The sequence below is a fragment of the Dromiciops gliroides genome, chromosome 3, assembly GCF_019393635.1.
Source record: "Dromiciops gliroides isolate mDroGli1 chromosome 3, mDroGli1.pri, whole genome shotgun sequence".
Classification (NCBI taxonomy): Eukaryota; Metazoa; Chordata; class Mammalia; order Microbiotheria; family Microbiotheriidae; genus Dromiciops; species Dromiciops gliroides.
The window spans coordinates 68,080,327-68,141,274 of record NC_057863.1 but is presented as its reverse complement, the minus strand read 5'-3'; the positions used below and the strand labels follow the sequence as shown (position 1 = coordinate 68,141,274).

Genomic DNA, 60,948 nt, shown 5'->3' with positions numbered 1-60,948 from the left:
GGGGAGGTGGCAGGGGGCAGCTATGTAGCGCAGTGGATAGAGCACCGGCCCTGGATTCAGGAGGATCTGAGTTCAAATCCGACTTCAGACACTTAACACTTATTAGCTGTGTGACCCTGGGCAAATCATTTAACCCCAATTGCCTCATCAAAAAAAAAAAAAAACCAAAACCACCAAAACCAAAAACAAACAAACGAACAAAAAACAAAATGGGGAGGCAGGTGGGTAAGATTCTTAGGTCTCTTTCAGCTCTAAATCCTATGAGCTTTTGGATTGCCCGTCTTTCCATCTTGTCATAAGCTGCCTCATGACTTGCCCCATTTGAAGATTCCATTCCATTTCTAGGCATGCTGTAGGTCTCCTCTCCCTGACAGAGAACAGTTGCAGTTCAAATCCTCAGAGTCCCAAGGATGTGACTGTCTGTTTGTTTGTTTGTTTGATTTCAGGGCAATGAGGGTTAAGTGACTTGCCCAGCGTCACACAGCTAGTAAGTGTCAAGTGTCTGAAGCCAGATTTGAACTCAGGTCCTCCTGACTTCAGGGCCAGTTCTTTATCTACTGCACCACCTAGCTGCCCTCAAGGATGTGACCATGGACAAATTCTTTCTTCTCTCTGGGTCTCAGTTCCTTCATCTGTAAAATAAAGGGATTTGAATAGCTGACCCTCCAAAATTCCTTCCAACTTAAAGATTCTACAGCTTTGAATCCATCATAATTCTGCTATCTTTGGTTCATTCCCCAACCTATTTGGAGTCTCCTGGCAAGATTTCTAATGGCATCACATCCCACCACGGAAAAACAAACAAACCAAACTAAACAACAACCACCACCACCACCACCACCCCATGTGCACACACACGGATTCTGTGTTTTGGGGAATCAGGGGAGTGCTGCTTAGTGGTGAGAGAGATCACAGGGAGAGATGTTGTTTTCCTGCAACAGGATTTATTTCTGAAACCTGAGTGTGGGCTTAGTGAGTGGACAGGCAACCTCTGAATGTTGTGATGAATAGACTGAGCTGTATACCACTGGAATGGTGAACAGCAAATCTTGCGTTGCTATTCTAGGCAAGTGGAGGCGGGGACCAGTCACTGCTAAGAATTGGGGACTCTAGCTCAGTTTACTGAGGCAGAAGCAGGAACATCCGCTAAGCGTCTCCTGGAAACTGCCAAACAGGGAGAGTCATGGTCAAGTGAGGCAAACATTAATTGGCATATTAGCCTGGAAGCCACTGAGTCTACCCAGGGTGTGGGCGAGTGACTTTGAGAAAGCCTGTTTCCTAGCCTCCTTTCCCTTTGGACTCCTATGGTACCCATTTTGCCTCACCACATACAATATTGCTTTGTGTCTGTTTCAGAAAGTTATTAGAAAGCCGGAGAGGGTGGCTGGAGAGCGGGGAGAGGCAGATACCTGTAGTCCATGCTGGGAGAGGCTAAGGTTGGTGGGTCACTGGAGTCCAGGATTTCAGAGCTACAGTAGGAAGCCAATCGGATGTCCACACTGAGTGTGACATCAAGACAGCAAGCCTCTAGAAATGGAGAACCACCAGGCTGCCTAAGGAAGGATGAACCAGACCAGGCAGGGACAATGGTGCAGGTTAAAACTTCCATGCCTGGTGGTTCAGGATTGTGCAAGACAGGGAGAGCTAGCCTCTAAATGAAAGAAAGGGAAAAGAAAAGGCCAACTGGATTTAGTGAAATAAGGCCCAGATTCAGTTAGAAGATCTGAGTTCAAATTCTGGCTCTGTCATTTACTAGTTATATGAATTTGAAGCAAGTAATTTTCCCTTTTCTGAGCTTTCTATGGTTTTTCCTCTGTAAAAGGGGTTTAACAGCACTCAGGCCATGCACCTTACAGAGGAGTAGTAACAATCATGACTCACTTTTACATAGTTCTTTATGGTTTACAAACCTGTGAGATTTCTGTCTTACGAAGGCAGAAGAACCTCTGTACTCCTAGGTTAAGCATATTGTGAATTAAAGGGCATTCCGGAAAAAGGATTATTCAGCTGTTATTATTGGTGGTGTCTCCCAAGGGAGATTGCAAACCACTTGAGAGTAGGTGCCATGGTCTTTCATTTTTGCATCGGGAGGCTTCTCTTGGACCAATTGCGGCCTTTCCACACCTTGGACCTTATACAGCCCTTTGCAGTATTGGAATATGAGATGCGTGAGATCAGCATTGTGTCTTAACCTACACTTCGGATCTCTCTCAGAACCTCTCCAGGACCACTAGCTCAGGAAAAGACCCAATCATGCTTCCCTTTACTCCCAACTCTCTGGACCTTCTCTTCCTCCTTGCCAACTGCCTCTCTCTCTTTTTCTCTCTCTGTGCAGGGCAAAGTAACTTGTCCAGGGATCATACAACTAGTCAATGTCAAGTGTCTGAGGCCAGATTTGAACTCAGGTCCTCCTGAATCCAGGGCTGGTGCTTTACCCACTGTGCCACCTAGCTGCCCCCGCCAACTGCTTCTCTCTCTCTCTCTCTTTTTTTTTTTAGTAAGGCAATTGGGGTTAAGTGACTTGCCCAGGGTCACACAGCTAGTAAGTGTTAAGTGTCTGAGGCCGGATTTGAACTCAGGTACTCCTGACTCCAGGGCCAGTGCTCTATCCACTGCACCACCTAGCTGCCCCGCCAACTGCTTCTCTTGCTCTCATTTTCCATTTCCAGAAGCTGGAACATGATCAGATTGACTGTGCCATGATTTCTGTTTGGAGTGTGTCACTCGATTTGGTAACTCACAATCCCTGGGACAGTTTCAGACCAGAATGCCCCTGTCCCTGCTCACTACTCCCTTTTTATGTGTTGTCTGCCACATCTGAGTGTAAATTCCATGAGGACAAGGAATGAATGGGTAAAGCATTTACCCTGTGCAAATCACTGTGTTACAAATAGAAAAGACAAACCCTTCTCTCAGGGGGCTCACATTCTTCTTCTTTTTTTTTTTTTGGTGAGGCATTTGGGGTTAAGTGACTTGCTCAGGGTCACACAGGTTGTAAGTGTTAAGTGTCTGAGGCTGGATTTGAACCCAGGTCCTCCTGACTCCAGGGCCAATGCTCTATCCACTGAGCCACCCAGCTGCCCCAGGGGGCTCACATTCTAATGGAAATGACAACACCTCTGGAAGGCTTTAGCAGCAAGCCTGGTAGACAGGTCTCATGGTCCTTAAGGTGTAGCAGACAAGCAGATGTCAATTCCTCTTCTTTAGTGTCATTTCCATTGATAGTATCATAAATTTCTGATGTCGAATGATTTGACAGCATCCAGGACTTTGGTGAGGGGCAACTAGGTGGCACAGTGGATAGAGTGCTAGTCCTGGAGTCAGAAAGACCTGAGTTCAAATCCAGCCTCAGACACTTACTAGCTGTGCAATCTTGGGCAAGTCACTTAACCCTGTTTGCCTCAGTTTCCTCCTCTGTGAAATGAGCTGGAGAAGGAAATGGCAAACCACTGCAGAATTTCTGCCAAGAAAACCCCAAATGGGATAAAAAAGGGCTGGGCATGATTGCAAAATGACTGAACAACAACAACAAAAGGACTTTGGTAGCAAGAACCTTCTCTTCTAGATCTTCCGTAGAGCTATAGGAACAATGACCAGACTGCCTCCCCCTTGGGGTTGCTTCCCAGGATGATGTCTAAGGGAACGAGGCTCGAAGCCTTGCTATTCCCAAGGCTCTTGGGTTCAGGGCCCTGGGCTATCTCTATAAAATATCATAACAGCCCATGAGCTTTCATGAGGATCTGAAGGTCAGGGTGGTGATAGAAGCTTGACTTGCCTTGCAAGTTATCTACCAGCCTCCTCATCTCTACTTCCAGGCGCTGGCTTTGCTTTTGTGTTTGTATGATGAGAGTTTAGTAGCAGTGCTTGGCACATAGAAAGTGCTGAATAAATACTATTCATTCATTCACCTGTTCATTTTCATCCATTCATTCATCCATTCGTTTGATCCCATTGCTTTGCACAGTACTTCTACTTAATAAATCTTTGTTGAATTGAACCGTAAGCTCTATGATTGATTGATTGTAGGAGCTACATAGAATTTAGGCTAAGGTAGACACAAAAATTGTGTCCTTCAGATAGGCACAGTGAGAATTGGGTTGTGATAATAATAACCCAGTGTAGAGTTCTGGATAATATGAAGCATCCCAAGATAAGCCAAAATTTCTCAGTGCTATGCCAGAGAGAGCTGATTGGTATGATGCCCAAGGAAGGGAGGAGAAAAGAATAAACATTTCTTAAGCAGCTACTATATGCAGGCATTCTGTTAAAAACTTACAAATATTATCTCATTTGGTCCTCACAACGGTCCTAGGAGGTAGGTGCTATTATTATCTCCATTATACAGTTGAGGAAACTCAGGCAAACAGGTTAAGTGACTTGCCCAGGGTCACCCAGTTAGCAAGAATTTGAAAAAAAAAAGAATATTATAAATGAAATTAGAGATGCAGATTTTTAAAGTACCTTTAGGGTTATACTCAGTTTTGCTGGATGTTAATATTGGTTGTAAACATCTATCTTCTTCCTTTTAGATTATTGTATTCTAAGGTCTCCTCTCCTTTGGCTGCTAAATCTTTTGAGATCCTGACGGTAGATTCTATGTACTTGAACTTTTTCCTTGTGAATTCTTGAAATATTTTTTATTTGACCTGATAGCTCTGGATTTGGGCTATGATATTACTGGGAATTTTCATTTGGGGATTTCTTTTGGATTTTTATCTATTTTCATTTTGTCCTCTGGTTCTAATGGGTCTGGACAGTTTTCCATTATGTTTTCTTTTCTCTTTTTTTTTTGCAGGGCAATGAGAGTTAAGTGACTTGCCCAGGGTCACACAGCTAGTAAGTGTCAAGTGTCTGAAGGCAGATTTGAACTCAGGTCCTCCTGAATCCAAGGCCGGTGCTTTATCCATTGTGCCACCTAGCTGCCCAATCAGGTTTTCTTGGGATATGGTTTCCAGGCTTCCCTATTGTTTTTGGTCATGATGTTCAGGTGGTTCAATGATCCTAGATTTTTTTTTTTTATCCTTGACTTGTTTTCTAGGTCAATTGTTTTTGATATGAGATGCATTACATTTCCTTCTATTTTCAGTTTCATTTAATAAAAATGATATAGTTTATTTTTTGTTTGGTTAAGAATATATCTCCTCCTGCTCACAGCTGTGAGAGGTATATGATCTCTTCTAATATATCTCTTCTGATTTTAAAAATAATATGACCTTTAATATTAAGGTCACCTATTCATTTAGAAGGTATTGTGAATCATGTTGTAAGGAGTTTGTCTAAGCCTAATTTCCGCCAGGCTGTGTTCCAGTTTTCCCAGCAGTTTTTACCAAATAGGGAGGGTTTTTAAAAAGCTACACAATTTATAGGTTTTGTAATCTCTTGACTCTTAATATTTCTTGTTGTTACATAGAGTCATTAAATTCTTTTTGGTACATACTAATTTTCAGAGTCTGTTTCTTGGGTAGGGTTTTGAACCTCTTGTACTAAGTTGTTAATTCTTCTTCCAAGTCTTTTTTCTTGAGTTTTCATTTTTTTACCATTGATTTATTCTGAATCTCATTTCATTTATAATATATTTTTCTAAACTCTTGCTATATTTCTTCCATGAGTTCTAATTGACATTATAATCAAGTTGTATTTTTCTTTGAGGTTTTGCTTGTAGATGTCTTGGAGTTATTCTTTCCTTTGGATTTGTGTCTTGGGACTCCTTAGCTCTATAACAATTCTTTATAATTGGTGTCTTTTTGGTTTGCTTGTTTACTCATTCTACCACCCATGCTGAATTGGAACTTTTTGCTAGGGCCAAGCTTTCTGTATACTTCTGAAGAGAATGTTAGGACCTTTCGTGGTACTGATATGTTATCATCTGGGGTCCTGACATTGCTTTCTTTGGCCTGTTAGTGCTGTATTCTTTTTTTTTTTTTGAGGCAATTGGTCTTAAGTGACTTGCCCAGGGTCATACAGCTAGTAAGTGTTAAGCATCTGAGGCTGGAACTGAACTCAGGTCCTCCTGAATCCAGGGCCGGTGCTCTATCCACTGCACCACCTAGCTGCCCCAGTGTGCTATATTTTTTTTAAGGATCTCAGGAATGGCTCAGGCCAAGAGACTGAAAACTTTTAAGGTATGATGATTAGTCTGATTGTTGCCCTCCTTTCTTGAGCTCTGCAGTCTGAGTAATACAACTTCAGGCTTCCTCTTGGTAATAGACAGTCACTGGACCTAGTCCCTATTAAACAGTGGGGAATCTCTGCAAGTTCAGATGGAAAGGACTGCAGGTATACTTTAGTCACTACTCCCTGCCCTGGTTATTCTTTTTTGTTGTTGTTGTTGTTGTTTGTTTTGTTTGTTTGTTTTTGCAGGGCAATGAGGGTTAAGTGACTTGCCCAGGGTCACACCACTAGTAAGTGTCAAGTGTCTGAGGCTGGATTTGAACTCAGGTCTTCCTGAATCCGGGGTCAGTGTTTAATCCACTGCACCACCTAGCTGCCCTCCCCTGCCCTGGTTATTTAACTGTAAACTCAAGCCCAGGTTTATAGGCTGAATCCTGGAGTCCTGCTCTGGGGCTAAAGCAATGCAAACTCTAGGCTCACCCATGGTCCCGTTTTCCCTGTTCAGCTTCAGTCTGTTGAATCTGTGACTCTGCTCTAAGGTCAGAGCAACACAGTTGTCCTTTCCCTCCTCCTGCTGTTCTTCCTCCCTGCCTCAATTATAGCTAAACCCACCCCTGCTCCCATACCAATGACCTGGAAGGCTCTTTGAGCCGCTTCCTAGGTCCCAGCAGCCTACTGGCCACCTCCCTGGGGTGACCTGGTCTGGGAAAATGACCTACTGTGGTTTCTCCTTGGATTTCTGGTGCTCTTCTTGGATCTTTGCTGGGGTTGCTATGGGGCAAAACTGGGTTGTACTGCTTCCTCTTACTCTGCCATCTGTTCTGGTCTTTCTCCTGATTTTCAATGTCCTCCCAAACCATAGTAATCCACAAATGGGTTCTGTATTCTGCATGTGGTCTGACCATGGCAAAGCACAATCAAACTATCCTGTCCTACAGCCTATGCTTCTTTGAATGTAGCTGAGATCCCATTACCTTTCTTGGTAGCCATATCGTACTGCTGATTCATACTGAGCTTCTTGGAGTACAACAATCCCTTTTTACCAACAAACTTCTCTCTCATCATGCCTCCTCCATAGGAAATCCATTTTTTTGGGAACCCAAGTATAAGACTTTACACTGATCCCTAATAAATTTCCTCTTATTAGAATTCGACTCAATTTTCTAGTCTTCTAAGATCTTTTTGACACACAGTGTGTTGACATCCAGATGGAGAATATCATCATTGAATCATCAGAGCCTTCTTCTGTGGGGATCAGATAAAGGCTCCTTCTCTCAGTGAAGAATTGGGGATCGGGAATACTGGTGTGCTTACACATTTACCACTGGTGAGATGAAGCATGCCTAGTGTTAGCACTCTGAGAACCACAGTTCCACATGAAGAAACCAGTAAAATCCAACAAAGTAAGAATACTATTACATACAATGAACCCTTCTTCCTCCCATTCCCAAACAAGTCAGTCCTAAATTTAAAACTCAACACATGCTCAGTGGAAGCTTATTGAGGGCAGGGACTATTTTGCCTTATTTATTTTTTGATCCCCAGTGGTTGGGCATATAGTAAGTCCTTAATAAATGATTACTGACTGATCAGATAGAACTGGTGATGAACTACTCACCCATGATAGTCATTTTAAGGGCTGGTCACCGCTTCAAATCTTCCCTTATCTATCAAGAACTAGTGTCTTTTTGTTATTATTTAAATGTTTTGTTTGTCAGGACCCCAGCCTCTCTCCCCCACGATGATGAAGTCAGAGGCTATTGACAACTGCTCTTGTTCCTTGCTATCTGTGTGGTGAGGTGTCCTGTCTTTTGCTCTGCTCCACAAGGTAGGAGTGCTGCGTTTAGATTATATGCCCGAGCTAAGCATCTTGTGAACTTGGAAAGCAGGCTGGGCTTCTCCTGCCCTTGGAGAGGTATAGCTCTAGGCTCTGTATGTCAGAGCCCCAAGGCTGCACCAGGTTCCCTACATTTGCTGCTACCACTTGAGATCACAGAGATTCCTTTCTGGGGTTATAAGCAGAGACACCATCTCAGGTTAGTTGTCAGTTCCTTTACTGCAGGTGCAAGTTCTGGCTAGGATGCAAACTATTTGCAAGTAGGCAAATGCAGATGCCTGTGCTTACCAGTCCTCCCCTAATTTCCAGAAGGGTATTAAAATGAAACAAAACAAAACGATTTCATATGAGCATTTGAGGACTCATTATAAATCCATGTGTGAATGGTAAAGTTCTCAACCTTGAGATTAGTTCCAACTCTCGCCAGTGCTTGAGACCTCACTCTGAACCTCAAGGGACATGAAAAGGTATGTCTTTTCCCCTAAGCTCTTTAGGGCTGTTTATTGAGAAAAGGTTAGAAGACATAGGGGTCAGTCTGAAGCACTGACAGGGGAGGAAACAAAGAGAGGAACTGCTATTTTGGACCTGATTCTAACCAATGGGGAGAAATTAATTGCTGAAACAGAAAGGAGAAATGATACGAACTTTGGGATGGGGAGAGCTACCACTCCATCTTAAAATTTGTGATAGATGAGAGAAAGGCTAGGCCTAATCTGACATGTACTCTAGGCCTTGGGAAAGCAAATTTACGAATATTCAGAGAAAGGACAGGTGGGGATCCCATGCTCTAAGATTCTGCAGAAGTCAACCCAGGTGGAATGGGAAACTCTCAAGAATGAGAACCAAACAGAAACAAAATTCAGTGAGTAAGGAAAAGAGGGGAACTGTCCAAAGAGATGGCTGTGAGTGCACGAGGAACCATTTACCAAGCTAGATGTTCTTTTTGTTTTGTTTTGTTACATATATATATATATATTTTTTAGTGAGGCAATTGGGGTTAAGTGACTTGCTCAGGGTCACACAGCTAGTAAGTGTTAAGTGTCTGAGGCTGGATTTGAACTCAGGTACTCCTGACTCTAGGACGGGTGCTCTATAGATATTCTTTTTAAAATGTAGAACTTTCTCTTATCACAAAGATCAGGTAAGCAAAGCAACTGACTCTGACCACATCTCTGCAAAGATCAGGGAAGTGCAACTTATATTTTTTAAAAGTTGTATATAGAAAATGGAGGCAAAGACTAGTAATGGAAATTGAATAAAAAAGAATGATATAGTCCTTTAAGAAAGTTTCACCATAGTTCAAAATGAAGTTGGACAATAAAAAAAACACTCTTTAAAAAATACCTATCCTGCTGGAAAAAGGAGACAAACCCCTTCCTTTCTATTTTCTCCATTATGATACTTAAACTAAGAAGGAAGGACAGAAAGAAAATGGAGAGTAGAGAATTGAAACCCAAGTAAACATAGTAAGAAAACTGCCCTCTCTAAGCTAACTCACAGGGCCCAGATAAATAGCATCCCATTGAATTGAAAACTTCCTGGTGTGTTGGTAAAGCCACCATTAGGGATCTATGAAATATCAGATATAATGGGAGAGGTACCATAGAATTGAGGAAGGGTAAATGTCCTAGTTAAAAAAAAGGAAATCCACAAACTACAGGCCAGTGAAGATGATTCTTATTGTTGGCAAAATTCTGGAATGTATTGCTAAAGAAATGACTGGCAATAATCCAAGTAATGATCACAATGCCAGTGTGGCTCCATCAAAGATGTCATGCCAACCTAACATCATTTCCTTTCTCAACAGAATTAATACTGGCAGACCAAGGGAATAATGCAGATAATAGATTTTAGCAAAACATTTGACAGAGTGTCTCAGATTAATCTCTTGGGAAGAAGTGAAAAGATGTGGCCTAGATGATATTACAATTAGGAGGCTCCAGAAGTGGTTGAATGACTGGACCCAAAGATAGTCATTAATGGTTCAATATCAATTTGGAAGGAAGTTTTTAGTGGCATGCCTTAGGGATGGCATATGTGCCCAACTCTGTGATGCTTAACATTTTAATGAGATATATTAGTAATCTACAGAATGTCCATCTAGAGGAAGGCGAGAAACTGGGTTTGTTTAACCTGGAAAAAAAGAAAACTTTAGTGGGGACATGATAATATGTCTTCAAATATTCAAAAGATTGTTATGTGGAAAAGAGATTACACTTCATCAGGGAGAGAGGTCTTTCTGTTTGGTCTCAGAGACACAACAGAACCCTGGTTAAAAGCTGAATATGTAAAGGCCTGCTATAAATATTTATTTAATTTTATTTATTCAGTTATTTATTTATTTGTTTGTTTATTCATTCATTCATTCATTCACTTATTTATGTTTTATTTAAAGTTTTGAGTTACGAATTCTATCCCTCTCTCATTCCCTCCCTCCCTATCCTGCCCCCTTCCCAAGGTTAAGGATTGATATAAATAAAAACTTCCTAACAATTATAGCTTTCTTAGAGTGGAATGAGAGGCACCTTGGTGTAGTGGATAGAGAAGGGTCTTCAGAATCGAGATCTGGCCTCAAGTCTAGATTCTGACTCATCGATGGGCTATGGGCCCTGGCCAAGTCATTGAACTTCCCTGTGCACCCAGATAATTCTCTAAGACTAAAATCTGAGGAAAAGTTGCTAGTCTGAATTGATGCATGGAGTTTTCCCACCAGAATACCTACCTATACTCAGGTTCTGGACAAAAGAATTGGGAGGAGAATGGGCTTGCTTGGGGAGGTGGAGCGTTTTCCCTCACTAGGAGTCTTCCAGAGAAGACTGGATGGGAACTTGTTGGGAATGTGGTAGAGGAGATTTTTGTTCAAGTTGGATTGAGGTATCTTCCTACTTTGAGAATTTACTGCAGTTGGGTCTCCTTCCACCAAAAGTCTTCAGAGGAATACAGAATTTAGAGCTAGCAGAGACTTTCTAGGATCAATTAGTCTAACTCTCCTCACTTTTCAGTTGAGAAAATGGAAATGAAGAGAGCAGGAGCAACTTGTCTAAGGCCAGCTAAGAGCCAGCTTCCATTCCTTTGGGACTGAGAGCATCTTTCCCAAACGCTAGTCCTTTAGAAACTTCTTCGAGAATTAACAATTCCTTCTATTTACAACTCTCAAGTATTGTAGGGTGCATTTTCCATGATCATCCTGTAAAGGTAGGCAGGACAAGTATTATGCCGTCCTTATTATGCAGAGAGGGAAACTGAGGCTCACAGAGGTGGTTTCTTCCAAAGTAACACAAATAATAAACAGTGTTGGAATGAGAAACCAGGTTTTCTGAAGATCTGTTTTTCTCACTATGACAGCTGTTTCCAAAGGACAACCTTGTGGGTTGGACAGGGGCAAGATGAATGGTACTTTCTCTTTGATAAGAAGTGAATAAAGAAGTTTTATTTATTTTGGGGGGAGGGACAGGATTGGATCTAGCTAGAGATGAGACACAAACTGGGGGGGTTATTTATGAATTATGTGGCAGTGGGGGCATAGAAGGGGGTTCCTCTGCAGTGGGTAAGGGGGTGTGTTTGGGGGATTGTGGGAATTGAAGGCCCCCTGAGCTGTAACTAAGACTGATGTCCCGGGGACATCAGTGCGCCGGGCTTGGGGCCTGGAGGGGTGAAGCCTGCGGCGGGCTCCGGGAGCGTGCAGGCGGGGAGCTAGTTCGGGCCGCGTGGTGTGAGTCACGACCCCATCTCGCTCTCATTGTAACGGGCCGAGGCTCAGCTGAGCTGCTGCGCCGGGCGGGGACTGAGGAGGTGGAGCCGCGGGGCTGCGGGTGCGGGGCTGCGGGTGCGGGGTGCGGGCTCGGGCGCCTGCGTCTGTCTGCCCAGTGCCGCCCGGCCAGCCCGGCTTGGCTCCGGCTGGGCTCCGGCTCCGCCAGAGGTTGCACCGGCGCCTGGAGGCCCCGAAGCGGAGCGTGGGAGGGAGGGAGATGGGAAGCTCCGGGCCCCCGTCGCTGCCGGCTCCGGAGCCCCGAGGTACCGCTGTGGGGGGCGGGAGGAGAGGGGAGAGAGGAGGAGGAGGAGCGGGGGCTAGGGGACCGGATGCGGGGCGTGGCGGGAGGATGGGGCTGGGGGCTCTCCAGGCCGGGGTCCGAACCTGAGCCCGAGCCTGGTGGAGAGGAGACGGACTGCGGAAGGGGGAGCGGGGGAGAAGGTCATGGGAATGGGGGGCGGGGAGGGCGCCCCGGCTTCCCTTCCTTGGGCGGGGGCGGGGGCCCAGCGAGCGTGGAGGGATGGGGGCAGGGAAGGGAGTGCATGTGTGGGGTGGGGTGGGGTGGGGTGGAGTGGGGAGGTGGGGTGACGGTGGAGGAAGCAGTGCAGATGCCAGAGAGAATTTTTGACTCTGCCGGGGTGGGGATGGTGCCCTTGTCCTGATACTGTTTTCTTCACCTCTGCTCCTTCAACCCTCAGACCTTCCCACTTAGATCCTGTCCCCCATCAGTGACAGAGACCGACACGGACCCACCCCCAAGCCCAAAGCGATGGCTAACGGATTGATCCCACCTCCCGGGGGCGCCTCTCCGCTACCCCAGGTGAAAGAGTTTGTCACAGATGTGGGTGCATTGGGGTCTGGGAGAGGAAGGGAACAGCGGCTGGGGGGTGGGGGGAGGTCATCCGAGGGGTGATCCTGGGGGAGGGGAAGACGAGCCACCACGGGATAGGGTGTTGTAGAGAAAGAAGTAGGGGTTCTAGAGAGCTCAAATGGAAGCAACTGGCTTTTAGGTCAGTTCTGAGGAAGGCTGAGCAGGGTCTGCGGCTCTGACTCAAAGGTGGATCCAGGATCCAGGCCTGAGTGTCTTCCAGGTGTGTCCAGATCAGGGATACTTAGGAAGAGGATGTCTGGGCTCTGTAGGTTCGGGTGCCATTGGAAGAGCCCCCCCTGAGCCCTGACAGAGAAGAAGATGATGACTTGGGAAAGACCTTGGCTGTCCGAAGGTTTGGGGACCTGATCAGCAAACCCCCTGACTGGGACCCTGAAAAACCAAGCCGGAGCTACAGCGAGAGAGACTTTGAGTGTGCGTAGCCCTAGAGACCCCAGCCTGTTCTCATCATTCTCACCAACATCATCACCGTTATCACAATCATCAGCATCACTGCCACCACCTAATCTCAGTCACTCCATGCCATTATTTGCTGGCCATTGTGCTGGCTACTATGTGGCGGTGAACCACACGGCCTCACCACATTCTCCACTGTAGGAGTGCTAGACTTAGTAGTGAGGTGTAGGCCTACAATCTCTGTGGCCAGTTCCTTTTCATCTGCCCCCTTCTCTCCCCCATCTTTTCTGTCTCCCCATCTGTCTCTCCTTTGTCCTGGGCTCTGTCAGTACCCATTTCTTGTCAGCTCCTCACTGGTTCTCCATTTCTCTCCTTCCTGATACCTGCTTTCTCTCCGCTCCTTGTCTCCCCACCTGGACTCCTGACTCGTTTAATCCTTTATCGGGTCACAGGGGCCTGGACACAACTGAAGGGGGAATGGGGAGCTCTCTTGTCTTGAGCTAGAGGGAAAAGGTAGTGTGTGGGTCTAAGAAAGATGTTAGGTTCTTGGGAGGAGGGTTCTAGGAATTGTGGCTAAGGTAAGGTGTTTTGGGGGTGGAGGTTGTTGTCCCAGGGCAGGGGCCTGAGGCCGACTCTCCCTACAATCTCAGTTCACCGTCACACATCCCACCACACACACCACCCGCTGTCAGCTCGACTGCCTCCCCCACACAAGTGTCGTCGGCTGTCCACCACCTCTGCCCGTCGGGACAGAAGAAAGGGGAGGAAGGAGAAAACCTCTGCTCCCCCGTCTGAAGGGACCCCTCCCATCCAAGAGGAAGGGGGAGTTGGGGCAGAGGAGGAAGAGGAGGAGGAGGAGGAGGAGGAGGAAGAAGGGGAGTCTGAGGCAGAGACTTTGGACCAGGAACCCTTGCCTTCAGGGTCCTCAAGCAGAGCCAAGGTGAGAGTGACTTCCCTGGGAGCTGAGGTGGGCATGGAGTGGTGTCGAGGTGATGGTATGTGGGGCAGGGTTGGATGCACAGTGCAGTAAGGGGTCATAATGGTTGAATGGCCAGGGAGGGGAGGAGGGAGTAAAGGCTCAAGGGACAGAGGGAAACTGAAGCGGGTGTGGCTCTGGGGCTGAGTGGGCAGTCAGAACAGGGAGCACAGCTCTAAGGCTTCCTCCTGTTGACCCCCAGTTCTCCATTGGGAGTGATGATGATGACAGTGTGGGCAACCCACGGAAGAGTCTCTCCACAAAGTCCTTGTCTCAGCCTGGACTGGGCCTGGACCGTGACTCTGAACACTCCAGCAGGTATCCGTCACTAACTCGGTCACTTCCTCAGGGACTGGACCCTTCCCCAGAACTGCAGAGTGACCAGGCCAAGGATATGCCACACCTCCACACCCCACCTTGGAGAGAGGTTCTTTTCTGTAGGGTTGGGAGTGGCGACAGAGGCACACGGGCCTCTTTTCTACCCTTACTCCTTGTCCGGCTGTACAACTTCCCCTCCCTGGCTTCTCCCCTCCTCTAGATTCTCTAGGTCTTAGAGCCTGGGCCCCCCGGAGAAGCCGGGGGGAAAGGTCGTGCTCTGGCATCCACCCTCAAATTCTGATCTCTAATATTGAGGAATATAAGAAATGCGGAATATTGAACAAAGAAGAGAGAGGAGGAGACGAGAGGAAAAAGGAGGGGAAGGGGTAGAATGGGATGGGAAAGGAGGAAGAAAATGGAATTGGATGAGAGAAGAAAGTATGGCGAGAGGAGAGGAGAGGAGAGGAGAGCACACTGGGGAGAATGAGGAGGAGGAGACAGGAAAGAGGGAGAAGAGGTGGGGGAGAGCACTGCCCTTCTCACCTTCCTTCCTTGACCTTTGGGAGAAGATTTTCCTCCCCAAGACAAGTGGCCACTTAGTGGCTGTTTCATCCCCGACCTTCCTTCTCCGTTGGGTGGGAAGAGATCAAGGGGCTCTTCCGTGCTTGGAGAGTTCAGCTCTGGGCTCTTGGAAGGGTCTGAATTATCCCCGAAACTTGTTGCGACCTTTCCCAGAGAGTGCAGGTGAGGGGAGCAGGGGCCTCTTCTCCACCCCAGCTCCCTGCCCCAGCTATACTCTTCTCCCAGTCCCCCCGTTCCCTGGCCCCGGACCCCTCGAGCCATGGATGAGAAGGCCAGGCCGTGGAGTCCATCGGCAAGTTATGACCTGCGGGAGCGTCTGCGCCCTGGTAGTGCCTTGGAAAGCCGGGGCAGCCTGGAACAGCAGGTGCCCACCGATGAGGCTGAGGCTCAGATGCTTGGTTCTGCTGACCTGGATGACATGAAGAGTGAGTGAGAGCCCCCTCCTGGGCCTCATCCCTTAGACTCATGCAGAAGGGCCTTGCTGGGCTTGGAGTCAGGAAGGAGTGGGTTCCAATCTTGGGCATTTGTGAGCTGTATGACCCTGCAAAAGTCACTTTGCCTCCACCAGCCTCAGTTTCCCTGTCTGTAAAATGGGGACAATAGCGGCACCCACTCCGTAGAGTTGGGAGGCTCTATTGAGATAATGTATGCACAGCCCTTTGCAGACCTCAAAGCGCTGCGTCGATGCGAGCTATTGTGAAGACACTCAGCTTCTCTCTGACCTTTCCTTTCCTCACCTGTAAAATGGATGCTTTATAGGGTGCTTGGGAAGATCCAGTGAGATAAAATATGGAAAGTACTTTGCAAATCTCCAGGAGCTATATAAATACCCGTTTTTATTATTCCGAGTTATCGCTCTATTTGACACACTGTCCTTCACCTTCTGTTGTCCCCTCCCTCCCTTCCCCTTCTTCTCTCTCCCCCCTCCCCCCTTTCCCCCTCTTTCCTCCTCCCTTCCTCTCCCCCTCCCTTCCTCCCCCCCCACCCCATTTGCCCTTTTCTCTCCTCTCCCTTCCTCTCCTTGGCTTCTCTTGGGCCTATGCACATTCTCTCTTTATTATCAGTAGCCTGCTTTCTGTACCACCTGTCATCACCCATGAAGCTCCATGCCCTGGGCAAGGGCCTCACTGACCACACCCTCTCTTCTCCTCCCTCCCTCTCACAACCATGACATGTAGGCGGGGTCTGGGGTGGGGGGAGCGCTGCTGCTTTGAGCACAGACACGTCATGGAAAGTAGCCAGGGCCTGAGGACAGGGGCAGGAACAATCCGTCCGATGGCAACAGCAGGATGTGGGGGGGGGGGGCAGGGATAGAAGGGCATGTTTAAAGGGCCCAGGTTGGAGCTTCTGGTACTAGGAAGCAGTGCTGGGAGCTGGGGGCACATTGGGTTCGGAGAACCCACCATTTATAGATAGGCCTGCTCTCCCTTCTCCCTCCTCCCTCCACCCTCAGTGTGGACCCTGAGTGTGAAGACTTGGGGCCAGACAGGGTGGGCATGTGGTCATAGCACTAAGCTATGCCAGTCAGTCACAAGGGGGTCATGTTAAGTATGCCGGAGGAGGCAGAGCAGAATGGAGCTCCGACCACCAGGACTGAGGCTGGCCTGGGTGCCTGGGGGCCTCTGGGCTCCCCCCTCCAGGAATATCAGACCTCGCAGGACCTTGAGGCTTTTGTGCTGGAGTTTGAGGATTATGACCTGTGGGAATTGATCCAGGGTCATCTGAGCCCCATGGCTAGGGGACTGGCTTGTGAGTTACCATTCCGTCCTCTTCTAGGAAGCAGGTTTGGGGGGCAGGCAGGGAATGGGTCCGGGGTAAGGGATGAGGTCAATATAGCATCCTAAAAATCCCAAGATACAGTCAAGGGGGACTGAGGCTGAAGGTCATTTGTAGATTTCAAATGGATCAGCAGGGATGTGAATCCACTGTATGGATAGAGGAAGGCAAGACTGTAGAATTAGACTGTGTTAGACTTGGGATATTCCTTCAGCCTGTGCTTGAAGGACAGGTAGGCTTGGGGGTCACTGCGAGTATCTTGGCAGGATAACTGGAGTGGACTTGACTGTGCTTCCAAGGATCTGATTCCTTGACCTTTCTTGAGTCAACAACTTCCCTTTTTCCCCCTAGGTCATCGGTTGGAGGACAACCCCGGGGTTCGGAGGCATCTGGTGAAGAAGCCCTCCCGGACCCAGATTGGGAGAAGTAGCCCAGGAGGCTTGGCTCCTATTTTGAGGAGGAAAAAGAAAAAAAAGAAACTGGATCGGAGACCTCATGAGGTATGGGGAGCTCAGGGCAGATTGGTCTGAAGCTGACCCTCCCCACCTTTTTGTGTCCACCTTGTAAAGCCCTACACAGTCTGGCTATCTTTCCAGCCTCATCCTGTACTCTTGTGATCCTGACTTGCCTTCTCTTTGTTCTCCACACATAATGTTCTGGCTCTGTCTCTTTGTCCTCCCATTGGCCATCCCCCCCATGCCTGGATCGTCCCCTTTCCTCACTTCTGTCTCACAGAATCCCTTTCTCTTTCTTCAAGGCACGGGTCAAGCACCACTTTCTCCATGAATCTTTTCCTGACAACCCCTGCCCCATAGCTGCCAGTGCCGATTCTCTCCAATGATCTTATATGTAATTTCTGTGTATTTATTCTTTATACCTATTCTGCGAATATTTGTCTGTCCTTATCTCCTTCATTAGAATGGGAGCTTGTGGAGGATAGAGACTGATTCTTTGTGTATCCACAGCACCTAGCCAGTCTAGTAGACCCTTATTTATTTATTTATTCATTCATTTATTCATTCATTCATTCATTCATTCATTCATTCATTCATTCATTCATTTATTGTGAGGCAATTGGGGATAAGTGACTTGCCCAGGGTCACACAGCTAGTCAGTATCAAGTGTTTGAGGCCGGATTTGAACTCAGGTCCTCCTGACTCCAGGGCCAGTGTTCTATCCACTGCGCTACCTAGCTGTCCCTGACCCCTACTTATTACTTGTGAATTGATTGATTCCCTTCCCTCCCTCCAAATATTAGATGCTCAGAATTGGAAGGGACCTCAGAACCCCTCCAGTTCAAGCCTTCCCTGTCCAGGAATCCTGTCTTCAATATAAGAAATGACTGGATTTTGCCTGAAGACCTTTCTTGGGGGCGGGGGTGGGGGGAAAGCCCTTCCTTTCCCAATATCCTCTCCTCAAGGCAGCTTTTAGCTCAGTGTCTGGCATATAACACATTAGTGCCTGGTGTTTAAAAAATGTTTATTGACTTTTTCTTTCTTTTTTTTTTTTTTTTGCGGGATAGTGGGGGTTAAGTGACTTGCCCAGGGTCACACAGCTAGTAAGTGTAAAGTACCTGAGGCCGGATTTGAACTCAAGTCCTCCTGACTCCAGGGCCGGAGCTTCATCCGCTGCACCACCTAGCTGCCCGTGTTTATTGGCTATTGACAGACAGTTCATTCTGCATTAGGATAGTGCCAGTTTGCTTTATTTCAAGACTTTTTTTTCTCTTTGTGACTCCCCCCTCTTACTAAGATTCTACTTCTCATGCTTCTCTCCCCATCTTCCCTCTCCCTGGTGCTGACCTTGATGATTCTTCCCTCAACTCTACTCATAGGACCATATACCTAGAACTGGAAGGGACCTCAGATTCCATCTTACTCAGTCTCCTCATTTTACAGATGGGGAAACTGAGGCCCAATGACTTGCCCAAGGTCAGCTGGGTAGTGAGTCTCAGAAATGACGTCCGAACTCAGCCTTCCAAAGAGGGCACATCGGCTCCTCTCTTTTCTTCCCCAGGTGTTTGTGGAACTGAATGAGCTCATGCTGGATAAGGCCCAGGAGCCTCAATGGCGTGAGACTGCTCGCTGGATCAAGTTTGAGGAGGATGTGGAAGAGGAGACCAAGCGTTGGGGCAAGCCCCACGTCGCTTCACTGTCTTTCCGCAGCCTTCTGGAGCTCAGGAAAACCATCGCCCATGGTAAGGTGTTCCTCCTCCTCCTCCTCCCATGCTGTGTGGGGAACCCTCGCCTCACTCTCCTCCTCAACGCTTGTCCATCCCTTCTGTTTGTCTTCCTTGTATCCTAGCCTGTCACCTCTTCCTAATTCATTGGTCACTAACAATGGAGGGCTTCTGGGAGGAGATAAATGATGAGTCCCAGGTTGGACTGATATTTGGATCTTAAAACCATCCATTTAGAACTGGAAGAGACCTCTGGGGTCATCTAGTCTAACCCCCTCATTCTTTTTTTTTTGGTGAGGCAATTGGGGTTAAGTGACTTGCCCAGGGTCACACAGCTAGTAAGTGTCAAGTGTCTGAGGCTGGATTTGAACTCAGGTCCTCTTGACTCCAGGGCCGGTGCTCTATCCACTGTGCTACCTAGTTGTCCCTGAACCCCCTCATTCTCCTAATAAAGACTGTAAGGCCCAGACAAGCCAGGGAATTTGTCCAAAGTCATATAGTTGACAGCAGAGCTGGGGTTTAAAAAAAAAATCAGAGCTGGGATTTGAACTCTGGGCCTCCTTTTCTAGAACTAGTTCCATTTCCACTACAGCGTGGTATGCTTGGGACCTAGGATTATGTTCTTGCATAAGATAATTGATGCTCATGTTCAGGACCAGTTGTGTGGGCCACTCTCATTCCTTACTGAGTGAGGATCATGGGGCAATTATTGTAACTACTCTTCTTTTTTTTTTTTTTTAGTGAGGCAATTGGGGTTAAGTGACTTGCCCAGGGTCACACAGCTAGTTAAGTATTAAGTGTCTGAGGCCGGATTTGAACTCAGGTACTCCTGACTCCAGGGCCGGTGCTCTATCCACTGCACCACCTAGCTGTCCCGTAACTACTCTTCTTAATACTAATGCCACTTCCACACATTTCCATCATGCTTCATGTTTTTCTTTTTACTTTTCTTTTTTTTTTCCTTCTTTTTTTTTTGTGGGGTAATGAGGGTTAAGTGACTTGCCCAAGGTCACACAGCTAGTAAGTGTCAAGTGTTTGAGGCTGGATTTGAACTCAGGTACTCCTGAATCCAGGGCCGGTGCTTTATCCAGTGTGCCACCTAGCTGCCCCTTCATGCTTCATGTTTTTCAAATTTGCTCTTTATATTATTTTCCCCTGCCATATAGCAAGTACTTAGTAAGTGATTATTGATCAATTGAATTAGGTAAAAACTACACAGGTTTGACTTTTATTCCCAATTTACAGCTGAAGAAACTGAGATTTAGAGATGAAATGAACTGAGAAAGTTTAAGTAGCTTGATAATGGCAGAATAAGAATTAGAATCCAGGTCTTTTGTCATCTTACCAAATGCTCCAATGAGAGGACCAACCATGGCTGTCACTGCTATGATGGATTCAATCTGAGATGGGAGGTAGGGAGGTAGAGTGACCCTCTCTAAAGTTATATGGTATTGCAATATTTCTGTTTGGTTCTTTCCCCTGTGTCCCATATTTTCCCTCTCCATGCTCCTGTTTAGTTCAGGCTATACCCTCCATATATTTCTTCTTTCTCTCCTTTTTAAAAAATCCACTCTTAGGAAAGAGTCTGATAAATTTATTCATATCAAGGTATTGCAGTGTTGGACTGGGGGGGGCATCTAAGAAACTGGGTTTAAGTCTTGGCTCTCCTTTTCTTACTATCTGTGTGACCTTGGACAAGTTACTTAAATTTTCTGGGCCTCAGTTTCTTCATTTATAAAATGACGGGATTAGATTTCGTGACTCAAATTGTGTGATACTAAGAAATACAGTATAATGTTTGATCTCCCTCAGGGAGGATTTCTATTTTAACTAGGGTCAAAGATTTCAGCCAGGGGAATGAAGCTCAAATGCAGGCTTTAGCCAGTGGGCAGAAACTTATTTTAGGGACAGGATTATCTTGTTATCATCCTTAGATTTTGCCCTTGTGCAAGGCTGCCCGTTTCTCTTGAGCTATTTCTGTCTTATACCCATGATTATAATTCCTGCTATACTGTAGAGTAGAAGCTAGACTCTCTTTTTTCATTTTTTTTTAAAGTGAGGCAATTGGGGTTAAATGACTTGCCCAGGGTCACACAGCTAGTAAGTGTTAAGTGTCTGAGGCTGGATTTGAACTCAGCTCCTCCTGAATCCAGGGCCGGTGCTCTATGCACTGCGCCACCTAGCTGCCCCCTAAGATAGACTCTCAAATGCCTGACTCAGTGGGACTATGGGTGTCTTGAGGGATGAGAGGGTTAAGAACCCAGCACTGGATGCTAGTGTCTTCTTCAGATCAAAGGGTCAGGACTGGTAAGGAGGTTATTTCTGAGCCCTTCCCCATCAGCCTACACACTCCTCTTCCCATATCATCCTTGTCTGACCACTTGTCCTCTCAGGGGCCACCCTCTTGGACCTAGAGCAGACTACCCTGCCTGGCATCGCACACCTTGTAGTGGAAACGATGATTGTGTCAGACCAAATCCGGCCTGAGGACCGAGCAAGTGTACTGCGTACATTGTTACTAAAACACAGGTGAGAGAGAGAGAGAGAGAGAGAGAGAGAGAGACAGACAGACAGACAGACAGACAGACAGACAGACACAGATAGAGAGATAGAGAGAAAAGAGGGGAGAGACAGAGACAGAGACAGAAAGAAAAGAGGGGGGAGAGGGGAGACAGAGAGAAACAGAGAGAAAAGAGGGGGGAGAGGGGAGAGACAGAGAGAAACAGAGACAGAGACGGAGAAAAGAGGGCGGAGAGGGGAGAGACAGATGGACACACACACACAGATAGAGAGATAGAGACAGACAGAAAAGAGGGGAGAGACCGAGAGACAGAGAAAAGAGTTAGAAGAGGGGAGAGACAGAGAGACACAGACACAGAGACAGACAGAGAAAAGGGGGGGAGAGACAGACACACACACAGAGACAGAGAGAAAAGAGGGGGGAGAGGGGAGAGACAGAGAGATAGAGGGAGACAGAGAGAGGAGAAAGAGACACAGAGACAGAGACACACACACATACACACAGAATGTGTGTGTATGTGTGGAAGGGCGGGACAGGCAAGGAACATGGTGGGGATGGCATGGGGAGTAGACAAGCAGAAGGGAAGATGTCATATGGGATCAAACCCTTTATATTCTCTTCTCGTCCCCTGCCCAGCCACCCTAATGATGACAAAGAGGGAAGCTTTTTCCCCCGAAACCCATCAAGCTCCAGCGTGAACTCCATGCTGGGGAATCATCACCCACCTCCAGGCCACATTCCTGACACTGCAGCCCCCACCATGGGAGATGACCTCAGTGAACCGGCTCCACTCTGGCCCCATGATCCTGACGGCAGAGAGGTTAGTGGCTCCCCTTCAAACTCTGACCCTTGGTCGAGTCAGAGACAAATGTAGGGATCTTCAATTGGGTTTGAGTGAAGGAATGCGTTGTTTAAAGTCATATTATATGAGGATGTAGTCACTGACCTCACAGCACTCACTTTCTGCTTGGGTAGATGATGTATGCCATGAAATGGTTAAATGATAAAATGAGACAGCTTGCAATTGTCCAGATGAGAGATGTGCTCAAGGGTGATGACACCGCCATCTTTCCCCTAGTGATCGTGACATGTTTGCAGATTGACTGAGAGCCTGCAGACCCTCCATATGGATTAGCACAGGCATCTCAGGTGCATCACCAGCTTGGCCCAGAGGGTGATGAATTTTTCGGTCTCAGAAATTCTTGAAAGCCATCTGTTAAGTCAAAGAGAGGCAGTAATGTGCACCAGTGAGGGACCCCCCCCCCCAAACAAAGCCACAGATTCTTGAGGAGGACACTGAAGCCCAGAGGGGTTAAGGGACTACCTGAGTCTGTGTGACTACAAAATGGCAGAACTGGGGTCAGATACCTTTCATTTCCACAGCCCCTTCACATTCGCAATTTGCCTTCTTCACATCAATTCCCATAAATAGAAAGCAAGTCACTCTTTTGTTTTCCAAATGAAGAAGCTAGATGAACCTCAGATCACATAGGTAGTAGGAGCTTTGACTGGGACCCATGTTTTCTGACGGCCGGTCCTTTGCTTTTCCTGTTAACACCATATGGTTAATTCTTTCTCTTAGCCTGCATCCTGAGAAGCAGGATCATTGAATTTCAAATTTCAGGAGACATTACTGCTTATTTAATTCAATGCTCTAATTAAAGAAGAAAAATAAAGAAAACACATATGGGAGGTTTTGGAGTTGATCATATTCCCTCATATCCTAAGTGGAATGGCCCACTCTTCAGCCTGCTACCTGACTAGTTAACCATAGATGTTCTAGTCCTCCTGGGTTCTAAGGTAATCCAAGGATATGCTGAACATTACTTTTTTTAATTACTAAAATTGTAACCTCTTTCTCATTAATTAACCAGTTACCTTAGAGCTCCCAACCCAGTGTATTAAATACTATTTATTTAATAAACTGGAGAAACATCTTTTCCCAAGAACAGTTGCTTATCTCTCTCTCTCTATCAAAATGCCGAATATCTTAGGCTTCAACAAACAGCAGTTAATTGGGTCTATACAATTCATTAATGGATTTAATAAATAATAACATGAAGATATGAATATTTATTTGCAATATTTTAACTTCAAGAAAGGTAACTTCTCTAGCTACTTTTAACCATCACTTCAGCTCTTGTCTTTTTCAACTTCATCATTTTATTGAATAAGAGACTGAAGCCTGGAGAAACCTTCAGCCATATAGAAAATGCCTATCAGAGGTGGGATTTGAATCCAGGTCATTTTCTTTCTTTCTTTCTTTCTTTCTTTCTTTCTTTCTTTCTTTCTTTCTTTCTTTCTTTCTTTCTTTCTTTCTTTCTTTCTTTCTTTCTTTCTTTCTTTCTTTCTTTCTTTCTTTCTTTTTTAGTGAGGCAATTGGGGTTAAGTGACTTGTCCAGGGTCACGTAGCTAGTAAGTGTTAAGTGTCTGAGGCCAGATTTGAACTCAGGTACTCCTGACTCCAGGGCCGGTGCTCTATCCACTGTGCCACCTAGCTGCCCGCCAGGTCATTTTCTGAATCCAGTATACTCTTTCATCTATACCACAGGGTACAGTCAATCAGTCAGTCAGCAAACGCTTATGAAATACCTGCTGTGTTCCAGGCATTCTGCTAGACATTTGGGGATTCAAATACAAAGAATGAAACAGCGTGTATTCTTCCTCCATTGGAGAGTTCCTTGACATGGGCTAGGGTTAAGAGCATAATCAGACGTCGTGATCCTAGGCTTGGGTCCCAGCCCTAATCTTTGCTCTGTATCCTCAGAAGCCCCTGCACGTCCCTGGGGGAGATGGCCACCGAGGGAAAAGCCTGAAGCTTCTGGAGAAGATACCCGAGGATGCTGAAGCCACAGTTGTGCTTGTGGGTGAGACGGGTTAGGGAGAGCTGGGAGGGGTGTGTGTGTGTGTGTGTGTGTGTGTGTGTGTGTGTGTGTGTGCGTGCTCGCGTGTGCACACGTGCGCACACATGCGCACACATGCGCACGTGTATGCTACAATTCCTGCATTTTCTCTGAGACTTTGGCTTTCTGGTTCTTACCACTGAGGGCAGCCTTTTCCTGCCCCAGCTGCGTGCTGTGGCCTGAGCTGATGGTGCCGATGGTGCCAACTTTGAACTTAAACCATTGGCTCTGGGCCCCCGTTTCTCTTCCTACCTGTCTTCCTCATGCTTTTGCCCAGTTCTCTACTCTCTGTCTCTTTCCAGGGCAGCACCTTTTATTCTTGAATGCTCGTCTCTTCTTCCACTATCCCTTGGGCTCTGCCCCACTTCTTTCTCCCATGCCCAGCATCCCATTCCCCATAGACTGCTTCTCTCCCTGCTCCCTAGGCTCTGTCCCTTTTTTGGAACAGCCTGCTGCGGCTTTTGTCCGGCTGAACGAGGCCGTGCTCCTGGAATCTGTCCTTGAGGTCCCCGTGCCCGTCCGTTTCATCTTTGTGATGCTGGGGCCGAAAGAGACCAGCACCGACTACCATGAACTGGGCCGCTCCATCGCGACTCTCATGTCTGACAAGGTCAGGTCCTTCTTCCAAACTCTTCCTGGTCCCAAGCTCCTCCTAAACCCCTCCAGAAAGAGGCGGGTTTATACCAGAGGTGTCAAACCCATGGCCTGCTCCATGGGGTCCACAAAACTCCCAAATTCATGAACTAGATTAAAATGTAATTGGGAAGGGGCAGGTAGGTGGTGCAGTGGATAAAGCACCCACCCTGGATTCAGGAGGACCTGAGTTCAAATACGTCCTCAGACACTTGACACTTACTAGCTGTGTGACCCTGGGCAAGTCACTTAACCCCCATTGCTCTGGAAGAAAAAAAAATGTAACTGGGAAATATTGAACAAAATAAAGAATACAGTAAAACACAGTTAATGTTGATACATAGTTATCCAAGCCAATATGGGGCCCGAAGGGATCCTTATGTATGATTTAGCAGCTTTTGTTCCTATCGGAGTTTGACTCCACTGGTTTACACTCATCCTCCTGGGACCAGGTTTTTATAGGGTCCTAAAGTTCCATCATTCATAATTGTCAGGCCCCCTTGGTCTCTATTTCCTTTTGATTTCTCCGAGCCCTTTTTCTCTTCCCCTCAAAGACCAGATTCATTGTCATTGCCGTGGTCCCCCTGGCCGCTTCACGGCCGGGTCCGGAAGCACATGTGGGTAGCGCTGCTGAGATGGGGCATGGATGGATGGGTTGGTGATTAGAAGATACATGAGTGGCCTCTCTGCTGCTGCTACCTCCTCAAACTCCTGGCTCTTCTGTTCCAAAGCTGTTCCACGAGGCTGCGTATCAGGCGGACGATCGGCAGGATCTGCTGGGTGCCATTAGTGAGTTCTTGGATTGCAGCATTGTGATCCCGCCATCTGAGGTGGAGGGGCGCGATCTGCTCCGGTCGGTGGCTTCCTTCCAGCGGGAGCTGCTCAGGAAGCGGAAGGAGCGGGAGGAGAGCAAGGTCCAGGTGGCCACCCAGAGCGTGCCCAGTCTTCCAGGAAAAGGTCAGAGCCCGGGCCCAGATCCCCAAGTCCCAATTCCCAGGCGCTGTCCTTTGGAGGCTCTGCCCTAACCTCCCTGGATGCTTTGCCCTAAGAATGCCCAGATGCAGTGATCAGTCTAATCCCAGGGACTGGAAGATTTGGAGCTCGAAAAGGGACCTTAGACCATCAAGTTACACCTCTTCCTTCCTTTGACGTAGAGAGACAAAGGTGTGCGTGTGCGCGCGCGCATATTTGTGTGAGTGTGCGCCTGTGTACGCATGGTCTCTCAGGGAGCAGAGCTAGGATTTAAACCTGATTTCTTTGGTTACAAATCCAGTCTTCTTTCTTCCATCCCTTGATCTTCCTCCGGTTCTTGAGACTTCCTCTGCACCCCCCGCCCCCCCCAGGCTGTCAGCGCTGACACTAGACTAGCCACCTTGTGGAGCTGGTGATCTCTTGACTCCTTTGTCCCCTCAGAGATGTCAGTGACGTCATCAGGCTCCGATGGTGCCCCGGAGGATGACCCCCTTAAACGGACAGGCTACGTGTTTGGGGGAGTTTTCCGAGATGTGAGGCGGCGGTATCCCTTCTACTGCAGTGACCTGATGGATGCCATGCACTCCCAGTGCTTGGCTGCTGTGCTTTTTATCTACTTTGCAGCCCTGAGCCCAGCCCTCACCTTTGGGGGGCTGCTGGGTGAGAGAGGATTGGAGGATTGTGGGGTTGGCTGCCACCCTGGGGGGTAGAGAAGGGGCCTCCACTTCTGCCAGGGGGGAACCTGAAAACTGAGGGGGGAGAGGGGCTTGAGTAAGGTGGGGCTAAGATGCTGGGGGGCTGAGGGGGGCTGGCTGCCACACTAACCCCCTGCCCAACCCCAGGGGAGAAGACTGAGGGGCTGATGGGTGTGTCAGAGATGGTGGTCGCCACAGCTGGGATCGGTGTTCTCTTCTCCCTCCTGAGTGCCCAGCCACTGCTCGTGGTGGGCTTCTCGGGACCCTTGCTGGTCTTTGAGGAAGCTTTTTTCAAGGTGACCCCCCTGCTGTCCCCCCATCTCCCCACAATCTGTCCAGTGACCTTTCTGTGCCCCACCCCCTTGGCCACTATGTAGACCCCCCCACCCCTCCATCCTGTGCCCTCTGCTAGTCTTCCTCCATCTATAGAACCTCCCTCCCTCCCCCCCAATTCTGCCTGGTGGGCCTCCTATGGGTGACCTTACATTCTTCACGTGCCCCCAGTTCTGCAACGCTCAGCAGCTGGAGTACCTCACAGGCCGGTTTTGGGTTGGCCTCTGGCTCGCTATCTTTGTGATTATACTGGTGGCCGCGGAGGGCAGCTTCCTCGTCCGATACATCTCACCCTTCACCCAGGAGATCTTTGCCTTTCTCATCTCCCTCATCTTCATCTATGAGACTTTTAACAAGCTCTATAAGGTGGAGAGCGGGCAGGGACTGGTGAAGGGATGGGGAAAATGAGCAAAGGGTGGGGAGCGAGGGGGAGGTGCCTCTAGAAAGCCTGGGAGAGAAAGCATGGCAATGGTTGGCCTAGGCACTGGGGAGGTCAGCCAGAGGGCCTGGGAGAAGAGATGGGAGGTATGTCTTGGGGATGGGCTGTGATGCCTACCCCTCCTGCACATGGGGTGTCACAACTTCACAGTTAGAGTGCAAGACATTGGATAGGAAGTTTCCTGATGGGGACTCACCTTTATGGGTGTGTAATGACACATTGCTGGTCACAGCCACTTGTACAGTTGTTATGATGGCTAGCAGAGGTTTGTGGGTGTGAGAGGGATGCGCTCCCCTGCAGGGTTGTATGTGAAGGCCTAGAGCTGCACCAGAGTGTGTGATGAATCTGTATGACATTTTCACCCGCACAGGTGTTTAAAGAGCATCCTATACGGAGATCCTACCCTCCAGATTCGGAATTGGAAAAGGCAGTAGAGTATAGCCTAGATCTGAATTCAAGTGCTCTGCCCCCCACGGAGGGCCCACCAGGCCCCCGGAACCAGCCCAACACTGCACTGATATCCCTCATCCTCATGCTGGGGACTTTCTTTATTGCCTACTTCCTGCGGAAATTCAGGAACAGTCGCTTTCTGGGGGGAAAGGTGGGCACTGGGCCCAGGTGACCTGGGTTAGGGGCCAGGGAATGGGGAAAGGGGGGTTAGACTTCCTTAGGACTTCTCTTGGGTGGGCCCAGGTCCAGTCCACGTGGAAACGTTAGCCTCTAGCTAGCTGTATGTCACTTTCCTCAAAGTGTTATCGGGGGTGTCTGACGCTGGATGGAAGTCTGTGCTTGGCTATGGGTTTCTGAGTAGGGGCTGTCTTAAGCATGTGGACCCCGGGGTTCAGACTCCAGAGAGAAGAGGGTGGGCGTTCCTCTCTTAGCCCCACACCGCCTGTCTCTCGTGTCTCATCCGTGCTCTCTGTCCCTTTTTCACTCTGGTTTTACCCTTCTTCCACAAGGTGCGCCGAATTATTGGGGACTTTGGGGTCCCAATCTCCATTCTGGTGATGGTTTTGGTGGACTTCTTTATCATTGACACCTATACCCAGGTGAGGAAACATCACTCTGTCTTGCTTCCTTCCCTCCATTCCCAGCTCTCTTCCTACCTTAGAGGCTGTTTTTAAAAAACATCTCCAATTTAATTCAACACAGCAAATAGTTATTAGACACCTGCTGTTTGCAATACATTGTGCCCTTAGGTATCCATAGTACCTGAGAAGCCAGGTTGACCATTCTCATTCTAATGTTAAGGGCAATGAATTGCCTGTTATTACACGGGGTTGATCTGAGTTGAGGTGTGCCCAAGAGGGGCCTTATATGGTTTTCATGTTTCAGAAATAGCTGTTCCTCATTCCCTCCATTCCTGTCTCCTCCTTTTCCACCCCCCAGGTTTTTGGTCATTCTCCAGAAGGGTCAACCAAACCCTAGCACTGAGTCAGTAGATCTGTAGCTGAGGTGTGTGGAGGTGGGAGGAAGGGCGGGGGATGTCTGGAAGGCCAGATGGAGGAGGGGTCACTGCAAGAACATGATGGAAGCATTGAGACCAAAGGACTATTGAGAGAGGAGGAAGGGAGTCCTGGATCACTGTGCTTGGTGTAGAGTTCTCTATGGGCCCTAAGACTGGTCCTCTAAGGGGATTGTTGCTCTGATAAGCTTCGAGTGGATGCTTGCACAGAGTATCACTGAGGAAGCAGTGGGGGCACTACAAGCCTTGGTCCTTCCAACCCCACAGAAACTGACTGTCCCCACCGGGCTCTCAGTGACTTCCCCGGATAAGCGCGATTGGTTCATCCCACCCATGGGAAGTGCTCGACCCTTCCCGCCTTGGATGATGGTGGCGGCCGCTGTCCCGGCTCTCCTCGTCTTCATTCTCATCTTCATGGAGACACAGATCACTGCGTGAGGGGGGCAGGGGAAGGGTGGAAGGAGCCTAGGGTTGAAGCAAGGGGCCAGGAAGGGGCATCAAGGGTGTGAGTGTCTGGGTTTCGGTTTTAGGGTTGAGACCTGGACTCAGTGGTAGAGTTGGGACTCCGGCGGGGGGAGGGGGGAGATGGGATACACACAACACACATTTTAAATTTCATTTTGGCCGAGTATCTGTATTCGTGTTTATGTACTGCTGATGTCCATGGTTTATCAGTTTGGCTTAGATTCTTATCAAATATCACATATATCATTTGAATTAGAACATTTATCATGTACCACCCTACGTAAAGATTGTCGTGCATGGTTTTGGGAGAGATAGAAAGCTGTGCTAAGATATAGTTCTTGTCCTTGTGCTCTCAGTCTAGTGGGGGGGATGGAGGAGGCGTAAACAAACTGTAATCCATGTGTGCCTAAGGCAGGCCTAAGGTGTCTCTATTTGAGGTCCAGAGGGTCCAAGAAAATCATCACCAACTGAGGGATTGAGGAGAGCCTCCAGGAAGAGGTGGCACTTGAGTTGGGCTTTAAAGAAAGGGTAGGGATCCGACAGTTGGGGTCAGGGTTATGGGACTGTGGTGGCATCCTGGGCATGGGGAACAGTGTGAGCAAAGACCCAGAACCGAGAAAGCAGGGAACTGAGCAGTCTTCAGTGGGAGAAAATCCTTCTCAGCATCTGAGAAGCTAAAATGGAAGATGTAGCTGTATTGCAGAGGGAATTTTTCTTTCTCCCCAAACCTTTCTTACCTTGTCCTGTCCCCCATGTTCTGTCTGCCCCCTCTTCTCCCTAACCCCCTGGCATGGAGTTAACGTTGTGCCTCCAACCCCTGGCAGGCTCATTGTCAGCCAGAAGGCTCGTCGGCTGCGCAAGGGTTCAGGTTTCCACCTCGACCTGTTGCTGATCGGCTCTCTGGGTGGTCTGTGTGGGCTCTTTGGGCTCCCCTGGCTCACGGCTGCCACTGTCCGATCTGTCACCCATGTTAATGCACTGACTGTTATGCGCTCGGGCATTGCACCTGGAGAAAAGCCCCAGATCAAAATGGTCAGGGAGCAGCGGGTCACGGGATTCCTCGTTGCCTGCCTTGTGGGTGAGTTTCTTTGCTTCATCCTCCCCCCTCCCCCCCCCCCCCCCGCCCCACCCAAGCCTTTGGTCTCTCAGTCCACCCCTACAAAACCTGTCTTGGTCTTCCAAACCTGCCTCCTGCTATGAGCTTACCTGGGGTTCATCCTTCCTCCTCTCAGCACTGTCTGTGGATCTCCAAGCTCATTCTTCCCAACTCCTTTCTCGACTTCCTCACTGTGTCCCCTACAGTCTGTGAGCCACCACATTGTTCCCCATCCTGTTTGCCAACCTTCTTCCCTCGCCCATCTCAGGCATCATTACGGGGCTTCATGGAGTGATAAGTGTGGGTCAGTGTCCCCTCCTCTCCTCTAGGCCTGTCCATAGTGGTAGGGCCAGTGCTGCGTCGCATCCCGCTGGCAGTGCTGTTTGGAGTTTTCCTCTACATGGGGGTCACCTCTCTGTCAGGGATAGAGCTCTCACAGCGCGTACTCCTCATCTTTATGCCTGCCAAACACCATCCCGACGAGCCCTATGTGACCAAGGTGCGGGACGCTGGGGAGGCGGGGAGAGCACAAGGGATGGGAGAGAGGGGAGTCTGGGCTAGAGATGGAGAAGAGCTTGGGGCAAATCAATCCATCGATCAATTAACACATACTTGTTAAGCACCCGGCCTGGCCCAGGACTATGGGGCAGACCACTGGAGATACAAATACAAAAGTGAGGTGGCCTTTGCCCCCAAAGAGCTTACATTCTCCTGATAGATGTCGGGGATAAGTTGGGAGATGGGTGTCCCCAACATATGTTATTTAAGCAAGATGTGGACCTGGCTGGAGAGCCAAAGCCCTGATGCCTCTCTTTCTTCTCTGCCTCCCCAAAGGTGAAGACTTGGCGTATGCACCTATTTACCCTTATCCAGCTGTTTTGCATTGCACTTCTCTGGGTGGTCAAGTCCACATCCGCTTCATTGGCCTTTCCCTTTGTGCTGCTGCTCACGGTACCCCTGAGGCATTGCCTGCTGCCTCGAATTTTTCAAGAGAGGGAACTTCAGGCGGTGAGAATATGGAGGAACAGGAGATGACATTGTGAGGTTGCCGGGAACCAGGCATCAAAGAGTGGTGTCATCTGGAGGTCTGGGGAGAGGGGTAGGGGAAGGTTTGAAAGGTTAGAAGATTTGGGAGAACTAGAGACTTGGGGAAATGCAGGCAGTGAAAAAGTACCAGGGGAGGGGGAAAGAGGAAGCTGTGGATGGAAAGGTCAGGACCCAGGAGAGCATTGAATTCTGTCCCTTCTTTCTCTTCTTCCCTGCCCCACCCCCTTCCTCAAACAGCTGGACTTTGAAGAATCTGAACCCAACTTTGATGAAGATGGCCAGGATGAATATAATGAGCTCCACATGCCAGTGTAAAAACTGGAGAGGAGGTCCATCTGATACCATGGGGATGAGGGGAAGCCTAGGGATTTCCCCCAGCCTAGAAATGGATCCAGCCTCTTCACTGATGAGACATCTTATTGCTCAGAGATGTGCCTGGCGTTACGATGACCAACCCTCAAAGCAGAGTGACCTTCCTGACTTCCACCCAGGACCTCATCTCCAATCCCTCCCTCCCCCATTCCAGACCTCCACCCCAATTGAGCTTTGACCTCATTACAACCAGACGGCCTCTCAGCTTCTGTCTGACTCGTCTCCTCTGTTGCATCTTTCCTTCCTCCCCTATATACATGATGCTTCTTCCTTCAGATCCTATTGTCAGGGCCGCTAACATCGATGAAAGTTCAGAGATGGACAACCTGAGGGCGTGGGTGAGGGTCAAAAGGTTTTGCATTTAAAGAGCCAAGACTGGGGCATATAAGCTGCATTTCTACCAGTTAACCGACTACCTATACCATCAACTCCAGACCCTTTTCCCAGTCCTCCGTCCTCCCTGAGCCCACAATGACCAAACCTATTCTGAGGCTGTGGCCCTGTTCCACCACCCCAACATACAGGGTTTTCCCTAGGAGAGCTATCCAAACCTCGCCCACTTCTACACCTGCCACTGGAGGGATGAGGCCAAGCCTGTTGTCTATGGTATCCTGGAACCACCATTTGCCCCTCTCTCTTGGAGTCTCCTTCAGTGGTCTGCTTAAATGGTACCTCCTTTCACACAGGGCAGCTTAGGCACTGAGGGTGGTAGATGCTAAAATGTGCAGGCCACGCCTGAGAACCTTTCATAGTGATGAAAACTGCCCCCTCAGCCATGAAATCTGCTAGGGAGGGACGTGAGGGTAATGGGGAGTCCAAGGGGACAGGTGAGACAGTATTCCTCCTTGGTACCATCTGCCCTTAGGCCTTTGATGATTTCTCCTCTTTTACCTTTGCCTGTCTCTCCCCACTTTCTCCCTTAGCCTCGTCTTTCAAGGCAGGCTGGCTCTTGGCAGCCAAGTCCACCAGCAGAAGTAGATTGACATACATCATCATTGGTAGTCCAACTAAATTTTCTTTTAGTTCTGAGCATAGAAAGTGAAATTATAAGAGGAAATATTTATCAAAATATTCTTTTAAAAAATAAAAAAAAATTAAATAAGGGGATGGGAAAGGCTGGGAAGGAAGAGACCTTAGTTTTGTCACTAACTACCTCTAAGACCTTGTCACTGCGCCTCTCTCATCATACGTAAAATGGTGAGGCTGGATTAGTTGGTCCTTCGAGTGCTTTTCAGCCCTAAAATTCCTTGGTTTTAGGACAAAACATTCAAAAAAAGAGTTAAAATGTGATTAAACTCAAACCTTTATTAAGCATCAATTTCATGCAAGCCATTGTATGAGGCCACTCAGGGAGAGACAATGAATGACTTAGAATCTGTCTTCAAGAAGTTTATAACCCATTGGGAAGATAGGACAGATACACAAAAATCCATTAAAAACAATGTGATTTGATATAGGAGAGTGACCAAGTGCTTCAGGAGCAGAAAGGAAGGACAGAATATTTCTGGTGGGAAATTGAGTGGGTTCAGGATATTTCAGGCAGGGGGATCTGTGAACAAAGCAAGAGGAGTAAATGAAAGAAAGTAGGAAACAAAGCTAGAAAAAGGTAGATTGGAACCAGATCACAGAAGGCCTTGAATGCTAGGATAAGCAGGTTGGACCTTATTCTGTAGGCAGTAGAGAGCCACTGCAGATTGTTGATTTCTCCTCGGTATGCATGTTGGGTTAGAAAGGGATGAGAATAAATGCAAGAAGTCCAGCTGGGAAGCTATTGTGATATTCTCTGTGAGGGGGAATGAGGACTTGAACTAGGGGAAAGAATGGAGAGTGTGGATAGAGAAGATGTCAGATGAGCCTGAAAACTGGTTAGGGTGAGAAAGGGTGGTGTGGATTCTTCAAGGGAGACAGGGAAAGGATTCGAGGGAGCCCAGGGTTTCATGTCCAGAAAAGAGAAATGGTGTTCCAGGGGATAAGGGAAGATAGAGGGAGGAGCCATGGATATGTATGTGTGTCCAGAAGTGTGTGAGAAGATCAGTTCAGTTTGGGATGCTAAATAAAGATGTCAGCTTTAACCCTGGGTGCATTTGAAGTAGCAAAACTTCTAGGTGTGGCTGTAGCTCCTTGAATCTACCTTTGAACCTCACTTCCTTGTCTTGTAGTATCCACCGGGGGACCCTGGATTCCAAGTTGTTTTGTTGGGGATGTGAAGGCAGTCTCCCTTCCCTCTCTTCCTAAAGGGGAAACGCCAGGCTAAAGGTTGTGTCACTGCGTTATCCAGGGAAACAATACGGAGTGAAATACCATCTCCTAAATGACTGCTCCTGGATGAAAAAGACATTCACTATGGACATTTAATATACTTGTTACCTATAGATATTTAGTTCACCAATCAGGTAGTGCTGTGGATAGGGAGCCGGGTCTGGAGTCAGGAAGACCTGAGTTCAAATTTGGCTTCAGACACTAGCTTTGTGGCTCTGGGCAAATCACTTAACCTCTACCTCAGTTTCCTAAACTGTAAATTGGGGATAATAATAACATCTACCTTGAAGGGTTGTTGTGAGGATCAAATGAGATATTTGTAAAGGGCATTTTAGCATAGTCCTTGGCACATAGCTGTTATATAAGTGCTCATTCCTTTATTCCCTTCAGGGAATCTGAGTGACAAGGTTCTCATACATTATTGGTCCCACTTTTTCTTGGGTTCTTCTGAAGGGCACAGGGAAGTTCTCTTACATAAGATCCTGGCCTCAGACCCTTTTAGAAAAAACCCCCTGTCTCTTGGTCTATGGAAAACTTTCCAACCTTAGGACTCTGGAAAAGATGGAATTCAGGGTGTGTGTGTGTGTGTGTGTGTGTGTGTGAAGAGCTGCCTTAACTATTTCTATCATCCCCCACTTTCTTGTTATCCTTCTCCGAGGTGAAGGGAGGGTATGAAGATGTAGAATTGAAAATGATCCCGGTGGTGGGGGCAGCAGCTAGGTGGTGCAGTGGATAAAGCACCGGCCCTGGATTCAGAAGAAGCTGAGTTCAAATTTGAACTCAGACATTTGACACTTACTAGCTGTGTGACCTTGGGCAAGTCAACTTAACCCTCATTGCCCTGCCAAAAAAAAAAAAAAGTGATCCAAGGGATCATCTGGTATAGGAAGGATTTCTGGCTTTATAGTCAGAAGACCAGAAGACTTGGGCTCAAATCCTACTCACTCCTGATGCCACTTTAGGCAAGTCACAAGACCCAAGTGGGCCTCAGTTTCCTCATCTGTAAAGTGATGGAATTAGACAAAATTTTTATTGGGCTTTGAAATTTCCAAAGTGCTTCATGTGTATATGTATACATGAATACATGTACACACACGAACACACACATAACACACGTGCACACACGAACACATGTGCACACATGAATACATGAACACACACAACACACGAATACGTGTACACACATGAATACGTGTACACATATGAATATATACACATACACATTCTATATGAGAGTATATAATATATAAAATTCATGTGCACATATGTCTATACATATATTCACACGGGTATATATACACACATATGAAAATAGAAAAAGGTATATAAACATTTATGATATACATTATGTATGTACATGTATCTGTGTGTATATATGTATACACATACAGTCTCATTTGATCCTCACAACAAGCTCAAGGGGTAGGTGCTATTATTACCCACCTTTTGCAGTTGAGGAATTTGAGGCTAAGGGAGGTTGAATGACTCATCCAGGGTTATTCAGATAGTGTCCTAGGTGGGATTTGAACAAAGTTTTTCCCCAAGTCCAAGGTCAGTGCTTGACCACCTAACTACTTAGATGGCTGCTAAGGACCTTTCCAGCTTTAACATTTTTTTTTTTTTTAGTGAAGCAATTGGGGTTAAGTGACCTGCCCAGGGTCACACAGCTAGTAAGTGTTAAGTGTAGCTTTAACATTATTATCTGTGAATTTCTTTGTCTTACATATGGGGAAGCTGAAGGTCAGAGGGAAGATGACTGGCTTAAGGTCATACAGGTGCTAGTGTGAGATACAGTAACAAATTAGAAGAGTCCACTACTTTAACAGGTGGTTACTGTACCTCACAGTAGTAAAAAAAGAAAGCTGGGACTGGAACTCAGGTTCAATGAATTCAAAGCCCTGCTATGGGGGAAGGATGAATGTTGGCTGGAGACTCAGCCCCGGTCAGAGGTGGGGTCCGGAAGCCCACAGCGCCTTCCTGCCCAGGAGGTCTCGGGAACACCTTAAAGGCGGTGGGAATTAGGGATGGCGAGGTTTGTGCCCATGTGCACTCTTGTCTGTGCGGCTGTCTGGCCTTGGTTATTATGGGTGACGAGATAACAGCCGTGGCGAGCTAGGTGCCCCCTCGTTTGGGTAGCAGCATCCTTTATTGTCGAGGTACTTCCAGGCAGGGCTCTGGGCTCCATCCCTACCGTTTCGGGCAGCCTGGGAGCTGGGGGACCCCTTATGCCTTTCCCAGCTCAGCCGGGGCATGTCCCCAGATCAGGGACCTGGCGCTCTGCCATCTTCATTTTGCCCTGAACCACCTTGGGAGGCAGGTGCCACGGAGGTCGGAAACGAGAGCCGGGTTGTATCACCGTTGCCAGGCAACAAGCGGCCTGGGATTTGTGAAGACTGCGGCGACGGATGCCCTCCGGTGGCCTCGCTCTAAAGCGGCAGGGTACGCGTGGCGCCTGCTGGAGCAGCACTGCCATCTAGTGGCCAGACTGCGGATGTGCTCTCTCTACTCTTGTCCTCACTCTCCCAGGCAAGAGAAAGAAAATGTAGATGCTTCTTCCTTTAGGGCTGGCTTGTCTGTGCACCTCTCCTTTTCCTTTCTTGGACCGTGGTCTCATAACCATGAAGCGAGCCTGTCTGATCACCGACTCACACCTCAGGGAGAATTAGCTTAAAGCATTTTCTGTAACACAAGATTTAATAGGTAAGGGATCTTAGAGGTTATCTAGTCTAACCCCTCTCATTTTACACATGAGGAAACTGAGGCCTCCAAAAAATGAAGTGATGTGGGGGCAGCTAGGTGATACAGTCGGTAAAGTACTGGCCCTGGATTCAGGAGGACCTGAGTTCAAATCCAGCCTCAGACACTTGACACTTACTAGCTGTGTGACCCTGGGCAAGTCACTTAAACCTCATTGCCCCACTGAAGAAGAAGAAGAAGGAGGAGGAGGAGGAGGAGGAGGAGGAAGAGGAGGAGGAGGAGGAGGAGAAGGAGAAGAAGGAGAAGAAGGAGAAGAAGGAAGAAGAAAGAAGTGATGTGCTTAAGCCCAAACAAGTACCAGTCAGTCAATAAGCATTTATTAAGCACATTCTATGAGCCAGGCACTGTGGGAAGTGCTGGGGATACAAAAAGGGGCAAAAACACAGTCCTTATCCTCAAGGTACTTATAGTTTAGTGTGGTGACATGTTAAGAAATTGATGGCACTATATATGTGATGGAATATATATGTGTGTAGATATATGATGCATATATGTACATTCTTAAATATAAGAAATAGGTGGTACTATATATATGATGGAACACAATACATATAATAGAACACATATGTATATGTGTGTATAATATACATACACATACATACATATATGTATGTTTGTGTATGTATATGATGGAAGGTAGTAATTGGCAGAATCAGGACCCAAGTCCTCTGATCCAACCTATCTCCCTTTCCTGGGTGCCACAGTGATTGAAATATTTTCATTAAAGATGTTTTCCTGTGGGAACAAAAAATTTTGCAAATGAAAGAGCACCAACCAGGTGGGGAAGTGAGAGGGGTTAAAAAAAATCAGCAGCCAACTCCAAGGAGTAGAAGTAGGAGGGGAAATTGGGGTGTGGGGGGAGTTTAGGTAGCTGTGCACATCTGTTTGGGAGGGGTGGGATGGATTGGCTGGGGAGGGTTAGAATCAGGCTTTTCCCTGGATCCCTTCAGATGTTCTGAGTCCTGGTTCATCCCCAGTAAAGGAGATTCTAGGGCCTGGGTCCTTCTGACCTAGCTGGGTTCCTTCTGACTTCCTCTTTTCTGGGCTGAAGCTTATTTCCCCTCTGATAGAAAGCAGATTCCAGACTCCTGAGATCTAGGTTGAAAAGAAAGGACTGGGAGAAGCCCTTGTCCAGCTGATTCCAGAAACAATTAACCGAAGCCCTTGTTAAATCATGTGTCAGGCACAGATAATTGAAAACTAATGAGGTGATAAAGGCTTATCCGTGTTTAAGCGAGATGATCCACTCACCAACATTGTCAATGAACAGAACAGGCTTGAATGAATGAACCCCAAATAGCACAGTTGGGAGGACTAGCAGCCTCCAGGACCTAAGTATTTTCAACCTTCTTAGAGCTTCAATACCCAATCATTGTTTCATGTCAGCATATGTCATCTCCTTCTAAAGTTGGGGATAAAGGCTACACCTGTGCCTCCTTTCTGTTTTCTCTTTAATTAAATTTTATTGTTTTTAATTAAAAAAACTAGATTTTTCTCTTACTCCCACTTCCCCATTGGAAACAATACAAAACAAAACTCCTGTAACAAATGTGCATAGTTAAAATAAATCCCTGCACTGTCCACGTTCAGAAAATGTGTCTCATTTTGTACCCTGAGCCCATCACCTCTCTGCCAGGAGGTGGGTAGTATGCTTTCTTATCATTTCTCTGAACTCATGGTTGTTAGTGAGTTGGTCAGAATTCTTAGGGATATCATTCAGTTACACTTCCAGGGGCAGTTCTGGAAGCCCAGGTCTTTCTGGTTCTGGGGCTGGCCCTCTTTCTATTCTTTTTCTCATCATCTAAAAGTTCAGATGAATGAAAATCAAGTCAAGATTATAGGATTGAGAACATGAAGGGACCCAACATTTTCCAGTTTGGTAGTTCTCAACCCTTTAGAGCATTAGATCTCTCTCTCTCTCTTTTTTTGAAGGACTACCACCAGAGACAGTCATTTGAAATCAGAGAATCTGAATTCGAATCCCAGTTCTCCCCCAGCTGTGTCATCTCAGATGAGTCATTTAGCCTCTTTGGGTCTCAGTTTTCCCATTTGTGAAATGCATGGGCATTTTCATGACCTCTAAGGTCCCTTTGAATTCTAATTCCTATGATTTTATGACTTGATGGTATCTATACTCTCATCATCTGTTGGTTGAAAAAATATAACTAAAAAAAGCTACTTTGATAGAGTAATGCTGACTTACCTAGGGTCACACAGCTAGTAAGTGTCAAGTGTCTGAGGTTGGATTTTTGAACTCAGGTCCTTCTGAATCCAGGGCTGATGCTTTATCCACTGTGCCACCTAGCTGCCCCCTACAGTGATGCTTTTAAGGGAATTTGTACTTTATCAGTTGCAACAGCACCTCCATGCGCATACGAACATGCATGCATATGTATATGTGTGTGACATTTAGTATGTGGTTTGACATGTGGATTTGTGGACTTTACAATAATTTCATAGTCTCTCTGGACCACAGGTTGAGACCCACTGATCTAATGCAAATAACCTTCTAATCTGACAGATGAGGAGAGATTAAGTCACTTTTCCAAGGTCACATGGATAGACTCTGAGAATTTAATGAATCCCTGTAGCTCACTGGAAATCTTTTGGAGTGTGGTAAAGCAAAGGGAAAATTTATTTGAGTTAAATGATTCAGCATACATTTATTAAACAGCGACTACGTTTCTACATGGTGCTAGGTGAGTTGAAAGATGAAGAGCAGCTTGGTTCTTGCTCTGGTGGAATTTACAATCTGATAGGGGGAATACCATACACAGATCCACAGATAAATGTGCTAAGTGAGATAAGAACAAAACATCAAGATAAAGTGCTTCAAGAAGAGAATCTAAGAAAAGATCATTTTCATTCAGGGCAGGGGAGAATCAGAGAAGGTGTCATAGAGGAGGTAGAAATCCTGGAGCTAGGTCTTAAAGAAGAGAAGTACTTTAACAGACAGAGATGAAGAGGAAGTGTGCTCCAGGCATAGGAGTTAGCCTGTGCAAATTCAAAGAGGTGGGAAGGTAGAGGATGAAATTGGGGAAGTCCTATTTTGCAGAAACATCCAGGGTGGGAAGGGGAAACAGCTGACATGAAGGAGAGTTACTGACCCAACAAAAGTGTCCTCTCAATGTTGACACTGCCCCAGAGGACCTATCTAACCAAGCAGGATGCTTTCCAGAGCAAGCTAGCTAGTTTCTCTGCAGAAGGAAAGAAGCTTCCTTGTTTTGTGTCCTTGGGTGTATGCCTGCCCCTCCTCCCCATCCTTTCCCTTCCTTTATTTAGACCTTTCTTCATCATTGACCTTGAATGGGGGGCTAAATCTTGAAGGCCTCCTTAATCTTGGTTCAGGCAGATTAGCTTCTTGACTCCTTGAAGAATCCTCAGGCCTTGGCTGCTTGTGGTGTCTGCAGAAGCAGAGCTGTTTACTGGAATTACGTTTCCATGTTATTCCCTGATACTTGGCTGTATTTCAGAGAACTCTTCCCCGGGGACGAAGGATGGAGTCCTCTGTTTATCCATGATGAGTGTATGGGACTCAGTGATGCTCAGATAATGCTCCTGGTTTTGAGGAAACTAGTGGTCTATCCTTCCCTTGGGAAGCAATGGAAAGAGCACAGGCGTTAGGGTCAGAGGAGCTGTGTTCAGATCCTGCCTGTCACTACTGGTGCAGCCATGGACAAGTTACTTCTCTCTTTCCACCTTAGTTTCTTTATCTGTACAATGGAATAGATGACTTCTTTTTGGTGGGGAAATGAGGTTTAAGTGACTTGCCCAGGGTCACACAGCTAATAAGTGCCAAGTGTCTGAGGTCATATTTGAACTCAGGTCCTCCTGAATCCAGGACCAGTGCTTTATCCACTGTACCACCTAACTGCCCCCAGATGACTCCTAAGTTATCTAGTTCTAGCTCTAAATACTTGATCTTATGATCCCTTTCCTTTACCCTCAGCCACTGAGTCTCAGAGTTAGCCGTTACCTCATTACCCATCTAGTCCAATACACACTAGTGGATAGAGCATTTGGCCTGGAGTTCTAATCCGTCTTCAGACACTTACTAGCTGTGTGACCCTGGGAAAGTCACTTAACCCTGCCTGCTTCAGTGTCCTCATCTGTAAACTGAGTTGGATAAGGAAATGACAAACCACTCCAGTATCTTTGCCACGAAAATCCAAAATGGGGTCAGGAAGAGTCAGAAATTACTCAACAACCATATTACTTTATGGTAATTTACACCAAATGGAGGCATGAAGAGTTGGGCTTAACCCTGTTGCCTCAGTTTCCTCATCTGTAAAATGAGCTAGAGAAGGGAATGGCAAACCAATCCAGTATCTTTTTTTTTTTTTGGGTGAGGCAATTGGGGTTAAGTGACTTGCCCAGGGTCACACAGCTGGTGTCAAGTGTCTGAGGTCGGATTTGAACTCAAATCCTCCTGACTCCAGGACCAGTGCTCTATCCACTGCACCACCTAGCTACCCCTCCAGTATCTTTACTAAGAAGAGTTGGGCAGGACTGCACAACAACTGGGGAAAACACCCCAAATTCTTTTACAACATACCCAGCAAGTGGTCAACCAATCTTTGAAGACCTTTAATGAAGGGGAACTCACTACCTCCTGAGGCATTCCCATTGAGATTAGGCTGGGATCTGAAGAAGCCAGGGGAGCTCCCCTCAAGGCAGAGGTGATAAGAAAGTAAGTGACGAAGTACTATTCTGGCAAACAACATGCCGGGAAACACTTAAATCTTCTGTGGATGGGGTGTCATTGCTTGTGGAGGATGGGCAGGTAGAATATGTCATTGGAACAGGCTCTCCTTATTGCTTCTCACTGCATTAGGTATTCCACATTTAACTCTTTTTTTCATACTCTGGTGGTTTAGAGGCTTTTAAAGCGTCTGCTCGTATTTTTTCCTCTGGTCCATAGTGATACTAAAATTCATGTGCTGTCATTTCTTGTGCAGTATTTCCCAACATCACTGGCATTTATGCTTGAGTTGGTGAAAACAGCAGTGATGGGGATGGCAGGGCTAAGTATCTATTTGTTCAATGTTCCATGTTCATTTGTCTGCTGATAGTTTAGGCGATTCAGTCGTGACTTACTCGGGGTCTTGCATGCAGTAGACGCTTAATAAGTATTTATTGAATTGAATCGAATTATCCCTCTTATTTGTTTTAGATTGGCAGCTCCTAGAGGGAAGTGGTCATGTGAAAGATCGCATTTGACAAAGTCTTTTGGATGGTGAGGACAGGAGTAAGAGCTTTATATTTATATATCAGTCTATGGTCATAAAATATCTATGGTCAACATTTCTATATTAGTTGATATATTATATATTGAAGTGGCAGCTAAGTGGTTTGATGGTTTGGGAACTGGGCTTGGAATCAGGAAGACTCATCTTCTGAGTTCAAATATAACTTCAGACGTTTATCAATTGTGTGACCCTGGGTAAGTCACTTAACCTTGTTTGCCTCGGTTTCCTCATCTGTGAAATGAGTTTGAGAAGGAGATGACAAACCACTCTGGGATTTTTGCCAAGAAAACCCCAAATGGGGTCACAAGGAGTCAGAAATGATTCAACAACAACAATACTAGTTTATGGTCATTTATATATTAGATTATATATTGATATATTACTCTATGGTCATAAATTTCTATGTTTGTTTATGATCATCAAACATAATAACAAGTAAGAATAAATATCATGAACATGAAATAAAATAATGATAATAATTATAGCTCATTTGTATTTCAGTCATTGAGCATTTATTTAGTGCCTACTATGTGCCAGACACCGTGTTAAGCACCAGAGATATAAAAGGAGGCAAAAGACAGTCCCCTTCCCTCAAAGAACTCACAGTCTAATGGGGGAGACAACATGCAAATAGATACATGCAAACGAGAGAGAGAGAGAGAGAGAGAGAGAGAGAGAGAGAGAGAGAGAGAGAGAGAGAGAGAGCAAGCGAGCGCTTAAATACAAGTCCTCTGATTCCAAATTCACTGTTCTACCTCACAGGAATATTTTGATGAAAGAAATTTGTCCACCTTAATTTGTCAACCTTAAAGTCTTATGTAAATGTGAGTTATTATTATTACCCTCATTATAGAGATGAGAAAACCGATGTTTAGAGAAGTCAGATGACTTGTCCCAGGTTACATAGCTATGAAATGGCAAGAGCCTCTGGTCTTCTGCCTCCAAATTAAGGATGACTCTTCGTTACTCAACAGGGCCTCTGAGGGGCCATCTCAATATCTGCATGTCTAGTCCTATCTCAGTGGCTTACTGATCAACCAAGATGGTGGCAGGGATAATGTCGGTCATTGAGAACTTCTGTGGGATACTTTCACACTCACTGAAAACCTGAATCCCTCTCAGGACCTGGATAGGAGCCAAGGTTTCTCCTTTTGCTGTTGGGCAAAGGATCTGGCTGTCATTTCAGCATCCCCTGCTGAGAATTCTGCCTATAGAAAGACATTCAGCATACTTGCAAAAAGCTTTTGGCTGTCTGCATTCATGGCCCATCTGTTTGGATAGCATGAGATTTGCTCCTCTAGGGCATTGGAGTCTGGCAGGGAGGCCTCTGATTTGGCACTGTGTGACACTTTTTTAAAGGGAGTTTCCCGAGGTGGGGGTGGACTTTGCTGCCACATCTTCTTGGGTGACCCTTTAATAATTACAGTCCTTGTGTACACTGAAATGCCTCAAAAGGGAATTCTGATCAGGGAAGGAAAAAGGGATAGAGATTCAAGGACACCTAGCCTGATTGCCTGCCATCCGGCGTGTAATGGAGCTCTTGCTTAGGAAAACAGTGACAGCTTCACTGGGGGATCAGAATGGATGGATTCTAGGCAAGCACTGGGCCGTCAATCCCCAGTGCAGTCATGACACAGAGGAAAAGAAGAAATTACAAAGCAAGAAATCCAGCTGGTGCTTAGATATATGACTGCCCCAAAGTGAGGCTGATCAATTACATGACTCATGATTACTGCTGCAAGTAGCAGACTCAAAAATTTATACTGTTTATGTTCCAGGGGAAGGATTTCATATTTTAGACCTTTGCTTGAATTATTATTAATTTCTTTTCTTGGAAATAAACAGTTGAGGGAATAAGGGGGCCATTGGGATTATGATCTAAGTACTAGCCCTGCAGGGGTCTTAAAGTTCCAAGCTTGCAAATGTAATAGGTACTTAATGAATAAATGAACGAAGATTGCCCCTGAGGGTGATGGGCATATTAAACTAAAGACTGAAAAACCTGCTGCCCTGTATATCAATAACTGCTGACATTTATAGAGTCGTTTCTGCTTTACAGAGTACTTTACATCTATTATCTCATTGGAGCGTCACAGTATCTCTAAGGTAGGTTGATATCACTCTCATTATTTTAAAGGGGGAAACTGAGATATGGCAAGCGAGGTGACTTTCTTAAGATCTCATAGCTAGTAAGCTACAAAAAGCAAGATTGCAGCCCAGGTCTTCTGACTTAAAATCCAATATTTTTCCCACAGGGGCGTTTCTCATCCATTTGGGTGGAGAGCAGGGGTTATCTTATTTTCCATCTTTGAATCTTTAGCACTGAGTGTAGGGCCTAGGAAGTAGTTCCAAGTTGAGTCAATTCTTCTATTGGTAACATTGAGACTCACAGAGTCTGAGAGAGTCTCAGAAGCTCTGAAAGTGGAGCATTGGGCTGGGTGGGTGGGGGAACACTTATTGACATCCCCCTTTTAATAACAAGGGAGTGAAATTAGATTTTTTTTTTTTTTGGCTGGGCAATGAGGGTTAAGTGACTTGCCCAGGGTCACACAGCTACTAAGTGCAGATTCATTATTGTTGGAACTTATTGCTTGGTCTTTGGCCCTATCCATCAGTAGCATGGTGGATAGATTGAGGGTCTTCAGGTCAGTAAGACCTGGCTCTGAACCCCACTTCTGACCTTTATTAGCTGTACAGCCATGAGCATCAACCTCTTTGTCCCTCAGTTTTCTGATCTATAAAATTGAACTATTGATACCTTAAGTGTCTGCCTCCTGGGCTTGTTTGAAAGTGAAAATGAGGTCATGGATAGTAAGAATTTTGCATATTTTAAAGAGTGTGGGAAAGAGCACTGGACTGGTCCTCAGGACACTTGCATTTCAAATGTGATCCTGCCACTGCCCAGCTGTGGGATCTCAGGACAGTTGCTGGCCCTCCCTAGCTTTAGGCTTCACATCTATAAAATGAGGGGGTTCCACTAGATAACCTTTAAGATTCCTTCCAGCTCTAACATGCTATTATGGAGTGTGTATGTGCGTGCATGCACACACAGACATGTGTGCATATAATAGGCACATACATGCAAACACAACACACATGTATAACATATACCATGTACACATAGCCATACCCATGTATATATGTGTACACATATATTCTACCAAAGCACAATATGCATATGTGCATACAAACATACAAATGCACACCAATTGTGCATATATGTATTTTCCTAGGATAGACTCAGAGCTAGAAGGAACACATAACTATGCATACATATATGCATACATATATCCACACATATATAATACAACACATACACATACACCCATGAACTATGTATGTGTTTATATAAACACAAACATCCATCCATATACATAATATACTGATGTATATTGTTTTCTTTTTCCTTTTTGAGCAGTCCTTGGTTGGGCCTGGGAGGCAAAGACCTGCTTATCTGGGCAGATTCACCCATGGGGCCAAGGATTAGGAATTCTCTCCTTCCACCTTCCTCCAGGCTATCAGGGTAGGCTGAGGAAAAGTCCTAGGGAGTGATGGCTTGTTTTCCTTTGCTTCGTAAGTGAGCCTGGAAAAGAGGAGACAGAAGGAGGGTGCGGAGGGGGATTTTTCTCAGGTTACCTGCTTGTTTCTGGGCAGGAAAGTTAGTGGCTGACTGAATCCTGGGGGAAAGGGGGGGTGGGGAGGAGAGCAGATACCATTTTAATGTCATTTAGATTGTCTTGCTCTCAAGGTCAGCGTAATGAGCACATTCCACATGATGCCAAATCGCTCTCAGGAAGAAGTAGAATTCATCGCACACTCACTCCCCTTGTTTCTGAGCAAAGGAGGTGAGGAGTGTATTTGGCATCTGATGAAGAAAGCAAGTGAAAATGAAGATATCTGGGCTTCTAGCAGCCGGCCTAGTCACATTTTCTCTTTCACGTCGTGCTGTTCTACCCACTGTTCTCTTGGCTTATTGACCAGTCTGCTCTTTCCTTTGGTTGGTTCTACTGAACCTGGGAAAGGCCATTTTGTGGACACTGCTGTTCTGTTTGTCTGTTGGGTTGGCAGCTGAGAGCCACTTGATATACAGCCATACCCTTCATAAAGTTCTTAACAGGGTCCAAGAAAACGTGACATTAGGAGAAACAACGTTATAGGGGACACTTAGTTTCATAGGAAACACGCTATAAATGTCAGCTATGCTTCCCCGGGAGCCAAAGTTCAGACTATAAAAGCTTAAATTAGGTCTTTACAGAGACCTCTTAACAATATAATCTTTGTAATGGAAATTCCAACACTCCATCTGTATTCCCTCCCTCTTCCCCTCACCGCAGGGTTCCTCCTGGGTTGGCCAAGGGTGAGGGAGAGTTGTTCTACATGTAACCTTGCCTGTCAATCAGCTGGAGATGGAGAAGCCCTACTGGTTCTTTTAGTAGCTTTTGGAAGGAAAAACCTTTGACAAGTAGCATAATGTTTTTTTTGTTGTTTTGTTTTTATTTGTTTTGGCCAGGCAATGAGGGTTAAGTGACTTTCCCAGGGTCACACAGCTATCACACAGCTAGTAAGTGTTAAGTGTCTGAGGCCACATTTGAACTCAGGTCCTCCTGAATCCAGGGCCGGAGCTTTATCCACTATGCCACTTAGCTGCTGGCATAATGTTATTAAATAAAAAGCTATTAATAATTTTAATGTATGTATTTAGGCTTGTCTATCAGAAATAATTTTATCTAACTTTGTGTTAATCTAATATCTAGCTTGGGAGGGAGATGTCCAAACTGGCATAGTCCCCCTATGTTTCCCTCCATATCCCTATGACTATCTCAAGATCATTTATAGGTTTGTTTTGTTTTTTTTTTTTGCAGGGCAATGGAGGGTGAAGTGACTTGCCCAGGGTAACACAGCTAGTAAGTGTCAAGTGTCTGAGGCTGGATTTGAACACAGGTACTCCTGACTCCAGGACTGGCGCTTTATCCACTGTGCCACCTAGCTGCCCCATGTTCATATATAGTCTAGGTTAATATTGAAGGGTGGTGGAATAACCAAATCACCTGGACTACTCCCTTTACTATAGGAGTAAATAAAGGGTGGGTCCTCAAGCAAATTATTTCTGGTAATGGGGAAACAACTATATGAATAATGCAGGATTTAAATTTGGTTATTACTTTTTTGTGTGTTTGTTTTTTGGGGGCAGGGCAATGAGGGTTAAGTGACTTGCCCAGGGTCACACACAGCTAGTAAGTGTCACGTGTCTGAGTCTGGATTTGAACTCAGGTCCTCCTGAATCCAGGGCCGGTGCTCTATCCACTGCACCACCTAGCTGCCCCGGTTATTACTTTTAATATAGCCCTTTTTTTGTCCGTGATGTATATCACTCACCTTTCCAAGGACTTTGGAAAAGGTTTTAGAAGAAAATATTGGGGTATATGGGAATTCAGGGAGGATCAGCACCTCTGATGTGAGGGCTTGCCCTCAGAGCTGCTCATCTACTTTTGGTGTTTACCTGGCATCCAATTCTCACCTGTGGCTCCAAGAAGCCTTAGCAGCTGCAGTGGCTGCATGCTGGTCAAATGTTTCAGCTGGCAGGATAAACCAGATTGAGGATAACTGACAGGCCTCAAACCTAGTGAGTTAGGAGGATGTCTACTTGAGGTAAGTGAAGATTTCCCCAGGTGAAATGGGCAGATGAGAACAATCTGTTCCAACAACCATGAAGATGGCCGAAGCAGGTGCTTCAGAGCATCGAAGACGCCAATGGCATTCACGCATCCTGGGCCATCGCCAGTCATGCTGACTGTTGTCTTGCCACTGAATTTTGATGACTCTGGTGGAGTGAGTGAGGCTGATGGCTTTGCATGACTCTGTCTCACTTCAATCTGATTTATGTGCAAGTCAAGACATCACCTCCTGATGTCGTTGGTTCTCTTCGAACGCAGATGAACAACAAACAGAAGAAACTATTCCCCTTAATATTTTAGTTTTATTTAAAAGGAAGCTTTTAATATAATTCTGCAGGGTAGAAGACACCCTCTTATTCTCAGGTACCACTTTTTGGCCTTGCTCAGCAACTGTTTTCTCATTGGTTCATATATTAAAGACTGCAGGGAAATTTGCAGATTGTGTGTAGCGGTGTTTCTTTGCTCGACACTAGGAGGCAGAAGGGACAGCCATGGGGACAGCAAGGATTTTATTTATTTGTTTGTTTGTTTGTTTGTTTATTTATTTATTCATTCATTTAGTTAGGGTTTTTTTTTTTTTTTTTTTTTGCAGGGCAATGAGGGTTAAGTGACTTGCCCAGGATCACACAGCTAGTAAGAGTCAAGTGTCTGAGGCTAAATTTGAACTCAGGTTCTCCTGAATCCAGGACTGGTGCTTTATCCACTGTGCCACCTAGCTGCCCCCCCCCCCCCCGACAGCAAGGATTTTAGAGTTACTGTGGTTGTAACATCTGGTTAAAATGTATTAATAAAGTAGTGTTAATTGTGGGTAATTTTACAAAGCATATGCCGTACTGGGGTTGCCAGTACTGCCCTCATTAAGCCAGTTACAAGAAGAGGGAAGGAAACCAGTAGCCATACTTTAAGGGCATCCTGGTACAGTGAAAAGAGCATAAGCTGTGGGGTCAGAGATCTGGGTTTGAATCCTACATCTGACATTACCTGTGAGACCTTGGATAACATCTCTTCATGTTCCCGGGCCTCAGTTTCTTATTTGTAAAATGAAGGAATTGGACTACATGGATTTTGAGTACTGTTTTAGCTCTAAATCTCTGGATCTTGTTGCTACTCTGAGATGATCTGGCTTGTCTGTAGAGAGAAGATGTGGTAGGTAGTCCTTGTGTACACCTTATCTGCATATTTATTTTGTTATTATTATTCAGTCATTTCAGTTGTATCCAACTCTTTGTGACCCCATTTGGGGTTTTCTTAGCAAAGATACTGGAGGGGTTTTGCCTTTCCTTCTCCAGCTCATTTTACATTTGAGGAAACTGAAGCAAACAGGGTTAAATGACTTGCCCAGGGTCACACAATTGGCAAGTGTCTGAGGCTGGATTTGAATTCAGGAAGATGAGTCTTTCTCACCCTTAAGTCTGGTGCTCTATCCACTTCACCACTTAGCTGCCCTTTCTGCATATTTATGATAGCACAAAGGATGAAGGGGCTTTACAACTTTACTGTTTGACTTCTTTGCCCCAGGAAGAGTAGTTTACTCATCACACTCTACCAAATATTTCTTGGGCTTTGCCACTTTGGTAATTCCCTTTCACTCAGAGCACCCTCTCCTGTTTTTTTCATTTTATTAGAATCCTATGTATCCTTTAGCACCTAAAGAAACGGGTCTCCTCCTTAAGACTTTCCCTTCAAGGTGTCTATAGTTCCCATTTATCTTCCTCCCCTCTGGAAGTACATAGGACGCAGTGTCTGTCCCACTTACTCAGTATTAATTATATTTCTTTGAGTTGATTTATTGTAAGATTATGAAGGGCAGGGACTGGGTTTGATGCTTCTTTATATCCCACGAAATGCCTAGTACAAGATGTTATTCTTATTAATGGATGATCACTAAATATTTATTGATAGACTGCTCTAGCCTCCACTAAAATCCCTATCTGACACTTCACCTTGGTGAGAAGATAACCTTGAGTTTTTGAAGGTTATGCAAGTAGAATACAAGCATATCTTGTTGAGTATTGATCTATTGATAGAGACAAAGACCAGACCTGTGATTTTTATTGCCACGGGGATTTCCTGGCGAGGAAACTGTCTCTACCGATGCAGGTTGGCATCTTTCCTGCAAGTTAAAGCCCTAGAGAAGTTCCCAGAGCACTGAGAGGTTAATTAATTCATCCATGGTCACACACCCTTTATATGTCAGAAGTAGAATTTGAACTCAAGTCTTTCTGTCTTCCAGGCCAGCTCTCTCACCACCATACCACATTGCCTACTTTTGGACTTAGTGATGGACTTGATATCTGTTTTCTGCAGATCAGCCTGGATATTCAGAAAGGCTCATCACAAGGCTGGGAACAAGATGTAGAGCTTATTATTATTATTATTATTATTATTATTATTATTATTATTTTGGCTATGGCTACTTACATTCATCTGTTTAGTTGTTGTTGTTGGTTTTTTTTTTAACCTATCCTGGGCTTCTTTGCCCCACCTTTCTAGCCCAGGAGGGTGTATCCACACTCATTCACAACCATATTCTTTTTTTTTTCTTTTTCACAGTCATATTCTTGACCTATTGAGATCAGCTTGATCTAAGATGATAGGTCTAGATCTGGGAACCAGCTCAGAAGTCATCTAGTCTAATTCTTTCATTTTACAGATAACCTTCCCCCCATGTCCAGCAAGATTAAATGATGTGGGGCAGCTAGGTGGTGCAGTGAATAAAGCACCAGCACTGGATTCAGGAGGACCTACTTCAAATCTGGCCTCAGGCACTTGACACTTACTAACTGTGTGACTCTGGGAAAGTCACTTAACCCTCATTGCCCTGCAAAAAAAAAAAAAAGATTAAATGATGTGTCTAGGTCATTGAGGACAGTAATTAATTCAAAGGTGGTCTTGGAATCCTGGTCCTCTAACTCCAGATCTTGTATTCAAAATTTCCCACTGTGTACCACCTCACTTCTAAAGGTTCATGCCACCTCCTTTCCCTCTGAATTTTTTTTTCTGGATCAACCTAGTGGAATTCCTTAGCTGGTTCCCAGATCAAGGAGACTGAAGAAAGAAGTATTAGACTTGGAATCAGGAAAGAGCGGGGTTTGGTACATCTCCCACCTGTGTGAACATGTAATGCACATGTCAGTCCTCTGCAGAGTTTGTGTCCTTTTCTGTAAAGGGGGGATACTGGTGGTACCTACCTCAGGTGGTTGTTATGATAATCAGATGAGGTTTGCAAATGTAACAAGCAATGCAAATACCCACTTTCCTCCTCTGTCTCTTCTGCCTTTTTCTCCTCTTCTTTCCTACTCAGACTTTCTTTCAACTTGCCCCTCAGTCACTGATCTGAAGAGGGAATAAGCTGAGGGGAGAGATAAGATAACAACAAAAGATGATTTTGCTCTTTATAACCAAGCTGGGTGTGTGTGTGTCTGTGTGTGGGGGGGTTGTGATAGAAAACTCTTTTCAATATGGCACTGGGAAAAAAATTCCAAGCAAATGTTTTCAAGAAATGTTTTGTTGGAGGGAGCTGGCTGGGTGTTAAGAAACTGCAGTCCATAATCCCCTGTATCCACTGATTTATTTCTTGACAAAATGTCTGTTTTTCACATCTAGACATATGTTAATTCTTCGTCAAAGTCATGGTGTAAGCTGCATATGGTTTATTTCAATTAGTGGAATTGTTTTGGGTATTTAATAGCTAATTGTTTTTATTAGCCTTTAAAGCACAACAATTCTCACAATGACTACCTCTTATCCATATGGTTACACAAGAAAGATGACTCAATTTCCCCTCTGCAGGCAGTATGAGTGCCAATAGCTAGATGTGGCAAAAGGGGGAGTAGGGAATGTGGCAGTGTTCAAGATGGCTGACTTGGTCTTAGTAAAAATCATAATGGAAATAAGAAATGAGCAACAAAGGAAATGGAAAGAATAATTAAAGAAGCCAAAGGTGGTGTAATTATAATGGTCAACGTTGGGGGGCAGCTAGGTGGCGCAGTGGATAAAAGCACCGGTCCTGGATTCAGGAGGATCTGAGTTCAAATCTGGCCTCAGACGCTTGACACTTACTAGCTGTGTGACCGTGGGCAAATCACTTAACCCTCATTGCCCTGCAAAAAAAAAAAATTAATAAAAAAATTAAAAAAATTAAAGTGGTCCATGTTGGCCCCAGAGAAGTTGGGAAAATTCACCTCTTCTTCATTGCAGAAGTGGGGGACTGTGGGTTTGGAATACTGTACATGCTGTTAGACACATTTGACACGTTGGTTGGTTTTGAAGTACTTCTTTTTTCCTCCTTTTTTGTTTTCAGTCTTTGTTACAAGAGACGGCTTGGTGGGTAGGAAGCTGGGGAAGCATATATTCCGAAATGAATTCCATATAACAACAAAAAGCATCGATAAAATTTGAAAACTACATAAAAAGAGTAAATAAAGAGAGGGATGGGCATGAAATAAAAACAAGAGTAAGGAGTTTATGCAGGACTTGATGCAGCTATTTGCTTGATATAGCTATCATAAAGGGATGCTTTTTGAATAATAGTAATAAAAATAAATCCCATCGAGCCAAATGGCTTAGATCTTTAGGGCTGAAACCCAGCTGAGAACGATGCTTCTGATTTCTTAATCAAGTTACAAGGCAAGATGCAAAATAGAAATGTTCTTATACTGATCCCAGGAGGCAGTGTGGGAGAATTGGTAGAGACCTTGAAGTTGGGAAGAGCCGGGGTTCATGTCTTGCTTGATGTGTGACCATGGGCAGACTGCATTTAACCTTTCAGGGGCTTAGTCAACTTTTAAACACTATCAGTTAGGAAAGAACTATCTCTCTGTAAAGCCAATGAAATCTCAGGTCTGGACCAAAGAGAAAAAAATAAAATAAAAAGGACCAAAATACCAGCACAAGTCATGTTCTGAATTTGGAGGTGGAGAACCTTGGCTCAAACCTTGTCTGAGCTCCTTAACTATTTGTCTGACCTTGGGCAGGTCACATCGCTGGGCTTCAGTTTTCTCATCTGTAAAATAAGTAGGTCGAACCATATAATCTTGAAGGTTCTTTCCAACACTAAATATATGACCCTTTTCTACTTCAGAGACATTTGTCTATAAAATCCCAAATTCATCTTTTAACAAGTACCATAAAGTTGTCACTTTAGGATTTTGGGTTAGAGGTTTTAGGATGAGCAGACTGATACTTACCCTGCCTGTCTGGGTAATAGTTAGCATTTATATAGGGCTTTAAGGTTTGTAAAGAATTTTACAGATATTAACTCATTTTATCCTCTCAACAACCTTGGGAGGTAGGTGCTATAATAATAATAATAATTGAAAAATATAATAATAGACATTATGTTATAAATAAAATAGAATAATATAATAAAATAGAATATATGATACAATAAACAAATAACAAAATATTATCACAAAATAAGAGATATTATTAGATATAATAATAACTATAGTGATAATAATTTCTAACACTGGGTGGAAGGTTAGTATTTTGTATGGTATCATTGGGATAGTTAGAAGTTCAATATGTATTCAGCCCTCCATCCTGATCTTCTGTGTGGTATTAAGGATGTACTTTCAACAGTCAGGGTTCTAGTATGGGTGGCTGTAAATCACTCTTTCCTCTATCCCTCACTGCTAATGCCCCTGGTTTTTATCTAGGGGGAATGCATTAATCTTTTTTTTTTTTTGTGAGGCAATTGGGGTTAAGTGACTTGCCCAAGGTCACACAGCTAGTAAGCATTAAGTGTCTGAGGTCGGATTTGAGCTCAGGTCCTCCTGATTCCAGGGCCAGTGCTCTATCCACTGTACCACCTAGCTGTCCTGGAATGCATTAATCTTGATATATCACTTATATCTCTCCTCTCTCTCCCCCTCTACCCCCAGCAAATTGGCCATACCACTTCCTTTCTAGACTCACTGTGATATTTCAGGCAAAGTTACAGGTGAACAACAGTTTAATTAGATTAGATAAAAATGTGACAAAATTAAAGGCAACTGGCATTTATGTTAGAAAGCATAGCATCCCGGGGGGGGGGCAGCTACGTGGCCCAGTGGATAAAGCACCGGCCCTGGATTCAGGAGTACTTGAGTTCAAATCCAGCCTGACACTTGACACTTACTAGCTGTGTGACCCTGGGCAAGTCACTTAACCACCATTGCCCTGCAAAAAAAAAAAAAGAAAGAAAGAAAGAAATAAAAAAGAAAAGAAAATTCTCAGTTTCAACCATAAGTGAATAACTGAATAAATTGCAAAAAGGAAAAAACCTAACCAACCAACCAACTACAACAAACAAACCCCAAACCCTTCTCTGGTTGGAGTCTGGTTATTTCCTCCTCAACCCCCCAACTGTAGCATAGGAGGGCAAGTGAGTCAGGCTGGAAATTCAATGCCTTTTATTAGATATCCATCTTCCCCACCCCTGTAGTGCTGAGGGAAGGGTCGTAGTTTTCTCTTTAGTTGGTAAGCATTAGATTGGGAACTGGTTATTGCTGCTGGTGCAGATGCCCAAAGAACAGCAGTATCCTTGTCTCCATGCTGAGCATGGCAGGGGTGATGCACTGTTTTTCCCCTTCTAATTTGTAAGAATATTTTATTAATTTACTGGCCCTAATCTGTGGACTTTTGACTGGCTGGCTATCTGACTGCTATTAATTGTCTAAGCCAGTCTGTTAGGGCTGTTCCTTCCCCCACTGCCTCTCAGACTGATAAGAAAAAAGGATTAAAATGGCTCTTTTAATTAAAGCAAATATGGGGTTTATTTAGGTCAATAAACTTAGAGTTAAACTTTCTGCCACCTCTCGCCTACGGGTGTGCTGGCCGCTGCCTCTGTGGCCTGTAGCTGCACCTCGCTCAGACAGGTTCACCTTCAGTCCTCTGCAATTTTCTCAGTCTTCTTGCACTTTCTCCTTCCATCACTACCTTCCCTCACTTTCACTCTTCTTCTCTTTTTCTCCTTTACTTCAGCCCCCCTGTTTCTCTTTCACTGCTCTGCTCCTTTCTTCTAACTCCAAGCCCCCTTTACTTTGTTGACCCCCCTTTACGTCTTCTCTACTTGCTCTCTCAGTCCCCCTTTTTTCTTTTCTCCTCTCCACCGTAGCAACAAACCCTGAAAAGCCCCTCACTCCATCTTGTTGCAAACCCCCTTTTCATCTAACTTCTCTCTCTGTACTGTAGCGACAACCCCCAAAAAGCCCCTCACTCCGTCCTCTTGCAAACCCCCAGCATCTCTTTTTATTAACCTTCTCTCTCAGGTGAAACTCATGCTGGCCACCTTCACACGCCAAGCTAATTCGCTGGCTACACTAGAGCCAGGGCTGGGGGACTCAAGTGAGCTGTGTGCACCACACCTAGGACTTGTGGGGCCATGCCCGTGCTGTGCACCTGGGACCTCCGCACAGCCGTGCCAGGGGGCTTCCGGGGCTAGCCCAGGATTTCTGGGGTATATCCCCTCAGGGCAGAGGTAGCTGGGACTTTCCCCAGCCGTCCACCTGGCCAGCGTTCCCTAAGGCCCATGGGGCTTCTCAGCTCGGCCACTGAAGCAGAGGGGGAGGGGAAGCTCTCCTTACACAGAGAAAAATCCTGAGGGCCTAAGGCTTTTTAATCTCAGCCCAAAGGCAGGGTCTCCAAATCACAAAAAATTCCCACAAATTCAAACCAGTTCTTTGGTATATCCCTTAGACTCAGCAGGCACAGGTGTATAGGAAGGAGAAGTCCCATTTTCCCTAGGTCTTCTGTGTACTTGGGCAAGGAGAAACTGCAAGAGATGATTCTGGCTTCTGTAATTTCCCTTGTTCCCATCCCCCACACCCCCTAGGTATAGCTTCTCTATACCATACCAGTCCTGGGTCCTAATCTTGTCACTTTTCTGCTTATAGCTTTGTGGCATGCAGCAACATCTGACACTTGCTTCCTGGTGCACGGTCTTTTGGACAGGCTGCATCGGACTTGATTATTCCTTTTAACTTGTTCATTTATTCTCTAGTGGAGAAGTGTGGTTAAAGGTGGCCAAGACATGGGATGAAACTCCTCTGCTCATTTTTTGCTCTCAGCTTTGAACTCCAATATCTCTGCTCCTCTTTCTGGCCTTAACTGGGTCATTTTTGCTTCACTCTGCTTCCCACCCTGAGGGCTGATTTTGAGTCTTTCTTTGGTTCTCTTCATCTGTTCTCAGCTTTAGGTCTGAATCTGACCTGGGCCATGTTCATCAACTGAGGGTATGGAAGTAACCCAGAGGGTAATTGGGCTTGTTCTCAGCCTGCCTGGCCTGTGAGTAACCACAGCCTGCTTTCTCTTTGACCCCAAAATGGAAGTCTGATTGAAATCTGATTCTCTATGTAGCTTAGAACAGTGTGTCCTGGAAGCAGCACTACACTTTAAGAAGGAGTTAAAAGCCAAGAAATAGGCAGTCAAGATGAGTAAGAAGAGAAAACAGCAGACCATTGAAAACTTCTTTGTGGGCAAAATAGATCAGAATACACCCTCAGAAGAAGATAACAACAAAGTTAAAGCTCCTGTATCCAAAGATTCCAAAAAAAAAAAAATGGAAATGAATTGGAAGTAACCCCTTTTACAAAAGGAAATTTCAAAAATTCTTGAAAAATTGTTGGCCCCATCTCCCTATTTGCCTACAAAGCTATCTAAAGATAACAAAAGCACCTCCTAGGGATAATAGGAGAGATTAGGCCTGCTTCTAGGTCCACTGTGTACTTGATGCACATAGTAAATAGACACAGCTGCTTCTCCAGGGAACTGGCTTATCTCTGTGGCTGCTCCCCACAGTCCTCATGGGGTGGGATTGTGAGTGATTCATGCTAATGATTAAGACAATCACTGGGCCTAAGGAGAAACCTTTACTGTGGACAGGGCCACGTCAGGGTCAGAAATTCTTCTGGCACATCAAATCCAGTGAACTGTGAGACAGAATCAGGAAACTGGGTCCATGGTGATTTTCAGTTAGAAAAATTTGTGTGGAGATCACCTGAGGCACAATAACAAGTATGCAGATTATTGACATATCCTTCCTTCTTGATGACCTTTTTTTTTTTTTTTTTTTGCAGGGTAATGGGGATTAAGTGACTTGCCCAGGGTCACAGATCTAGTAAGTGACAAGTGTCTGAGGCCAGATTTGAACTCAGGTCTTCCTGAATGAAAGGCTGGTGCTTTATCCACTACACCACCTAGCTGTCCCCTTGATGACCTTTTATAAAGATGGTATGCCTTTTCTTTCCTCATCTTGCTCTGATGCTTTCAGTCACAGACCAGTTGGTGGGCCATCACACTTCCTTGCTCAGTTAGGACCACTGGACCATAATGGTCCATAATAATAAAGCCATTGGAAAAGACCCCATCTTCCTGCTTCAATGACTCAAAGTCAAGGTGAAGGTGGAAGCTTGACTGCAAAGGGTTTATCAAAGAGTGGGTGGCAAGGGAGAGGAGGCATTGAGTGAAAGAGGCATTGAGTAGATAGTGAGTGGAAGCATTAGGGGTAGATAACTATCTCAAGAAACTTAGCTTCGAAGGAGAAGGAAATGAATAGGACAGTAACTGGGAGATCAAGGAGAGGATCATTTTTTCTAAAGCACTGAGATGACCTGAGCATGTATGTAGTTAGGAAGAAACCAGTGCCATGGGAGACACTGAAGATGCATGATCATAACATGGTGACTACTGGGACATGATCCTTGAGAAATTGGGAGTGAAGGAGATAAATGGGCATAGGTAGAAGGATTAGTCTTAGTGAGTAGGGATAACTCTTATGTGACTAGATGGAAGAGAGAGAGAGAGAGAGAGAGAGAGAGAGAGAGAGAGAGAGAGAGAGAGAGAGAGAGAGAGAGAGAGAGAGAGAGAGAGAGAACATTAAGAAACGGAGGACAGGACCTGCAAGAATTCAAGTCACATGTCCTCAATATTTTCAGAGAATGGAGACAGGTCATCTGCCATAAGTATGGGACCTTGTGGGATAGGAATGGTATTGAGAGGAGAGAAGAAAAGGTTTGGAATAGTCTCAGGATTGAGAGATTATTTAGAGCAGAGATTCTTAACTAGAGCTTCATGGACAGATTTTAGGGAGTGGAGGGTGGTGGGTAGTATCTGGAACTTGGTTGGGAGAAAAATTAAATGTTTATTTTCACTAACCTCTAAGTGAAACTCAGTATTTACTTTGAATTATTTAAACATATTATTAATTAAATAATCAATTAATTATTATTATTTTGCGGGGCAATGAGGGTTAAGTGACTTGCCCAGGGCCACAGAGGTAGTAAGTGTTAAGTGTCTGAGGTCGAATTTGAACTCAGGTCCTCCTGAATGCAGGGCCAGTGCTTTAACCACTGCACCACCTAGCTGCCCCCTTAAATATATTATTTTGAGAAAAGGTCCATAGGCTTCACCAGACTGCCAAAGGGATCTATGACACCCCAGAGATTAACAATTCCTCATCTAGATGAACCTTCTTATTTGATAGGGGAAGAACCTGACACCTAGAGAAGTCAAGGCTTGTCCTCGGTCCAACAGTAGCAAGTGGCACAGCTTAGCTCTGCACTGAGACCTTCTGATTTCAAATTCATTCTTTCCAATATCTCATATTATTTCTGCTCATCCACAAGTTAGGTTCTCTTCCCTTACATAACCACATCATCAGCTACATTGGCATATCCCTGCATGGATCTTCCCACCTAGAAGTCTACTTGCCCACCCCATTCTTAGGTTTCATATCCCAGCTATCATCTAGGGTCAGTCACTCAATGAACATTTATTCAGTACTTATTACATTACTGTGCTATGTATTGAAGATGTAAAGAAAGTAAATAAAAAGAATGGGTGCCCCATCAAGGGAAAGGAGCTTGGGGGAGGAACAGGTGAAAAGGGATGACAGTCTGAACTAAGATTGTTGCAGTAGGAATGGCTAGGTGGGCAACATTGAGCTCCTTAAGTAAACTTATCTACTCCTAGCACACTCATGGCTGTCTACCTCATGAAGAATTATTGCAGAACCTTAAAGGCTATGATTTGTCCCATTCTATTGCTTTTCCACCTCTACAGTTATGACTCTCCTTTGTCTTTGTCCTATAGATATAGTCATAACATTCAAATGTTTTCTTTTCATGTCTTCTCTTTCTCTTTAAGGTGAGACTTGAAATGAAGGGGAGGAAAATACTTATAAATAGGACATTTTGAGGCAATAATGAAATTTGCTGTTACAGCTAAGCTAGGGGGCCTGGGATTTACAATGACAACTTCTTGGAATTGAAGAATTTACTACAAAAAACACTAGTACATTAAACCTACAGTCCTTATTCTAGAAATTACAAATGACATTACTTTGGTCCTCAATTCCAAAGAGATTGGAATGGATGCAGCCTCTTTAATTGGTTTACATATTTGAGGGTGGCCTGAGAGTTTGATTTCCCTCCTTCTTCCATGATTTCTCTGAACTAATCCCAGTGGTTTGGTTATACTTGCTTTTAAGGAAGTTTGGGACCTGAAGATGGCAATGTCCAATAATAACTATTAAACATGTGGTTTACTTAGATTGTTCTTGCTCCCTTTGGGGTTGGTTCCTTTTATTTATTTTCATGTGTCTAAGTCTACGGGAAAGAGTTGAGGCACAGATGGATCACATCAGCTGAACAATAAACAGAGGATGAATAAAGGGTAAAATTCTCTGGAAGCTTTAATGATGGGTAAACTGCCAAAAAAAAGAGTCAATCTGGATAAGTGTTTAATAAATAAGTTGAGACTGATTTAGAGGCTTGGATTTCTTTATTTCTCTTCATTCTTGCCTCCCAACTGCACCCACCCATCAAATACTCTGGGGTTTCCAAAGCCTGGATTAAATAGTATGAAAGCATACATATTTGTAGAATTTTTTGTCCATGCAAAGGGTACTTCAAGAAGGATCTTCCTTCAGGGTCTACTTGATGTTCTGTTTTCCTCTGAAACTCAACATGTGCAAAGAAGAATTCATTGTTTTTCTCCGTCATTTCCCCTCTCCTAACTTGGCTCATGATTGATAATGGAATTATCATTTTTCCAGTACCCTTGGTCTTCAACACCATCTTGGATTCTCTTTCTCCTTCCTTTTTATATAGGGTGAACATTCTTCTTGTGCAACATCTCTTAGAGTCACCATTTCATTACCAGCAAGATCATCCAGGTGATTCATAACAAAAAAATAGTGAAACATTAGGCTGTGTTAAGAGAGGTATAGCCAGTCATTGATCTTAAGTCCAATGGACCAATGATGAAAAAATACATCTATCAGCTCTGAGTAGAGAGGTGAGTGGGGATTGTGCGTGCAGAATGGTCTATGCATGCAGAAATGGTTGCTTGGTTGATTAGTTTTTTTAAAAAAAACTTTTTTTGTTATAAGGGAGGGTAACAGAGAAAGGATTGTGCTATAAGAACAATAAAAAAAAATTTTTTTAAGGAGAGGCATCATATTTAAGTGAGGGAAGTGCTGGTTTTACTGTACTCTGCCTTGGCCAGATGACATTGAATATTGTGTTCAGTGTAAGGGTATCATATTTTAGGAAGGACAATAGTAAACTAGAGAGCATCCAGAGGAGGTCAGGGGTCTCAAGGTCATGCTATATATTAAAGGAACTGGGTATGAGGGAAGAGAAGGAAAGACTTAGGGGAGAACATGATAGCTATCCTTAAACATTTGGCACTTAACCCCCATTGCCCCACGAAAAACCCAACAAATAACCATTTGAGCTGTAATATGGAAGAGGGATTAAACCTGTTTGACTTGGCCCCAGAGGGTAGAACTAGGAACCATGGGTAGAAGTTTTAGCAAGTCATTTTTTTTTTCAGGGCAAAGAGGGTTAAGTGACTTGCCCAGGGTCACACAGCTAATAAGTGTCAAGTGTCTGAGGCCAGATTTGAACTCGGGTCCTCCTGAATCCAGGGCTAGTGATTTACACACTGTACCACCTACCTGCACCCCCCCAAGTCATTTTTAAGCTTGAGGAAAGGCTTCATAGCAATTAGGGCTATCTAAAAGTAGAATGGACTGTCTAAGTGGGTAGTGGGTTCCTCATCACTGGTGATTTTGAGGCAGTAGTTAGGTAATCACTAGTTAGATATTTTTTTTTGTGGGGCAATGAGGGTTAAGTGACTTGCCCAGGGTCACACAGCTAGTAAGTGTCAAGTGTCTGAGTCCAGATTTGAACTCAGGTACTCCTGAATCCAGGGTCCACTGTCCCACCTAGCTGCCCCCTAGTTAGATATGTTTTACTTATTTATT

At 45.5% G+C, this 60,948-nt stretch overlaps 1 protein-coding gene across 3 annotated transcripts; it reads left to right on the top strand.

Moving 5' to 3' along the window:
• Nucleotides 1-11,537: 11,537 nt before the first annotated feature.
• SLC4A3 (solute carrier family 4 member 3) lies at nt 11,538-31,960 on the top strand. 3 transcript variants are annotated; one of them, XM_043996164.1, is made up of 23 exons: nt 11,538-11,660; nt 12,398-12,519; nt 12,840-13,002; nt 13,635-13,924; nt 14,163-14,278; nt 15,086-15,285; nt 16,988-17,136; nt 18,653-18,833; nt 21,209-21,344; nt 21,973-22,156; nt 24,104-24,203; nt 24,665-24,849; nt 25,604-25,829; nt 26,286-26,504; nt 26,687-26,835; nt 27,044-27,238; nt 27,682-27,912; nt 28,271-28,360; nt 29,044-29,210; nt 30,066-30,319; nt 30,667-30,836; nt 31,172-31,345; nt 31,622-31,960. In XM_043996164.1, exons 2-23 carry the CDS (start codon nt 12,469-12,471, stop codon nt 31,697-31,699), a joined length of 3,708 nt encoding a protein of 1,235 aa, XP_043852099.1. In that variant the 5' UTR covers nt 11,538-11,660; nt 12,398-12,468; the 3' UTR covers nt 31,700-31,960. The 3 variants fall into 3 exon arrangements, with proteins under 3 accessions (XP_043852099.1, XP_043852100.1, XP_043852098.1); XM_043996163.1 differs by lacking the exon at nt 11,538-11,660 and adding an exon at nt 11,738-11,962; XM_043996165.1 differs by lacking the exons at nt 11,538-11,660; nt 30,667-30,836; nt 31,172-31,345; nt 31,622-31,960 and adding exons at nt 11,736-11,962; nt 29,657-29,769 and having other exon boundaries at nt 30,066-30,203.
• Nucleotides 31,961-60,948: the final 28,988 nt, after the last annotated feature.

Bases quoted from the DNA above. Each gene is read 5' to 3' on its own strand.
- SLC4A3 (XM_043996164.1), top strand. From the start codon at position 12,469: ATGGCTAACGGATTGATCCCACCTCCCGGGGGCGCCTCTCCGCTACCC. The intron at 27,239-27,681 runs GTGGAGAGCGGG...TCACCCGCACAG, and splicing joins CTTTTAACAAGCTCTATAAG to GTGTTTAAAGAGCATCCTAT. The intron at 31,346-31,621 runs GTGAGAATATGG...TTCCTCAAACAG, and splicing joins AAGAGAGGGAACTTCAGGCG to CTGGACTTTGAAGAATCTGA.